This window comes from Leuciscus leuciscus, assembly GCF_965113295.1.
Source record: "Leuciscus leuciscus genome assembly, chromosome: 19".
In the NCBI taxonomy this organism is placed as follows: domain Eukaryota; kingdom Metazoa; phylum Chordata; class Actinopteri; order Cypriniformes; family Leuciscidae; genus Leuciscus; species Leuciscus leuciscus.
In genome coordinates this window covers 24,379,758-24,451,846 of record NC_138743.1, presented here as the reverse complement: position 1 = coordinate 24,451,846, position 72,089 = coordinate 24,379,758, and the positions used below count along the sequence as shown (strand labels likewise).

At 37.5% G+C, this 72,089-nt stretch overlaps 3 protein-coding genes and 1 long non-coding RNA gene across 4 annotated transcripts in view; 2 read left to right on the top strand and 2 right to left on the bottom strand.

Annotated features, from left to right (window-relative positions):
* Positions 1 to 9,267: 9,267 nt before the first annotated feature.
* LOC309482837 lies at positions 9,268 to 10,377 on the bottom strand. The gene is made up of 2 exons (XR_014200392.1): positions 9,533 to 10,377; positions 9,268 to 9,494 (listed from the first exon to the last, which is right to left on the bottom strand). It is a non-coding gene; the product is annotated as an uncharacterized lncRNA (long non-coding RNA).
* A 21,688-nt stretch (positions 10,378 to 32,065) lies between these two features.
* On the top strand, positions 32,066 to 33,370 carry c1ql1 (complement C1q like 1). The gene is made up of 2 exons (XM_082147033.1): positions 32,066 to 32,592; positions 33,082 to 33,370. Exons 1-2 carry the CDS (start codon positions 32,074 to 32,076, stop codon positions 33,259 to 33,261), a joined length of 699 nt encoding a protein of 232 aa, XP_082003159.1. The 5' UTR covers positions 32,066 to 32,073; the 3' UTR covers positions 33,262 to 33,370.
* A 1,666-nt stretch (positions 33,371 to 35,036) lies between these two features.
* dsc2l (desmocollin 2 like) lies at positions 35,037 to 47,359 on the bottom strand. The gene is made up of 16 exons (XM_082147032.1): positions 47,072 to 47,359; positions 44,801 to 44,903; positions 43,960 to 44,150; positions 43,757 to 43,870; positions 43,445 to 43,600; positions 43,185 to 43,326; positions 42,295 to 42,449; positions 42,010 to 42,144; positions 41,631 to 41,816; positions 40,920 to 41,167; positions 40,563 to 40,705; positions 39,269 to 39,490; positions 38,851 to 39,087; positions 38,117 to 38,232; positions 37,743 to 38,021; positions 35,037 to 36,375 (listed from the first exon to the last, which is right to left on the bottom strand). The coding sequence occupies exons 1-16, from the start codon at positions 47,111 to 47,113 to the stop codon at positions 36,175 to 36,177; spliced, it is 2,670 nt and encodes an 889-aa protein (XP_082003158.1). The 5' UTR covers positions 47,114 to 47,359; the 3' UTR covers positions 35,037 to 36,174.
* A 19,478-nt stretch (positions 47,360 to 66,837) lies between these two features.
* The window catches only part of dsg2.1 (desmoglein 2, tandem duplicate 1), a 37,402-nt gene continuing 32,150 nt past the window's right edge, over positions 66,838 to 72,089 (top strand). Inside the window, exons 1-5 of the mRNA XM_082147770.1 lie at positions 66,838 to 67,082; positions 69,164 to 69,292; positions 70,193 to 70,354; positions 70,469 to 70,610; positions 71,783 to 71,946. Coding sequence (XP_082003896.1) covers positions 67,029 to 67,082; positions 69,164 to 69,292; positions 70,193 to 70,354; positions 70,469 to 70,610; positions 71,783 to 71,946 — 651 coding nt within the window. The 5' untranslated portion in view covers positions 66,838 to 67,028. The remainder of the gene's footprint in view (positions 67,083 to 69,163; positions 69,293 to 70,192; positions 70,355 to 70,468; positions 70,611 to 71,782; positions 71,947 to 72,089) is intronic.

Below are 72,089 nucleotides of genomic sequence, written 5' to 3'. Positions count from 1 at the left end.
CAAAATTCTTACAGACCTCTAGGGCCACGAGTCGAACATGCCCACCTAGTTTCGTTCTGATCGGCCTCCGTTAAGAGCAAACTAACAGCTTTGAATTAAAATGGTGAGGTATCCTGTTGTAAACATCAACCATGCCTGTTGACAGTTCTCTTTTGTGGGAAGGGAATGAAAAGTTCTCAAATCCGCAGCACAGCCTCAGACATAGCATTTATATCCATGATCTGCCATTTTCACTATTGTCCTTGCTTGCTTCTTCACAATACCTGCAGATCTTCTGATGATTCGGCTGTGCAGGTCCACATTAACACTGCCTGGCCTAGAACATGGACTGGAAAATGCAAATTTGGGGGGTATAAATATTAATGATCCTGACTCCAACGTCATAGTCGGTGTTATGGTGGGATTCACTCATTTTTCAGCGGTCTTTTGCAAACAGGAGATTTACACATGAAGGAGGAAACAATGGTGTTTGAGGCTCACGGTATGTCAGTTCCATGTCCAGAACTCTTATCATTCAACTATGCCAAGATAAATACAGTTTTCAATTGTATGGCACCTTTAAAATAGATGATTAGTAATATAATGCTTACTTGGAGTCTGAAATGGCTTTAACAAAAGAAGAAAAATATTCTTAGATTTCTGTTCATTCTAATCATGTACAAATAAAGTAGCACAGTAAGATTACATTTATTTGAATGCATTAGTGAGTGTGTGATTGTGCTGTGTGTGCAGCGTGTCAATACTAAAAGTGAAGGTGTAGTTGATATCTTTGGTGATAATATCTGTAGTAATCATAAAAAAACAATTAAGAAATAAAGAATTAAAATTACAAATAATATTCTATTAAGATATGAGTTACAATAACATGATTTGCAATAGTAATAATATCAATAATATATGCACAATACACACAGATTAGACTATCAGGTCTGTGTTTTACAAAAACATTAGTATTGCAGCCAATGTGAGTCTGTGGGATTTATAAACAGACAAAATATGATTTGAAATGTTATTTTAATGATTTTATTAAGTTTAAACAATATTTCAAATGGAAAAAAAATGAAAAATAATATTTTAGTGAGCAGAATGAACCAATGAGTGTTCTTCTTCTGGTGGTTAAAATGTAAATGAAAACAATAATACTTAAACAATAATACTTAATACACTAACCATGCTTGAACACACACATGCACACACATTTTGTTGTAGATGTAGATATTTAAAATAAAAGATAGGTAACAAAATGATAATTGCAAATCTCCTCTGTATAACACCATTTTCAGATTTCAAATTTATCACTGAGAGGCAGAATTGTTCAAACTGAGAGCTCAGTAAAAATGAAGTGATAAACTTTGACAAAACATGACTGTGTTATAATAGGTGATTTTCATGCAAGTAATTTTATATAGTCCAAAAACTAATGCAAAAGCACAGATGAAAATATTTTATTAAGTAGAATGTCCTGCAGAGGGCAGTAGAAGACCACTAATTGACTCACTTTCATTTGAAAGACTTTTTTATCCACCAGTAAAACAAAGCAGTTTCTCCATGTTCTTTCCATTAAGCATGCTTACACACACAGACACACACACAAACACAAACACATCCACACACACACACACACACACACACACACACACACACACAAAGACAAATATGTTTTCAATGTTTTTATGATGTGATATTGTGAAAATATCTTCATCTCCTCATCTTGAACAACTTTGCCTCAAGAATCACTAATGTCAATCAAACCGTTCATAATCATAATAAAAAAATAAAATATATACAAATATCATAATAAAACAAAAAACATCGTAATAAAAAAGATTGCTTCTTAAAGCATTTGTTTATTTCCCAATACTGAAAGCGAATTAAAAGATAATGCGTAATCCTGCTGCTCCCTCTAGTGGACAACAGTGGTATTATAGCTTTTTTTTACAGTTGAAGTGTTTGAATGAATGAATGGGAATTAGTTTTTTTACTTATATCTCAGGAACCAAAAGGCGAAAAATTCTGAAACTCAGAGCATAGATAGTGCTTGAGGAGCCCTGTTGAATGAGACCATCAAGGTGTTTTTGGGCGATTGGGGCTGGGAGTTATGACTGTTATAAGGCATATCTGTTCGGGCTATTATCTCTGGAATGCCCAGGGCAAATAACACCACATTTGAATCGAAGCTAGCCAAGGACGCGCCCTTTCCAACGAGCTCTCACACGAGGTTCGGGGTGGTTTGGGTCGGGAGTTGCGGTCGTTCAAAGTCGGGGGTCCGCGGGCTTGCGATGCGCGGGGGGGCGCGCTCCCGAGGCCCGCGACGACACGTTTCGATCAAGAGCCCCGAGAGGTCCTCACCATCAAAATTTGAGCGCGCAACGACTTTCCGTTTTCGAGTTATGAATGAATTTGTATTTGGGGGCGTGGCTTAAATGCCGTTATACTTTCGTTTCATTTCATTCATTTACTTTCGTCCATTTCCATATCTCAGTGTAACACAATTGTCAATAGTAATACTCAATAGATGAGTTTTGACAAAATGTGATTGTAAATGTTAAAATAATGATTTTATAAAGTCTAAATATGAATTTTATAACAATATTAGGGAGTAGTATGATGAAATGACAGCAGGGGGCAGTAAAATACCACTTATTGGCTTAATATGTCATTATATTCATATAAAATCACCTTTTGAAGAAGTTAAACTTTTTTTTCTGATAATTATTGATCTAGAGAGTTCAGAGAATTGTGCTGCACTGGTTTTGAACATTATGATATGAACATTATATGATAGAAGACACCATTTACAGCAAATACAGGCAATTTACCATAGGAAATATATGGTTTTAAAGCGTTTTAACAGTTATAGCGCCAACTATGGTCCGCTCTCCATAAAATTTTCCATGCTTCTTAAGCAGGTTATGACACATATGCTCATCAATTTTCGTGAAGTTCTGAGTTTTCGGTTAGGATTTATAGGCTTTTGAGTGCATTTTGCCACGCCCATTTTCTTTATGACCCAATATACCCATGCGAAAAATGCAAAAGTTCAACTTTTTTTTGATAATTATTGATCTAAAGAGTCCATAGAATTGTCCTAGACTCGTTTGGTTCTGATCGGGCGCAAAACCTAGGACTAGTTCGCAAAAGTAGGTTTTTAACATAATTACAAATATTTAATGAACGTTTTGATTGACAGCAATGGTTCTTGAGGCAAAGTTGTTGAGCATGAGCAGATCTATCAGATGATATGCATTTTGTGACGATAAGTGTAACACCACGTGGTTACAGAGCCATAAAACTCGTTAGCGCCAACTAATGGCCGATTTCTTTCAAAATTCTTACAGACCTCTAGGGCCATGAGTCGAACATACCCATCGAGTTTCGTTCCGATCGGCCTCCGTTAACCTTGTCTAATAGGTGCTCAAATTCTTTGGCCGATGGCGGCCATGTTTTTCGACATACACCAATGTCCTCATAGACATACATGGCACCTTGGACCAAGACACTGCACACCAATTTTCAAGTCAATCGGACTAATGTTCAGGTGGTTATAGCCTGTTTTATGTTTTTTTCATGTTATAGCGCCACCATGTGGCCAATCGCCGCGATATTTTTACTGTGACCTCAGATTGATCTCTTACACATGTGTACTGAGTCTGGTGAAGATACCTCATTTACTTCTGGAGTTATAGCCGTTTTAGTCAAATAGGCTCCTCCCACAACGTTAATTTTGCGCCCCCTAGCGACCGTGAATCGAAATTTCTACTTTTTTTCGATAATTATTGATATTCAGACTCCAGAGAACAATTCTACACTGGTTTGGTTCCGATCGGGCGAAAAACCTAGGACTAGTTCGCAAAAGTAGTTTTTTGACAAAATTCAAAATGGTGGAAAAATTTGCATACCGGAAATGAAATCGGAGATATACGTTTTGTTCTTCAGGAGTCCAGCTTTCCATTGATATAAGACACTTGAGTCTACAACATACGGTCTAGGAGTTATGACCAGTTTCGCGCTTTTGGTTGCTATAGCGCCACCTATGGGTCAATCGGGGTCATACTCTCTGAACCTCTCCTCGATTTTTGTACTACCATCTGGCAAAGTTTCAAGGTTCCAGCTCTTACGGTTTGGGCTGCACGATGCGTTTTACGGCGGAAGAAAAATAATAATAAAAATCAGCACAATTACAATAGGGTTTCAGCACTTCGTGCTTGAACCCCTAATAATTAAAGCTGCAAGCAGCATTTAGCGGGGTTCAAGCATTTAAGGCCTTTAAGCACAAAAGCATCAAAAGTTATTAAGTTTTATTTAGCAAGCATGTAACCACTGACATAATAGATGGAAAAGACCATTTACAGCCAATACAGGCAATGTACCATAGGAAATATGTGGTTTTAAAGCTTTTTATAGGAGTTATAGTGCCATCTATGGACCGATCTCCATAAAATTGTTTACTGTGACCTCAAATTGAACCCATACACATGTGTACTGAGTTTGGTGAAGATATCTCATTTACTTCTTGAGTTATAGCCATTTTAGTAAAATAGGCTCCTCCCACAATAATTTACCACATTCTAGTATTATTTACTATGATTCTAGCATGATTTACATAGTTTACCATGATTTTATCTTAGTTTACCTTGATTTACCATATTCTAGCATGATTTACCATGATATACTACATTCTAGTATGATTTACCATTGTTTACTGTGATTCTAGCATGGTTTACCATAGTTAATCATGATTTATCATAGTTTACCATGATTTACCCTGTTCTAGCATGATTTACCATGATATACCACATTCTAACATGATTTACCATAGTTTATCATGGTTTACCATGATTTACCCTGTTTTAGCATAGTTTACCATGATTTACCACGTTCTAGAATGATTTGCCAGGATTCTAGCATGGTTTACCTTGATACACCACATTATAGTATTATTCACTATGATTTACCATGTTTCTAGCAATTATGTGAAGTGTCAGTGCAAATGAAGTGATAAACACTGACAAAATCTGATTGTGTTATAATAGTTATTGTTATATAAGTGATTTTTAGAGTCTAAATATGAATGTGAGCACATGTGAAAAGACTTCATTAATAAGTAGAATGGCCAGCAGAGGGCAGAAGAAGACCACTTATTGGCTCACTTTCACTTTAAACTTCATGATTTTCACCAGTTTTCTGGACTAAAGCAAACCAGTTTTTCCATGTTAACTCAATAATGCATGCTTACACACACACACACACACACACACGCACACACACGCACACACACGCACACACACGCACACACACGCACACACACGCACACACACGCACACACACGCACACACACACACACACACACACACACACACACACACACACACACACAGAAATAAACATACACAAATGCAAATATGTTTTTAATGTTTTGGAATATGTTATTGAGAAAATATATTTATTGGTCTATTAGAATTCCTTTTCCCTGACAAAATATGACTGTGTTATAATAGTTATTGTAATATAAGTGTTTTCCATGTTAACTCAATAATGCATGCTTACACACACACACACATATACAAATATGTTTTCAATGTCTTTAGGATGTGTTATTGTGAAAAAAATATTTTAATGGTCTAACCATTTCATATATTTCATTGTGATCTATATTAGGCTATCAGTCCAATAATAATAAAATAAAAAAAATAGCTTTAACCATTTGTTTGTTGGCCAAAGCTGAAAGCTGAAAGCTGATAAAAATATTAATACTATGTCTAATACTGCTGCTCCCTCTAGTTGACAACAGTGGAATTACAGCCTCCATCTTACAGTTGAAGTGTTTGAATGAATGAATGGGAATTTGGTTTTTCACTTATATCTCGGGAACCAGAAGGCGAAAAATTCTGAAATTCAGAGCATAGATAGTTCTTGAGGAGCCCTGTTGAATGAGACCATCGCGGTGTTTTTGGGCGATTGGAGCCCGGAAATATGACCGTTCAAAGGCATATCTATTGGGGCTTTTATCTCTGGAATGCCCAGGGCAAATTACACCACATTTGAATCGAAGCTAGCCAAGAACTGGCCCTTTCCAACGAGCTCTCACACAAGGTTCGGGGTGGTCTGGGTCGGGAGTTTCGGCCGTTCAAAATCGGGGGTCCCACGAATTTGCGATTCGTGGGGGGCGCGCTCCCGAGGCCCGCGATGACACGTTTTGATCAAGAGCCCGGAGAGGACCTTACCATCAAAATTTGAGCGCGCAACGACTTTCCGTTTTCGAGTTATGAATGAATTTGTACTGGGGGGGCGTGGCCTAAATGCCGTTTTACTTTCGTTTTCAATTTCCATATCTCAGACAGACAGTGTGACACAATTGTCAATAATAATACTCCAATAGATGAGTTTTGACAAAATGTGATTGTAAATGTTAAAATAATGATTTTATAAAGTCTAAATATGAATGATATAACAATATTAGGGAGTAGTATGATGAAATGGCAGCAGGGGGCAGTAAAATACCACTTATTGGCTTAATATGCCAATGTTATTCATTTTCTTTTTTAACTGTTATTTTTTATACTTTTTCTGATAATTATTGATCTATAGAGTCCAGAGATTTGTACTGCACTGGTTTTTAACATTATTTTATAAACATTATATGATATATATATAGGTTATAGGAAATATATGGTTTTAAAGCTTTTTGACAGTTATAGCGCCACCTATGGTCCGATCTCCATAAAAATTTCCATGCTTCTTTAGCTTGTTATGTCACATATGCTCATCAATTTTTGTGAAGTTCTGAGTTTTCATTTAGGATTTATAGGCTTTTTAGTGTATTCTGCCACGCCCATTTTCTAAATGACCCCATTACAGCCATCCAAATGCAAAATTTCAACTTTTTTTCGATAATTATTGATCTAGAGAGTCCAGGGAATTGTCCTAGACTGGTCTGGTTCTGATTGGGCGAAAAACCAGGGACTAGTTCGCAAAAGTAGGTTTTTAACATGTTTGCGAATATTTAATGAACGGTTTGATTGACAGTAGTGGTTCTTGCGGCAAAGTTGTTCAGCATGAGCAGATCTATCAAATGATAGGCATAATGTGACAATAAGTTTAACACCACGTGATTACAGAGCCATAAAACTCGTTAGCGCCAACTAGTGGCCGATTTCTTTCAAAATTCTTACAGACCTCTAGGGCCATGAGTTGAACATGCCCATCGAGTTTTGTTCCGATCGGCCTCCGTTAACCTTGTCTAATAGGTGCTCAACTTCATTGGCCGATGGCGGCCATGTTTTTTTAGATACGCCAATGTCCTCATACACATACATGACACCTTGGACCAAGACACTGCATACCAATTTTCAAGTCAATCGGACTAACGGTCAGGTGGTTAAAGCCTGTTTTATGTTTTTTTCATATTATAGCGCCACCATGTGGCCAATCGCCGCGATTTTTTTACTGTTACCTCATATTGAGCTCATACATATGTGTACCGAGTTTGGTGAAGATACCTCATTTACTTCTGGAGTTATAGCCATTTTAGTAAAATAGGCCCCTCCCACAACGTACGTTTTGGCGCCCCTTAGCGTCCGTGAATCGAAATTTCGACTTTTTTTCGATAATTATTGATCTTCAGTTTCTAGAGAACATTTCTGCACTGGTTTGGTTCCGATCGGGCGAAAAACCAGGGACTAGTTCGCAAAAGTAGGTTTTTGACAAAATTCAAAATGGCGGAAAATCTATCATGGCGGAAATGAAATCGGAGATATACGTTTTGTTCGTCAGGCATCCAGCTTTCCAATGATATAAGACACTTGAGTCTACGACATACGGTCTAGGAGTTATGAGCAGTTTCGCGCTTTTGGTCGCTATAGCGCCACCTATGGGCCATTCGAGGTCATAATTTGATAACCTCTCCTCGATTTTTGTACTACCATATGGCAAAGTTTCAAAGTTCCAGCTCTTACGGTTTGGGCTGCACGATGCGTTTTACGGCAGAAGAAAAATAATAATAATTAAAGCTGCAAGCAGCATTTATCGGGGTTCAAGCAGTTAAGGCCTTTAAGGCATTTAAGCACAAAAGCATCAAAAGTTATTAAGAGTTATTAAGCAAGCATGTAACCACTGACATAATAGATGGAAAAGACCATTTACAGCCAATACAGGCAGTTTACCATGGGAAATATATGGTTTTAAAGCTTTTTAACAGTTATAGCGCCACCTATGGTCCGATCTCCATAACATTTTGCATGGTTATTAATGATGTTATGTCACATATGCTCACCAATTTTTGTGAAGTTCTGAGTTTTTATATATGATTTATAGGCATAATAGATGGAAAAGACCATTTACAGCCAATACAGGCAATGTACCATAGGAAATATATGGTTTTAAAGCTTTTTATAGGAGTTATAGTGCCATCTATGGATTGATCTCCATAAAATTGTTTACTGTGACCTCAAATTGAACCCATACACATGTGTACTGAGTTTGGTGAAGATATCTCATTTACTTCTTGAGTTATAGCCATTTTAGTAAAATAGGCTCCTCCCACAATAATTTACCACATTCTAGTATTATTTACTATGATTCTAGCATGATTGACATAGTTTACCATGATTTTATCTTAGTTTACCTTGATTTACCATATTCTAGCATGATTTAGCATGATATACTACATTCTAGTATGATTTACCATTGTTTACTGTGATTCTAGCATGGTTTACCATAGTTTATTATGATTTATCATAGTTTACCATGATTTACCCTGTTCTAGCATGATTTACCATGATATACCACATTCTAACATGATTTACCATAGTTTATCATGGTTTACCATGATTTACCCTGTTCTAGCATAGTTTACCATGATTTACCACGTTCTAGAATGATTTGCCAGGATTCTAGCATGGTTTACCTTGATACACCACATTATAGTATTATTTACTATGATTTACCATGTTTCTAGCAATTATGTGAAGTGTCAGTGCAAATGAAGTGATAAACACTGACAAAATCTGATTGTGTTATAATAGTTATTGTTATATAAGTGATTTTTAGAGTCTAAATATGAATGTGAGCACATGTGAAAAGACTTCATTAATAAGTAGAATGGCCAGCAGAGGGCAGAAGAAGACCACTTATTGGCTCACTTTCACTTTAAACTTCATGATTTTCACCAGTTTTCTGGACTAAAGCAAACCAGTTTTTCCATGTTAACTCAATAATGCATGCTTATTGACACACACACACACACACACACACACACGCACACACACACACACACACACACACACACACACACACACACACACACACACACACACACACACACACACACACACACACACACACACACACACACACACACACACAGAGAAATAAACATACACAAATACAAATATGTTTTTAATGTTTTGGAATATGTTATTGAGAAAATATATGTATTGGTCTATTAGAATTCCTTTGTGATCTAATAATATAAAAAAGAAAAGAAAAAATGATTGCTTTTTAAAGCATTTGTTTGTTTCCCAATACTGAAAACGAATGAAAAGGTCATGCGTAATACTGCTGCTCCCTCTAGTGGACAGTGGTATTACAGCTTCCATCTTACAGTTGAAGTGATTGAATGAATTAATGAATGGGAATTTGGTTTTTCACTTATATCTCGGGAACCAGAAGGCGAAAAATTCTGAAACTCAGAGCATAGATAGTGCTTGAGGAGCCCTGTTGAATGAGACCATCAATTATTTACTATGATTTACCATGTTTCTAGCGTGATTTACCACATTACTAGCAATTATGTGAAGTGTCAGTGCAAATGAAGTGATAAACACTGACAAAATATGATTGTGTTATAATAGTTATTGTAATATAAGTATGTTCCATGTTAACTCAATAATGCATGCTTACACACACACACACACACACACACACACACACACACACACACACACACACACACACACACACACACACACAGATACAAATATGTTTTCAATGTCTTTAGGATGTGTTATTGTGAAAAAATATTTTAATGGTCTAACCATTTCATATATTTCATTGTGATCTATATTATCAGTCCAATAATAATAATAAAAAAAATAGCTTTAACCATTTGTTTGTTGGCCAAAGCTGAAAGCTGATAAAAAGATTAATACTATGTCTAATACTATGTCTAATACTGCTGCTCCCTCTAGTTGACAACAGTGGAATTACAGCCTCCATCTTACAGTTGAAGTGTTTGAATGAATGAATGGGAATTTGGTTTTTCACTTATATCTCGGGAATGCCCAGGGCAAATTACACCACATTTGAATCGAAGCTAGTCAAGGACGGGCCCTTTCCAACGAGCTCTCACACAAGGTTCGGGGTGGTTTGGGTCGGGAGTTGCGGCCGTTCAAAGTCGGGGGTCCGCGGGCTTGCGATGCGCGGGGGGGCGCGCTCCCGAGGCCCGCGAGGACACGTTTCGATCAAGAGCGTGGAGAGGACCTTACCATCAAAATTTGAGCGCGCAACGACTTTCCGTTTTCAAGTTATGAGTGAAATTGTACTGGGGGGGCGTGGCCTAGATGCCGTTTTACTTTCGTTTTCATGTTAAATGTTAAAATAATGATTTTATAAAGTCTAAATATGAATTATATAACAATATTACGGAGTAGTATGATGAAATGACAGCAGGGGGCAGTAAAATACCACTTATTGGCTTAATATGTCATGGTATTCATTTTAAGGCTACATATTGAAGTGACCCTATTATAGCCATCCAAATGAAGAAGTTATACTTTTTCTGATAATTATTTATCTAGAGAGTCCAGAGAATTGCACTGCACTGGTTTTGAACATTATTATATGAACATTATATGTTCATAGATGGAAAACACTATTTACAGCCAATACAGGCAATTTACCATAGGAAATATATGTTTTTAAAGCCTTTTAACAGTTATAGCGCCACCTATGGTCCGATCTCCATAAAATGTTGCATGCTTGTTAATGATGTTATGTCACATATGCTCATCAATTTTTGTGAAGTTCTGAGTTTTCGTTTAGGATTTATAGGCTTTTTAGTGCATTTTGCCACGCCCATTTTCTTTATGACCCAATTTACCCATGCGAAAAATGCAAAAGTTAAACTTTTTTTCGATAATTATTGATCTAGAGAGTCCAGAGAATTGTCCTAGACTGGTCTGGTTCCGATCGGGCGAAAAACCAGGGACTAGTTCGCAAAAGTAGGTTTTTAACATATTCATGAATAATTAATTAATGGTTTGATTGACATTAGTGGTTCTTGAGGCAAAGTTGTTGAGCATGAGCAGATCTATCAAATGATATGCATTTTATGACGATATGTGTAACACCACGTGATTACAGAGCCAAAAAAACTCGTTAGCGCCAACTAGTGGCCGATTTCTTTCAAAATTCTTACAGACCTCTAGGGCCATGAGTCGAACATGCCCATCGAGTTTCGTTCCGATCGACGTCCGTTAACCTTGTCTTATAGGTGCTCAAACTTCATTGGCCGATGGCGGCCATGTTTTTTGAGATACACCAATGTCCTCATAGACATACATGGCACCTTGGACCAAGACACTGCATACCAATTTTCAAGTCAATCGGACTAACGGTCAGGTGGTTATGGGCCGTTTTATGTTTTTTTCATGTTATAGCGCCACCATGTGGCCATTCGCCGCGGTTTTTTTACTGTGACCTCAAATTGACCTCTTACACATTTGTACCGAGTTTGGTGAAGATACCTCATTTACTTCTGGAGTTATAGCCGTTTTAGTAAAATAGGCTCCTCCCACAACATACATTTGGGCGCCCCTTAGCGACCGTGAATGGAAATTTCAACTTTTTTTCGATAATTATTGATATTCAGACTCCAGAGAACATTTCTGCACTGGTTTGGTTCCGATCGGGCAAAAAACCAGGGACTAGTTCGCAAAAGTAGGTTTTTGACAAAATTCAAAATGGCGGAAAATCTATCATGGCGGAAATGAAATCGGAGATATACGTTTTGTTCGTCAGGCATCCAGCTTTCCAATGATATAAGACACTTGAGTCTACAACATACGGTCTAGGAGTTATGAGCAGTTTCGCGCTTTTGGTCGCTATAGCGCCACCTATGGGCCATTCGAGGTCATAATTTGATAACCTCTCCTCGATTTTTGTACTACCATATGGCAAAGTTTCAAAGTTCCAGCTCTTACGGTTTGGGCTGCACGATGCGTTTTACGGCAGAAGAAAAATAATAATAAAAATCAGGACAATTACAATAGGGTTTCAGCACTTCGTGCTTGAACCCCTAATAAAAATCAGCACAATTACAATAGGGTTTCAGCATTTCATGCTTGAACCCCTAATTAAAGCTGCAAGCAGCATTTAGCGGGGTTCAAGCAATTAAGGCCTTTAAGCACAAAAGCATCAAAAGTTATTACGTTTTATTTAGCAAGCATGACATAATAGACGGAAAAGACCATTTACAGCCAATACAGGTAGTTTACCATGGGAAATATATGGTTTTAAAGCTTTTTAACAGTTATAGCGCCACCTATGGTCCGATCTCCATAAAAATTTCCATGCTTCTTTAGCATGTTATGTCACATTTGCTCATCAATTTTTGTGAAGTTCTGAGTTTTTATTAAGGATTTATAGGCTTTTTAGTGTATTTTGCCACGCCCATTTTCTAAATGACCCTATTACAGCCATCCAAATGCAAAATTTCAACTTTTTTTCGATAATTATTGATCTAGAGAGTCCAGAGAATTGTCCTAGACTGGTCTGGTTCTGATTGGGCAAAAAACCAGGGACTAGTTCGCAAAAGTAGGTTTTTAACATGTTTGCGAATATTTAATGAACGGTTTGATTGACAGTAGTGGTTCTTGAGGCAAAGTTGTTCAACATGAGCAGATCTATCAAATGATATGCATATTGTGTTGATGTGTGCAACACCACGTGATTAAAGAGGGCGTAAACCTCGTTAGCGCCAACTAGTGGCCGATTTCTTTCAAAATTCTTACAGACCTCTAGGGCCATGAGTTGAACATGCCCATCGAGTTTAGTTCCGATCGGCCTCCGTTAACCTTGTCTAATAGGTGCTCAACTTCATTGGCCGATGGCGGCCATGTTTTTTGAGATACGCCAATGTCCTCATAGATATACATGGCACCCTGGACCAAGAGACTGCATGCCAATTTTCAAGTCAATTGGACTAACGGTCAGGTGGTTATAGCCCTTTTCATGTTTTTTTCATGTTATAACGCCACCTAGTGATCAATCGTCGCGATTTTTTTACTGTGACCCCAGATTGAACTCATACACATGTGTACCGAGTTTGGTGAAAATATCTAATTTCGTTCATGAGTTATAACCATTTTAGTAAACTGGCTCCGCCTCCTGCGAACGTTTTGACGCCCCTTAGCAACCATGGATCAAAATTTCAACTTTTTTTCGATAATTATTGATAATCAGACTCCAGAGAACATTTCTGCACTGGTTTGGTTCCGATTGGCCAAAAAAAACCTCTACTAGTTCGCAAAAGTAGGTTTTGGACAAAATTCAAAATGGCCGAAAAATTTGCATACCGGAAATGAAATTGAAGATATACATTTTGTCCGTCTTGAGACAAGGATTACAGTGATATAAGACACTTGAGTCTGTGACAAAGGGTTAAGGAGATTTAAGCAAAACCGTGATTTTTTTTGGTTTTTTGCACTATAGCGCCACCTATGGGCCAATCGAGGTCATACTCTCTGAACCTCTCCTCGATTTTTGTACTACCTTCTGGCCAAGTTTCAAGTCTCTAGCACTTACGGTTTGGGCTGCACGATGCGTTTTACGGCAGAAGAATAATAATAATAATTAAAGCTGCAAGCAGCATTTAGCGGGGTTCAAGCAATTAAGGCCTTTAAGCACAAAAGCATCAAAAGTTATTACGTTTTATTTAGCAAGCATGACATAATAGACGGAAAAGACCATTTACAGCCAATACAGGTAGTTTACCATGGGAAATATATGGTTTTAAAGCTTTTTAACAGTTATAGCGCCACCTATGGTCCGATCTCCATAAAAATTTCCATGCTTCTTTAGCATGTAATGTCACATTTGCTCATCAATTTTTGTGAAGTTCTGAGTTTTTATTAAGGATTTATAGGCTTTTTAGTGTATTTTGCCACGCCCATTTTCTAAATGACCCTATTACAGCCATCCAAATGCAAAATTTCAACTTTTTTTCGATAATTATTGATCTAGAGAGTCCAGAGAATTGTCCTAGACTGGTCTGGTTCTGATTGGGCAAAAAACCAGGGACTAGTTCGCAAAAGTAGGTTTTTAACATGTTTGCGAATATTTAATGAACGGTTTGATTGACAGTAGTGGTTCTTGAGGCAAAGTTGTTCAACATGAGCAGATCTATCAAATGATATGCATATTGTGTTGATGTGTGCAACACCACGTGATTAAAGAGGGCGTAAACCTCGTTAGCGCCAACTAGTGGCCGATTTCTTTCAAAATTCTTACAGACCTCTAGGGCCATGAGTTGAACATGCCCATCGAGTTTAGTTCCGATCGGCCTCCGTTAACCTTGTCTAATAGGTGCTCAACTTCATTGGCCGATGGCGGCCATGTTTTTTGAGATACGCCAATGTCCTCATAGATATACATGGCACCCTGGACCAAGAGACTGCATGCCAATTTTCAAGTCAATTGGACTAACGGTCAGGTGGTTATAGCCCTTTTCATGTTTTTTTCATGTTATAACGCCACCTAGTGATCAATCGTCGCGATTTTTTTACTGTGACCCCAGATTGAACTCATACACATGTGTACCGAGTTTGGTGAAAATATCTAATTTCGTTCATGAGTTATAACCATTTTAGTAAACTGGCTCCGCCTCCTGCGAACGTTTTGACGCCCCTTAGCAACCATGGATCAAAATTTCAACTTTTTTTCGATAATTATTGATAATCAGACTCCAGAGAACATTTCTGCACTGGTTTGGTTCCGATTGGCCAAAAAAAACCTCTACTAGTTCGCAAAAGTAGGTTTTGGACAAAATTCAAAATGGCCGAAAAATTTGCATACCGGAAATGAAATTGAAGATATACATTTTGTCCGTCTTGAGACAAGGATTACAGTGATATAAGACACTTGAGTCTGTGACAAAGGGTTAAGGAGATTTAAGCAAAACCGTGATTTTTTTTGTTTTTTTGCACTATAGCGCCACCTATGGGCCAATCGAGGTCATACTCTCTGAACCTCTCCTCGATTTTTGTACTACCTTCTGGCCAAGTTTCAAGTCTCTAGCACTTACGGTTTGGGCTGCACGATGCGTTTTACGGCAGAAGAATAATAATAATAATAAAAATCAGCACAATTACAATAGGGTTTCAGCATTTCATGCTTGAACCCCTAATTAAAGCTGCAAGCAGCATTTATCGGGGTTCAAGCATTTAAGGCCTTTAAGCACAAAAGCATCAAAAGTTATTAAGTTTTATTTAGCAAGCATGTAACCACTGACATAATAGATGGAAAAGACCATTTACAGCAAATACAGGCAATGTACCATAGGAAATATATGGTTTTAAAGCTTTTTATAGCAGTTATAGTGCCATCTATGGACCGATCTCCATAAAATTGTTTACTGTGACCTCAAATTGAACCCATACACATGTGTACTGAGTTTGGTGAAGATATATCATTTACTTCTTGAGTTATAGACATTTTCGTAAAATAGGCTCCTCCCACAATAATTTACCACATTCTAGTATTATTTACTATGATTCTAGCATGATTTACATAGTTTACCATGATTTTATCTTAGTTTACCTTGATTTACCATATTCTAGCATGATTTACCATGATATACTACATTCAAGTATGATTTACCATTGTTTACTGTGATTCTAGCATGGTTTACCTTGATACACCACATTATAGTATTATTTACTATGATTTACCATGTTTCTAGCAATTATGTGAAGTGTCAGTGCAAATGAAGTGATAAACACTGACAAAATCTGATTGTGTTATAATAGTTATTGTTATGTAAGTGATTTTTAGAGTCTAAATATGAATGTGAGCACATGTGAAAAGACTTCATTAATAAGTAGAATGGCCAGCAGAGGGCAGAAGAAGACCACTTATTGGCTCACTTTCACTTTAAACTTCATGATTTTCACCTGTTTTCTGGACTAAAGCAAACCAGTTTTTCCATGTTAACTCAATAATGCATGCTTACACACACACACACACACACACACACACACACACACACACACACACACACACACACACACACACACAGAGAGAGAAATAAACATACACAAATACAAATATGTTTTTAATGTTTTGGAATATGTTATTGAGAAAATATATTTATTGGTCTATTAGAATTCCTTTGTGATCTAATAATATAAAAAAGAAAAGAAAAAAAAAGAAAAAAAGATTGCTTTTTAAAGCATTTGTTTGTTTCCCAATACTGAAAACGAATGAAAAGGTCATGCGTAATCCTGCTGCTCCCTCTAGTGGACAGTGGTATTACAGCTTCCATCTTACAGTTGAAGTGTTTGAATGAATGAATGGGAATTTGGTTTTTCACTTATATCTCGGGAACCAGAAGGCGAAAAATTCTGAAACTCAGAGCATAGAGAGTGCTTGAGGAGCCCTGTTGAATGAGACCATCAATTATTTACTATGATTTACCATGTTTCTAGCGTGATTTACCACATTACTAGCAATTATGTGAAGTGTCAGTGCAAATGAAGTGATAAACACTGACAAAATATGATTGTGTTATAATAGTTATTGTAATATAAGTGTTTTCCATGTTAACTCAATAATGCATGCTTACACACACACACACACACACACACACACACACACACACACACACACACACACACAAATACAAATATGTTTTCAATGTCTTTAGGATGTGTTATTGTGAAACATTTTTTTAATGGTCTAACCATTTCATATATTTCATTGTGATCTATATTATCAGTCCAATAATAATTAAAAAAAAATAGCTTTAACCATTTGTTTGTTGGCCAAAGCTGAAAGCTGATAAAAAGATTAATACTATGTCTAATACTGCTGCTCCCTCTAGTTGACAACAGTGGAATTACAGCCTCCATCTTACAGTTGAAGTGTTTGAATGAATGAATGGGAATTTGGTTTTTCACTTATATCTCGGGAACCAGAAGGCGAAAAATTCTGAAATTCAGAGCATAGATAGTGCTTGAGGAGCCCTGTTGAATGAGACCATCAAGGTGTTTTTGGGCGATTGGGGCTGGGAGTTATGACTGTTATAAGGCATATCTGTTCGGGCTATTATCTCTGGAATGCCCAGGGCAAATAACACCACATTTGAATCGAAGCTAGCCAAGGACGCGCCCTTTCCAACGAGCTCTCACACAAGGTTCGGGGTGGTTTGGGTCGGGAGTTGCGGTCGTTCAAAGTCGGGGGTCCGCGGGCTTGCGATGCGCGGGGGGGCGCGCTCCCGAGGCCCGCGACGACACGTTTCGATCAAGAGCCCCGAGAGGTCCTCACCATCAAAATTTGAGCGCGCAACGACTTTCCGTTTTCGAGTTATGAATGAATTTGTATTTGGGGGCGTGGCTTAAATGCCGTTATACTTTCGTTTCATTTCATTCATTTACTTTCGTCCATTTCCATATCTCAGTGTAACACAATTGTCAATAGTAATACTCAATAGATGAGTTTTGACAAAATGTGATTGTAAATGTTAAAATAATGATTTTATAAAGTCTAAATATGAATTTTATAACAATATTAGGGAGTAGTATGATGAAATGACAGCAGGGGGCAGTAAAATACCACTTATTGGCTTAATATGTCATTATATTCATATAAAATCACCTTTTGAAGAAGTTAAACTTTTTTTCTAATAATTATTGATCTAGAGAGTTCAGAGAATTGTGCTGCACTGGTTTTGAACATTAAGATATGAACATTATATGATAGAAGACACCATTTACAGCAAATACAGGCAATTTACCATAGGAAATATATGGTTTTAAAGCGTTTTAACAGTTATAGCGCCAACTATGGTCCGCTCTCCATAAAATTTTCCATGCTTCTTAAGCAGGTTATGACACATATGCTCATCAATTTTCGTGAAGTTCTGAGTTTTCGTTTAGGATTTATAGGCTTTTGAGTGCATTTTACCACGCCCATTTTCTGAATGACCCTGTTAGCCATGCGAAAAATGCAAAAGTTCAACTTTTTTTTGATAATTATTGACCTAGAGAGTCCATAGAATTGTCCTAGACTGGTTTGGTTCCGATCGGGCGAAAAACCTAGGACTAGTTCGCAAAAGTAGGTTTTTAACATAATTACGAATATTTAATGAACGGTTTGATTGACAGCAATGGTTCTTGAGGCAAAGTTGTTCAACAAGAGGAGATCTATCAAATGGTATGCATTTTGTGACAATAAGTGTAACACCACGTGATTACAGAGCCATAAAACTCGTTAGCGCCAACTAGTGGCCGATTTCTTTTAAAATTCTTACAGACCTCTAGGGCCATGAGTAGAACATGCCCACCGAGTTTCGTTCCGATCGGCCTCCGTTAACCTTGTCTAATAGGTGCTCAAACTTCATTGGCCGATGGCGGCCATGTTTTTTTAGATACGCCAATGTCCTCATACACATACATGGCACCTTGGACCAAGACACTGCATACCAATTTTCAAGTCAATCAGACTAACGGTCAGGTGGTTAAAGCCTGTTTTATGTTTTTTTCATATTATAGCGCCACCATGTGGCCAATCGCCGCGATTTTTTTACTGTTACCTCATATTGAGCTCATACATATGTGTACCGAGTTTGGTGAAGATACCTCATTTACTTCTGGAGTTATAGCCATTTTAGTAAAATAGGCCCCTCCCACAACGTACGTTTTGGCGCCCCTTAGCGTCCGTGAATCGAAATTTCGACATTTTTTCGATAATTATTGATCTTCAGTTTCTAGAGAAAATTTCTGCACTGGTTTGGTTCCGATCGGGCGAAAAACCAGGGACTAGTTCGCAAAAGTAGGTTATTGACAAAATTCAAAATGGCGGAAAATCTATCATGGCGGAAATGAAATCGGAGATATACGTTTTGTTCGTCAGGTGTCCAGCTTTCCAATGATATAAGACACTTGAGTCTACGACATACGGTCTAGGAGTTCTGAGCAGTTTCGCGCTTTTGGTTGCTATAGCGCCACCTATGGGCCAATCGGGGTCATAATTTGATAACCTCTCCTCGATTTTTGTACTACCATCTGGCAAAGTTTCAAGGTTCCAGCTCTTACGGTTTGGGCTGCACGATGCGTTTTACGGCAGAAGAAAAATAATAATAAAAATCAGGACAATTACAATAGGGTTTCAGCACTTCGTGCTTGAACCCCTAATAAAAATCAGCACAATTACAATAGGGTTTCAGCATTTCATGCTTGAACCCCTAATAATATATATATATATATATAATATATAATTTGTTTAGTAAACATTTCTGCCAGCCCAGGCTCATTAGAAAAACGTACCTGTGGCAAAGTTTTGCAAAACGCAAAATACGTTGCGTTGTGCACGTTTTGCGACATTTTCAAAGTGAAATGTCCAGTGAGTGTCGTTAAAAGCGTGTTTAGTTTTTTTTCCCGGAAAGGATTAACATGAATATGGCTACGTTTTATTACGTTGGAGTTTGTAAGTGTCACCACAGTTCTGAATTGAAATGTCCGGTGAGTGGCGCCAAAAGCTTAAAGGGATAGTTCACCCAAAAATTAAAATTAGCTCATGATTTACTCACCCTCAAGTCATCCTAGGTGTATATGACATTCTTCTTTCAGACGAATACAATCGGAGTTATATAAAAAAAATGTCCTGGCTCTTCCAAGCTTTATAATGGCAGTGAATGGTCGTTTCTGTTTTGAAGTCCATAAAAGTGCATCTATCCATCATAAAAGTGCATCTATCCATCATAAAAGTGCAACTATCCATCATAAAAGTGCATCTATCCATCATAAAAGTGCATCCATCCATCATAAAAGTGCATCCATCCATCATAAAAGTGCTCCACATGGCTCCGGGGAGTTAATAAAGGCCTTCTGAAGCGAAGCGATGCATTTCTGTAAGAAAAATATTTATATTTACCACGTTAAAGTAAAATTATAGTTTCCGGCCAAATGGCCATATGCAGTCTACTTGCGCCTCCGATTGTATTTGTTTGAAAGAATGATATCATATATTCCTAGGATGACTTCAGGGTGAGTAAGGCCACATCCACACGAAGCCAGAGCTTTCCCTATATCCGATATTTTTTTTCCCCGTTAAAAAAAAAAATTCCGTAAACACGGCGTCGTCTCAAGAAATATCTGCGTACACACGAAACCACTGAAACCGACTCAAAACGATGTAGTATACATGCCAGACCAGTATGTGGCGCTGTAATTCTGCCACAGACATACACTAAAAACGGAGAAGAAGACTTAAAGCATGCGCATAAACCTTGCGCGCTGTATACTATGGCTGTATACAACAATAATATTGGGCACAGTTGCTTATTTTTTTATTTATTATAAAAAAAATGTTCAACAATATGAAAAACCATAAATGTAGTTGCTGTGACTTAACGGTGTCTGACTAGTTGACACTTGGTGTGATGACATCATCGTTTCACAAAATGTACGGATTGGCCGTACACACGAAAACGCAAGAGCGGCGTTTTCAGATTTATCCACCTTGGGACCCGGTTAAAAAAAAATAGCCGGAAACGCCGGATCCGTGTGGACGAAACGTATACGTATACAGCAAAACGCGTCTCCGTGTGGACGGGCCCTAAATCATGGGCTAATTTTCAGTTTTGGGTGAACTATGCCTTTAATGCTCCTTTTTAAAATACCGTACACCTACACTAAACCCTAAACCTACCTGATAATGTTTACAAAAGCAAATGTGACAAACACAAAATCATAACAATGGCATTTTAGCTTGTTTTTGAACTCTTGTCTTTGAGCTCTTTTATCATGAATCGTCTTTCACGGGATTCGTACCCGAGCTCTCCTTATCACAAATACAGTTATGTACCAGCTAATCTACCGAACAAGCTGTACATCAGTAAAAACCGAACATATGGAGCTGCTTAATGATGCAAACTCCCAAATATATTCATTTACAAATCTTGGTAAAAAGTGTTTTGAGGTCATAACATAATTGTGCAAGGAGCCGCGTGAGAACAAGTCTTTATTAATATATATGCCCCTGTAATCGGAATTTTGTGTGAAAACGATTGCTGTTTTACTACCTCTAGTGTTCATTTATGTTGGAAACTGCAGTGATATGTATGTATTGGTACGTATTTTACGTTTTGCAAAAATGTTGCCAGAAGTATTTTTCCAAGGAGCCTGTGTTGATTTCTGCACATGACCTTGTTGCCAGTGTTCACAGGCAGCTGAAGCTGGTCTTTTGCTTTGTCTGTTTTTCTTTCTGACTGTGGATTATTGCCATAGAGTGTCATTGTGAAAACACACATCCAAGTAAACAGATTCTGTTCTGTGACTTCAAGCACTAGCTTTCACTCTCTCACTGTCACACACACAAAGAAAAGAACAGCAAGTGAGAGTAATAAACTCCTTGAGTTTCTCAAGCTGTATCTGATGAACAACTTGTGTGAACACCCAGCAGTCCAAATACCGCCAACTGTCTTTCTCGACCCTAATACCGTATGCAGAGAACGTCCCATTGACAGAGCATCAGAGGAAGCCCTTACCATACCTTGGTTTCAGACTAGTGTCATGTTGATTGATATCATTTAATAACATATTCGGTCCCACTGATTTTAATAAATGGCTGTTTAAACAGAAATCTTTGTAGAGATTCGTCAAGGCTTTTGTAATGTGAGTACTCCATCAAAAAAATGGCAAAAGAGAGAGGCATAGACAGAGAAATTCTGTCTCTGTCTGGAAGTCACACCGATAATTCCTGTTATGAATTACTGTTTGAGCTATGTACTGTAACCTTTAAAAATTAATGTTTGTGTTATCATTTAAAGAAGATGAAGAAGGATAAACTGTAGCAGCCCTTTTTGTTTCGTTTAGATATTTTTTGTTGTTGTTTCGTTTCATTTTTGTATTGTTTAGTTCACAGTTGTACAAGGAAATGAACAGAATTCCTAACTGGATGAATGTACTGTAACAGGATGGGAATAAAACAATTAACATATAACAGGATGGAAAGAAGATCTAAAGTTAGCCATTGGTCAGTGATGGATTTAGCATAATCTTTCATAAGGATGTCAAAAATAACGTAGTAAGTATTTTTTTAACCATATGTAACCCTGGATCACAAAACCAGTCACATGTCGCACAGGTATATTATATCCAAAAATCATTAGGATATTAAGTAAAGATCATGTTCCATGAAGATATTTAGTAAATTTCTGCTTGGTTACAAACATTCTTCCAAATATCTTCCTTTGTGTTCAGCAGAACAAAGAAATGTATACAGGTTTGGAACAACTTGAGGGTGAGTAAATGATGACAGAATTTTCATTTTTGGGTGAACTGTCCCTTTAATTGTGAAGTTCTGATAAAAGAAGGTTAACTGATATGAATCTTTAAAATGGATACGTTTAATATTTTACCCAGTATATTAAGAAATGCATGGTAGGGGAACATGGGGATGATGTGTATGTTATGAAGAAGGGGTTTGGTTTTAGATTTCATCACTGCTGCTAAGTCAGCCTCGTTCACAATCAAATAAATAGTGTATAGCACCTATTTGTGAAAATGTTTCACAGCAGTCCCTGTGTTTTGATAAAGTGTGCATGAAGGAACAACAGTGCCACCTGGTGGCCATAAAAAATAAAACGTCTTTATCCAAAATACACATTTGGTGGGCCTACATGACATTATAACCAAAATCAGGGCTATAACCAAAGTTTAAAAGTTTCTGTTTTTTTCTGTAGTTAGAAGCAATGTGCTGTTGCTTTAAGGAACCCAGATATTAGCCAAATACACAGATCTGATGAACCAATAATTTAACCAAAAACATTTGAAATAAGAACCCTTATAGTCAGTTACAAAAGCCCTATACAGTGAAAAATGATTTTATTCTTAAGGTGCTGCATTTAAAAACCTTAAGAGTATACATCTGACAGCAAAAACACACAGTATAATCTGTCCATTCTGTCCAACTCAATTACTTGAAATTAAAATAACTGAAATAAAAAAAAATATATACATTTTATTTTATTTCTGCTAGTTGACAATGCAACATTTCTCATTTTTTGTTTAGTTCAAATTGAAATACTAAAATGAATAAAATTAGAACTTAATAAAAAAAAAGTATATAGACATTTTTAATAACAAAAAATAAAAATATTACAAATTTAACAAAAATTCTAAACATTAACAAAACCTATCATATTATATCAGTGTTACTAAAATAACACATACATGTAACATGCCATGCTACTTTTTTGTCTGTTAGTTCACAATCGAAAACCCAATGTACTTCGTGTTCACCGTAATGTTCAATAAGATTTTAGAGTCTCAGCTGCAAATAAAGCATTTATGAAAGATTGCGCAATTTATAGAACAAGATGTGAGCTTATAAAGACTTTCTTTACACCTGAGACTCCAAAATCTTGTTAAACATTTGCATTTATCCAAAGCTTGCCTGCAGACTGATCCAGACTGTAGAAACTAGCAGAGAGATAATCTGATCTTCATCTGATGAGACCCCCGTACATCTCCCACCATTCTCTCTCGCTCGCTTCAATGCAGAGAAGCATCTCTCATAGTCTCAAAGCAATAAAGATTTCTGCTAACTTTTCTGTTTTAATAAGGCACATCGCCGTCGTGAAGACTCTTCAGACATTAGGGGCGGAAACAGCACATTAAATAAGGGTTTCATTGATTGCATCATTTTTATTATAGGCCACAAAAAAAAGATCTTTTGAGAATAAAATGCTAGTTAGTTGCCAACCCGCACGGCTTTATTCCCAGTGTCTGCGTAAATCATCTCAATGAAGCAGATATTTCTTTGGCATGAACAGCAGCCATTGGAGACGTTTTGAATGTTTGCACATGGCAGTAAAAAGAAAATGATGTGTCTCGCTGTGCTAAGGGTGGATAGAGAGGAACGTGATTAAATCAGATTTATAGACAAATCAAGCAAGTCCCACTGAGGAATTTAAAAGCGTCCTGCTGAGGGGACATTTACAGGACCGTTTCAACTTGATATGTACTTTCATGCCAATGACAAACTGAGGTGTAATGACTTAATTCAACTTAAAAGAACATAAAAGAAGGTAGCCTATTTTGTTAAATGTCTTAAAGCGTAACTCTCGCCAAAATGCAACCTAGGGTCTTTTTGTTAATCTAGCCGAGGCAAACTTTCGTTTAAAAGCATAATTGGAATGGAAACACTACTTTTAAGTTTGACCGTATTTTCGTTTTCGGTCAAATTGCCTTTTGAATGGGAGTGCTTGAGGCACGAATATGATAGCATCAAAAATCGCTCTTTTAAAACACTAAGAAGGCTCGACACAACATGAAACTTTGCTCGAAGTATCACCAGGGGCTCTACACATGAACTCGAGCATTGAGAACATTGTTTGTGTACACAGAGTTTACTAAAAAGAAAGATTTCAAACTACTCACATACACATGTTTTAGCTGGACTGACACAGAATGAAACGCGGATTGTCATAGATATCATAGACACATAGCCTACATCTATGCTACCTTCAAAAATCGATTAGATAAAGGTAGCCTATCTCAGGAGCAGAGGTTAGACTTTTGTTTTAGTCATTTTGACGGACAGGGTCGTAAAAATTCGTAAAAGTGAGAATTACGGTTACAAGTTACAATCAGATCACCCTCTGTGTATCTGTGAAAATGACGGATGGCTGTCAGATTTTTCCTCAGTGCTAAAAAAAAATTCTGTCAATGATGGAACATTTTCGGTTAACTCGACCTCGGCTCAGGAGATAGGAAGTGAAGCTAACACTGGATTCGGACGTGTCTTGATGCCTTTCTTACCTTGGAATGCATCCTCAGAAGACAGCATATTTAAGATTTTGGACGCAGTCAGCGATTATGCTAAGGGCTGTGCAGAACACGAAATCCAGGGGGAGGAGTTGGATCCAGATCCAACTCCTCCCACCTTACATATACCTAAACCTACCCATCTCCACCCTCTGATCCCTAAACCTACCAATCTCCACCCCTTAGATCTGGATCCAACTCCGCCCCCTGGATCTCGTGTACTGCAGTGAGGTGCTGCATGCATTTCTGCAACACGCTCGAAGAGGTTGACCAATCACAAGACACTGATCCAGCTGACCAATCAGAGCACATTGCACTTTTCGGAAGGAGGGGCTTCATAAAGACCAGAACTAAACAGAGCATTACTGACAGACTGGGAAGAGAGGTGCTGCAGTAATGTAAGGTATGTGAAAATAAATTTGTTTTTTGAACATTCAATTCTGACAACCTATTCTAGTAGACTACAAAAACAAAATCAAGACTTTGTAAAAGGGCGTAATAGGTCCTCTAACGTTTTTTTTGTCCAAACAATGGATCCAAAACTGTTTGGTCACCAATGCTCTTCAAAATATGTTCTATATTCCACAGAAGAAAGAAAGTCATACATGTTTGGAACAACATGAGAATAATAAGTAAATTGTGACATCATTTTTATTTTCAGGTAAACTATTCCTTTAAGATTGATTGATAGACTTCTTTTATTAAATGGGGCCACTTTTTTTTACAGATCCCTATACTTTTACTTTCCCTCTCTTGCCACATTCTCGCTGGATGCTTTAGTGAATGTTAAAAGTACCCTTTTAAGCGCTTAATGAGATCCTGTGGGAATCTATAAGAGCAGAAAATTCTTCCTCACTAAAGATCTGTTTTGTTAAAATGATCATGTTTAATTCGTCCTTCCTAAAGCAGTATTTTCACAAACTGCCTTTAATTGATGGAAACTAATTAAATCTTATGGGGAAATTCTGTTGAAACAAAAAAGAATCGTGGTGATTTGTTATATGCAGACAAAGAGATTCACTGTGCTGGCTTTAAACACACTGATCTATATATAGAATGACTGGATAGCTCATGACGTCATAAACAGTGAAGCCACCGGCGCTGCCATATTGGTATTCCCTAGTGAGCTCACGCGTTCAATAGGACATTTTATGATTTGACTGAGAAAACATTGCCTAACGAGACACCGTTTTAAAATCTAAAGTCTCCCTGTACATTCTTAAAACGCAAACCTAAGCATTTAAATGGGTATTTGTTTAAAGTCGGAAAATTTTCCTGCTTATTAAAAAATTTAAAAACGGCAATTTCTTTGCAAAATGAATAAAAAGCTGTACGAGAACACTAGTCGGCCTTCACTGAAGAGCTATCTTCACAGGTAAGAAAAACTGTTTGATACTATTAATTAAATAGTGAATGCTAAAGACCTATATTTTTGTGAATTGGTGAATATTCAGGTGAATATTGTTTTGTGGTCACGAATTAATAATAGGCTACCTTTACTAATTTGTTCCCTCGTTTTACTATTGTGGCCACGTTGTAATTCGTTAAATCAAAATGAGGGATGGAAATAGTTAAACGTGTCCATGATTGATTAAAACGAGGGAACAAATAAGTCGCAACAACAAATTATTTAGATCAGTGGACAGGGCGCATAAGAACTACGCGCACCCGACGCAGAAGTATAAATTGGGCTTAAAGGCCAATTTATACTTCTGCGTCGAGTGTACGGCGTAGTGTACGTTGTAGGCTACGCACGTAGGCGACGCCGTCATGAGCATTTATACTTCTGCGTTATGTCTGCGTTGCTCTGCAGTTGCACCGCCGAAACGCTAGTTGGCGGGGGCGGGTTTTAATGTTCCACTGTGTTTAGATTCCTCGCGGGTGTTTTGAGTTTAGGCTACTACAACAAGCAATGGCGACTGAAAGAGAGCGGATCATGTTGGAGTTGGAGCTTATTGAGGTTGAAAAACAGTTAATTTTAGTGAAATTACTCAAATTAAAAGGCAGAAACGAGAGAAGGCGTCGGAGGAGATGGTACGTGCGACCCGTGAACCTGATGAGGCAGAAGGAGGGTGAATTTTCTGTGCTTGTCCGGCCACTGAGAGACATGGATGAGGAAATGCACTTCAGATATTTCCGAATGTCTGCAGGTAGATTCGACGATTTAGTTCGTCGTGTGCAGCCATTTATCGTACATCAGTGTACGCACAGTATGCCTGTAGACATTACGCAGAGACTGGCAATCACCCTTCGAGTTTTAGCTTCAGGTGGAAGCCAACAGGAGAGAGAGAGAGACCCGGCCGCGCGCGCGCACTCATCGTCTTCAAACAACACGAGCGCTGTATGCTCTCTCTCCCTCGCGCATATCAAAATCAATTGACACGATAGTAAAAGGTCGGAAAACTGATTGATTTTGTTTTATAGATCAGTTGGCTAGTTTGTTCAAATAAAGTTTTGATTAGTTAGCAAGTAGGCATTCAGGAAATGCAAAATACAAATTGTATGGGTTAATGTAAGTAATGGTAAACGGACTCTGCACGAAGCTCTTTTGAAGCGGTCAAATGGTGTCGCTATTGGACACTTAATTGTGATTATTGCTGCTCTGAGGTTTCTTATACGCTGATTTCACGCAGCCGCCATTTTGAAATCGAAAGTGAGGCTCCGGTGGGTGATATTTTTTTCCACAGGATGGTTGGTGAAGACTCATGAATATTCATTAGCGAAGTCATCCCTGATTGGTCTGATGACCTACCCCTAACCCCGCCCCTAAACTTACCTGTCACTGGGGTCTATGTGATGACCTACCCCAACCCCGCCCCTAAACCTACCCGTCACTGGGGTTAAGACCAATCAGGGATGACTTCCCTAATGAATATTCATGAGTCTTCCCCAACCATCCTGGGAAAAAAAAATTCGCCTCCGGTGGGAAGAACCCCAGAAGTATAGATAAACAACAATGCCTTGGACTACCAACCTGAAGCTGCTGCCGCGATTTACACTATTGGATGTTAATATCCAATATAGCATCGGTTCCCAACAGGGGGGTCGCGGCCCATAAGGGGGCCTCAGCGAGCTCTGTGGGGGGTCGCGTCATATTTTGAAAAGTTTTGAGCAATTTGTATTAAATAAAAGTCCTTAACTTTTCTCTGTTCAAAATGTATATAATGAGCGAGTTCATCATGAATCCATTTTCCAAACCGTGTTTTTGTCTTATCCTGAATCACTATGGTACACCTATAATAAGTGATTACATTGGGACTATTTTACACTGGTTCGGATCGCTGCCGCTACGGAGTAGCCCAGTACCTGCGTGACTCGTCATAGACGCACACAGAGAGAGAAGTAGTTCCGGCTACAATGTTCTTCCGAAAGACGCATTATTCTGTTAATAAACGCATGTTTGTTATCGCTCGCTATAGCGCCAAAAGCCTAAAAAATAAAGCCTCACATTGATAAAGCCTCACAAATAACATGCAAGTATTGAGGCCCCAGACAGAAGTCATTTAGTAATAGCCTATATTCAATCTTTTTTTTCCTACACACAAGTGTGAATACTGATATTTTTGTTATTGCATTTAAAATAGGGCAAATTTATAGGCTACTCCTAGGCTTACATTTTTAAATTACAAAGGGCCTACTAATGTTTTTGTTATTGTATTTTCAATATTATAGGCTATTATTTGTGCATAAACATATCTGTTTATAGTAAACATACCGTTTGTTTGAAAACAACATATTTTGTCATCCTTGCTGCAAGCTTACAAGAGCGAAAATATCATTAAATGTGAAGGGGGGGAAAATGCCCTAAAATATTTTCTTGGGAAAAAGGGGGTCTCAGACAAAAAAAGGTTGGGAACCACTGCAATATAGGATATCGGTACTATACGGTCACGTGTGGTCCGGATAACCGTATAGTACCAGGATATCTATATAGTTCATTCCTGCTTCTTTTTTTACTTTCTGAATTATATATAGGCCTATAAAAAAATATTTTATTTATAAATGAATTTCACTGTATATAGTCTAAAGTATGAAAGAAATGTATGAATAACTCATTTTATACATTAAACAACAATACGCCATCTCATTCAGGACTCTCCTGTGATTAAGGCGACACTTCCGGTTTTCTTCCCACCGGAGCCTCGCTTTCGATTTCAAAATAACGGCTGCGTGAAATCAGCGTATAGGCTACTGTTGACTGTTTTATAGTTTTTTTTGAAGAAGCATACTCTTGCCTCGGAGAAAACAACACGGGAATAGCGACAATTGTGCATATAAATTACTAATTACAGGGCTTGAATTACAACCTGTGGGCAGTTTTTCTACATCCTTTTGTGAACGTCGTTTTACACTTGTTGCACAGCGGATCATCTTAAAAGTGCCGTCGGAGCTACCAATCTCTGTATAACGGCCGGTGGAGCCCTCTGCTGGTAGAGAATCGTAAGATGACCGCTCAAACACTTCCGGTGGCTTCACTGCCTGCTGGCAGTTTAGAACATAGGTTTAGAACTAGAACGAGCTATCCAGTCATTATATAGATCAGTGATTTAAACAGTATTTATAGAGACAGAGCGTATTTAGACCCCCAAAAGGAAGAGTCAGATTATGACGCGTTGCGCTCTGTCTCTATTATAATAATAATAATAATAATAATAATTCATTACATTTATATAGCGCTTTTCTCAGCACTCAAAGCGCTTTACATAGAAGGGGGAATCTCCTCAACCACCACCAATGTGCAGCATCCACCTGGATGATGCGACGGCAGCCATATTGCGCCAGAACGCCCACCACACACCAGCTTACTGGTGGAGAGGAGACAGTGATGAAGCCAATCAGTATATGGGGATGATTAGGAGGCCATGATGGACAGAGGCCACTGGGCAAATTTGGCCAGGATGCCGGGGTTACACCCCTACTCTTTCGAAAGACATCCTGGGATTTTTAATGACCACAGAGAGTCAGGGCCTCGGTTTAACGTCTCATCCGAAGGACGGTAATTGTATTACAGTAATTGTGACACTATTTAACTGTGCATGCTCTTACAGATCCTTTCACATCTGTTATATCACACATAGCACTCACAAAGAGGTGTTGCTTAACGTCTAAAATTCCTTAGAATTACAGAACTGAAAGCCTGAGGGGTGACTGTGAAAGGAAATAAACTTATTTGTAACAGTTAATATTTTGAAACAGCGAAACATTTTCTTGATTACTATATTTGTCTTTATATATAATATATATATATATTCTTAAACAAGATAAGTTGATAAACAAAAATTGAATTATCATTGTATTATAGTATTATATTTCTTATATTTCAAAAATTTCTTGGCATGATTTTGTTCCTGTTTTATGCATACATTGATTAAAATGTATGAAAACAAGACGAATGCTAATAGTAATATATAGATATATTACTATTAGCATTTGTCTTGTTTTAAGAATATATATATATTATTTTTTTTGGCAGAAATAAAAATATGAAGGTTTTTTTTGTGCTCTGTCAATGCATTTATTTATTTATTTATTTATTTATTTATTTATTTATTTATTTATTTATTTATTTATTTATTTATTTCAGTAATTGGTATGTGCTTCAGGGAGTGAATTGACAATATCCAGTGTGGTTTTACTGTAGAAATGGAGTAATAAAAATGGCAAGCCATGTAATCTAGTTCAATATTGTAAACCTAGTAAAAAAGACTGCAAAAATACACAAAATGATGTCACTCATTAACAGATGAGTTTTGTTCTGAATGTTTGTCAACAGACTGTTCATTAGGGGATACGCAGGTGTGCTTGCGTGTGTGTGTGTGTGTGTGTGTGTGTGTGTGTGTGTGTGTGTGTGTGTGCATGTGAGTGTAAGTGTGTGTACTGAGGTGAGTCAGACCTCTGGTGGTTGTGTGTATGGCTGCTGGTACTGGAAAATACACTCTGAGAGGTATAAGGCTCCTTTCATTTATATACATAATCCATGCTGCTCTAATATATTTTGTGACTGTGTTGGTTTATGTGTGTGTGGTAGGTGTTTGAATATGTTTGCTGTAGATCTTGACATTCAAGCTGACATTTTGGGAATTTTTATTTTCAGTGACATTTTCTGAAAGACGTGCTGAGGGTATATATTGTGAATCTGTGCATATGGATGCTCAACATTTACATCACTAACAAAATTATTCCTGCAACATTCTGACAATTGTAAATCATCTCTAGCTACCCAAAGCCATCTCCTTTTTTCCCCATGCTAAAATGCTTAAACAGAGTTTTATTATTATTATTATTATTTTGCAAACTTTGGCAGGAGACCCAAGTTTGGTTTGGAGTTGAAAAACATACCAAGCACAATGTTCTCTCACCATTACTGATTTCTAACGCGCACTGATATGAAAAAGCCCACACATAGACCCTCCCCTTGAAGAAATCAGGATAGAAGTGGTTGAAAGTGGAAAAAAGAGACAGATTAAAACACCAGGTGTAAACGGGTAGGCCTATGTGTCTCTCTCGTCTGCTTGTGATCCGATGAACCCAAAACGCATCTTAATACCAGATGTAAACAGGGCCTTAGATTACATTTGCCATCTTTTAATGCTCACTCAAAGTTAATCATTAAAAACATTACTTATTTAATAACACTTCTAAATGTAATCTCTAAATGAATATCCATTTTTCATGCTGTACATTGTAATGTTGTGAATGATACCTAAATTCACTTGTTGCATTTAAAATTGATTATTTATTTTAAATTATTAGTAATCAGCCACAACATTAAAATAATTATTGGAATTTCGGTACCAACATTTTTATATTGGTTCATCACTTGTGCAACTATAAGAAATGTCAGTGGTCTGCATCTTCTGAGAGCATTGTTGCACAACAACAGTTTTGTAAGACTTGTAGGGAAGTTAATGCAGCATAAAATTGTTTTTTTTTTTGCTGATGTTAAAAAATGTCAGATGACAAACAATTTCTCAACTCCATCATATGACCAGCTAACTCAACCAATCAATCACAGCTTAAAATCTGTATGACTTTTTTCCATGGGCTTCACATTGGAGTCTCATCATCTTCTCTCTCGTACTTCATCATGGTCAAGCACTGCATAGTGGTTCTCCTCACGTTTCTGTCTTTGATCAAAGCAGGCGTCTGTGAGACCCTCCCTGGATCCTGCAGGATCGTGTGTGACCCTTCCTCAGATCGTTCACATGACCGGAGCAATGGGTTTGTCATCCCTCTCACCTCATCTGCAGCAGGACCTCCTGGTCCACCTGGACCTCCAGGTAAAGCAGGTCCTCCTGGCCCATCTGGACCCTCAGCTATAGGTTCCTCAAGTCAGGGAGGAGTAGCGTTCAGTGCTGCGCTGCAAGAAGCCTTCGGCAAGAATGATGTGCTAAAGTTTAACGATGTGATAACTAATCTGGGAGCCGGTTATGACTCGTCGACCGGAGCTTTCACCTGTAAAACAGCGGGAGTATACTACTTCAGCTTTCACATTATGAAGTCTGGACAAAACCTACGAGTGGACTTGGTTCTTAATGACCAAACGGTGAGATTATCTTATTAACATTATCCATTTTGCAGGGATTTTCTAACAAAGGTTACTCAAGAATGCTAACATATAAGTAATATAAAGGCTGCTTTTTATTTTCATGCAAGACAAAATAAATGAATGAATGAATAAATAAATACATACATAGCCTACATACATACATATATAACATGTTAAGCATTGTATAATAATAAAATACACTACTGTTGAAAAGTTTGGGGTCAGTAAGATTTAAAATGTTTTTGAAAGAAGTATTTTATGCTCAACCAGGCTGAATTTATTTGATAAAAATATAGGCTACAGTAAAAAATTGTTACATTGTGAAATATTACTACAATTTCAAATAGCTGTTTTCTATTTTCATACATTTTAAAATGTAATTTATTCCTGTGATGGTAAAGCTGAGTTTTCAGCATTATTACTCCAGTCTTCAGTGTCACATGTTCCTTTAAAAATCTGATCATTTCCGGGGGTTGTGTGTTCCAGATTGTGGCGAGTGCAGCGGCAGTGGACGTCCTGCATACAGATACTGCAAGCAACAGTGCAGTACTGCAGCTGAAAGCTGGAGACCGGGTGTATGTTCGGCTGAACAACAGTGAAGTAGGCAAGAGGGACTCACAAAGCCGCTTCAGTTCCTTCTCTGGTTACCTGCTGTATGAAATCTGAGACTATCTTGATTCCTTTCTGCTTTAAACTCTTTCTGTCAGTTTAAAGGAGGCCTCTTTGCATTCAGACTCGGTGTGTTTTCTTGAATAAAGAATAAACTCTTTGGCAATTTGCCTGACTCAGACTTTTCATTGAATGTTGAATCAATTCTTCCATTTTCTAAGGCCGAGACCTTGGCGGGATACTTCAGGGCACTGGCACTGATATTAGGCTTGGACTTCAGGGACACTGAGGATGACACACTAAGTAACAACAGACATACGCACTCAGCAACACCACCTCAGTCACCGCGTGTTAACAGCCCTGTCTCGCACAAAGCAAAGGGCTTCAGAACAGATAGCTGTGGGAGAAAATCCAATCCTGGACTTTTGATCTCACTTAACCCAGAGCAGAAGTGAAGTAATACACTTCATATTTTTATATACTTTAACTGCTGAATAAAAATTAGGTGCAATGCACTACTATGGAAGCTTGTTTCCACCACAGAATAAAAATAAAATAAAGTAATTGCAATTTTTTACTGTTTTAATTTTTGCCTTTTTTTCCTCAAAATTGTGAGATATAAACTCAGAACTACAAGGAAAAATCGGAATTGTGAGATATAAATTTGCAATTAAAAGGTAATTGCGACCTTTTTTCCTTACATTTTACAATTCAGAGAAAAACGTCAGAATTGACAGATAGGCTATAAACTTGCAATTCAGAATTTTTTTCTCGCAATTCCATATTTATAACTTGTAATTCTGACTTTTTACTCTGAATTGCGAGTTATAAAGTCCGAATTGTGAGAGTTGCAAGAATAAAAAGGCAGATTTGTGAGATAAAAAGTCACAATTACTTTTTTTTTTAAGTATTTTTTTATTCCGTGGTGGAAACAAGTTTCCATACTCTACTACACCCAATCAGTGAATTGTGAACTTTCAGTTTACTCCTCAATACACAAAGCTAATAAATGACTTCAGCAGACTTGACAAACACAAAAGTGTTTTTTTTAGTTGAATAACATTTTAAGAAATGTATGCAAACATAGTATTTATATTGAAACTGGTGGGAAGATTCATTGGGCACAGGTTTGTTATTTACAGTTCTTACGTAAAATAGCCTACCCTGTACAGGCAATGAAACACAAATGTGGACATATGTACATGTATGACAAAAATAAACAATAAATACAATGCACATGACACATCATTAAAAGTTAGAATTAGTTACTTAATATTCATGCAATCATTCATATCCTCCGCACACTCATTTTACTTGATCCTCTTCTTGACTTATTTTGAATAAGTCATAAAACAATTCACTGGAGGCTCTGACTGGATTCAGTGAGTTGTTCACACAATAACAGCTTAAGCCCATTTTGCAAATAAATAGTTAATTGCGGTTTGTGAACAGATTCAACAGTTTCATCATAAAAATGATTTGTTCAAGAACCAGACATTGCCATCACGTCTCAGAATGGGTAGTAGTGAGGAACAGTATGTTTTTATTATACTTTATTATATTATTCTTAGTAATTTAGCAAAAGTTTCCCAAAATTAAGCAAATACAAATACTTAAGGTAGTTACATAAGTAGAAGCTACACAGTATGTTCATGTTTTTGTATGTATAACATATTGTTTATCATTATATTCAAAATGTTATATTTAACACATTCATTGTATCATTTTTGCAATTGTAAGTCCTGTGTAACTACACTTTTGCCATCTTCGTATGTGCAGCAGTTGAAGTTTCTGTGCCGCCTTAGCAGTGTAAAGACAGCATAAGACAATAATAAAATGTCTGTAATGAATTTTATTAAAATATTTACAAAGAACATCCCTTTAATAGATCTACAATCAGAACAACCCTCTAAATATATAGTGTTTACCACAAATACAACAAAAAACCTTAAAATGTGCTGTCAGAACAAAACTGAAATATCAAAGAGCTAAAAAAAAAAAAAAGGTACTTCTAAGTGTAGTGTTTTTTTGTTTGTTTTTGTGTGTTTTTTATAACCAATTCTTTAACCTACATCTTCATTCGAAGTATAAAGTGACTTACATACAACATATTTGGTTTCTTTTCTTTGAAATTCAAAATAATTGCCTAAGCAGGATGTAAAAAATAACACAAAAACTCCAGTAATACATTATGGCCTAAGGATGAGTTTAGCGTCCAGAGTTGATGTCAGGTGTCAGTGCTTTTGGAGCTGAAGAGCGCTTAAAATTCCACAAAAATTTTTATGAGCACACTTCATCATGGTCTTGTCAATATAGACACAGATAATACTTCACACGACTGAGAATTGCAATTGATCGGGCAGACAATAATGTCTCTTCTGTATACTAATATTTAAACTGTCCCTCCTCAGGTCTGTGAGGAAGAGGATTGCAAAGCAGAGCAAAATGTAGCGAACAATTACAGAAAAGCTTATTTGCATCATTCACACACTCAAAAACTTAACAGATACACACACACACACACACACACACACACACACACACACACTTGATAAATCCAGCAGAAATACATGAACTGTGATGGTAATTTTCTAAATAAGTATTTTTTTCCAGTAAAAATAACTAAACATACTCAAAACAAATTTACTTGAGTAGCAAAATTATCTAAAATAGACTTATTTTAAAGAATATATCTTATGGAGTCAAACACTCTTTTTTTTCCTTTTTTTTTTTTTACATAAATCTAATCATATTTAAGCAGATTTAGAATTAATATTCAGAAAATGTTCTTAGAAAATGTTGTTTCTCATGTAAAATTAATCTTGTTATGAGGATGTTTACATTACTGGGAAATGAGATACAAATACAGATTAAGAACATGATTTTTTTTGCAGTCTGCTTCGATGGACCCCTAGCAAACAGCAAACGGCGCTCTCTCGTCTCAGTCACCTCTTGTTTTAGTTTCCGCTTTTATTTTGTCGTGTAGCAGACGTCAGCCAGTGGTCTGAATTTAGGGCCGAGAGTGTTCAAAAATTCCAGTGATTCCGGTTCACCCAAGATGCTACAACATCCTACCGAGCCTGCAGGAGAGCCCGCCCCCTCATTACCATAAGTCTTCAGAAGATCGTCCGCGTACCTCCCCTCCTCCTCCCCTCCAAAGTAAGCCAGTTTCTGTCACAAAACAAGGGTCAAAATTAGGTCACATGAAAACATCTTCAGTGGGGCATGAAAGTGTAAAATATTACTTTCCTGTGTGAATGAATGTGTAAATAACATTACTTTGCTAGTCAGATTATATTACTAGGGCTGCCCCCATAATAGTCAATCAGTCGAATAGTCGACGAGAAGAGGCTTAGTCGAAAAAATTTTGATTAGTTGGTTGGCCACAAAAAAAAAAAAAACTCCACAGGAACTGGCGAAGTCAATGTCCATGACGGACAGATTGTTAACATGGCTGGTCCATGTGGTAATTATGTTGAGAAGGAAATCCAAACATTTACCTATCATGCATTGACTTCAAAGGTAGCTTATCATTTGAAACATGCCCAAGTAGTAGCGTGTAAGTGGCCGCTCGCTCTAACGTTATATAACATATAAGGTGCATATCCAAGTGTTCGTGTGGAGTGTAGAAGAAATTAGTACTGAGCTTACTGCATGATGCTTAAAGGGTTAGTTCACCCAAAAATGAAAATTATCCCATAATTTACTCACCCTCAAGCCATCCTAGGTGTATATGGCTTTCTTCTTTCAGCCAAACACAGTTATGTAAAAAAAATATTCTGGCTCTTCCAAGCTTTAAAATGGGAGTGAATGGTTGCTAGATTTTGAAGCTCAAAAAAGCGCATCCATCCATCATAGAAGTAATCAATACGACTCCAGGGGGTTAGTAAAGGCACTCTGAAGCGAAGCGATGCATTTTTGTAAGAAAAATATCCATATTTATAACTTTATAAACTGTAATCATACCATTCACTCCCATTATATAGCTTGGAAGAGCCAAGATATTTTTTTTTATATAACTCAGATTGTGTTTGGCTGAAAGAAGAAAGTCATATACACCAAGGATGGCATGAGGGTGAGTAAATTATGGGATAATTGTCATTTTTGGGCGAACTAACCCTTTAACTTAATGTCCACTTCTATCTAAAGGTGCATCCATTGCAGTCAGCATCTTCAACTTCATCTTTGCAGCCAACCCTGACTCAGAAAACGCTAGTTTATTGATACATTATTAAAATGTTTAGATATTCTCCTTTCTGTTATTTTCTAACACATTCATAATCATCGCGGAAAGCTTTATGCATGCGCTAGATCTTAATTCATATTTTAAAGGCTCAGTAATATGGTTTAGTATTTCTCTGTAATGTAGAACAATGTTAGCAATGTTACTTATAACATTCTTCCTGAAATCTTTAGTCAGGGGTAGCCCTAATAATTACTATGTTAGATTTGTATTAAACATATGTATAGGTGTTGGTGAAAATTTCTTCATATATTATTGTTAACTTGATTAAAAATTTCATGTAAGTTAAGCTCACTCTGTCCAAGTAGCGGCCATTAGTATTCCATGTGTCGAGAGTATTCGTATTTGAGAATTTCTGGAACCCGCCGTTGCCATACAGGTTGTTATCATAGCGTCCAGATGTGTAGTACTTTTCTGTCCCAAAATCTTGAGTGGTGGTGTTGTACACGCCGCCTCCCTGGAAAAACTGCTGCCCGATATTTCCTGCAGATGAAGTCACGTTTTTAATGGTGCCACTCTGGTGTGACCCGTCCATGGCATCTGTCCCAGGAATTATCATCAAAGCTCCCTCCTTCTAAAGAGAGAAAAGCATTCACACAAATATGGTTAAAAGTTTCCTTGTGGTTTCTCTGATTAATTAAACCATTTAAAAGGAGGTGTTTTTCTTACCACTTCTTCGCCAGGAGCCTCAGTGTTGGATTTCAGCAGCATTCCTCCTGTTCCAGTATCATCATTGAGGTACAGCTTGTCTCTCTTAGTACTGCATATGAAGATAACTAACAGACCTGAAATGGCAAGAAAAACAGAGGGCAGTGAGATAAAGAGTCAGATCCAAAAGTCTAAGACTACATTACAAATCTGATAATTGTTTTTATTTTAGCCTGAAGCCAAAAGTTCATCAATTTTGAAAGACAGAAAACCAAGAAATTCTGAAATCCATGATAAAATTCCAATTCAACAAATGTGTGTGTGTGTGTGTATATGTATATATATATATATATATATATATATATATATATATATATATATATATATATATATATATATAATAATAAATGTTTCTCGAGCAGCAAATCAGCATATTAGAATGACTTCTGAAGGATCATGTGACACTGAAGACTGGAGTAATGATGCTGAAAATTCAGCATTGCAATCACTGGAATAAATGACATTTTCAAATTATCAAATAATTTTTACAGTATTTTTGATAAATGCAGCCTTAAAATGAGCCCTTATTTCAAAAAACATTACAAAACTCTTACCTAAAAATTGTGTCTATATATAAATATATGTAAAGTTTATGTAAAGTTTGTGTAAATATATGCAAATATACTGCATGTATATTAAATATATCAAATAAATTTATGTATAAATGGTGGTCATAGCCAGAAGGGGGCACTCACATAACAGTAGCAACAGCAGGCTAGAGAGCACTAAGGCAAGGACACCCAAACTGCCCAAAGAGGTAGAGGCACTTCGAGCCCCACATATTCCCGCTCCATTTTCCTCCCTCTCACAGGAGCACACTCGCACATTCACGGTCTGCTCTTTCCCGAATCCCTGCAGATCCTTCACCAAGAGTGGGACAGAGTAAAGACCGTTTGGCAAGGGCACTGCCTGTTCCAGCACCACGGAGGAATCTAAATCAGAGGAGGACATGATGTCTGTGATCATTCTGCAGCATTAACGCTTTCAGTTTATCAGCCTTTGTTTGTCAAGTTATAGCAATATTGAGAAATAATAAAAAAGAAAATGCTGATAAATCAAATTCTAAATCTGTAACCCCCAGCCCCAAGAAACATCACTACCCTCTATCCTTACCTGTTTTATCCTTCAGTTTCCACTTCCCATCATGCTCTGCTCCAAATTCGAAAATGAAGGGAGTGGAGAACGGTGGCTTGTCCTGGTCCACAGCTTCAACCAGAACTGAGCTCAGCGCATCACCCTTACTACAGATGACCAGGTCAGTACTCGGAATCACAGGCATGTTGTCATTCTCGTCTTCGATCAGGATTATTACCATCCCCTTTCCTGCCTTCTTACCTGAGGAAAAAGAGATTCCAGTGAGTCCCATGTGAATTTAAGGACACATTGTCAGAATTGAACTAGTTGACCATGCTGTAAAGACACACACCATAGCAGACTTGATTATTTGTCTTTAAAGACATGAAACATTCTGAGAAAATGTAATCTTAATGAAAAATAAGGTAATTGCGACTTTCATTTCCTAGAATTGTGACTTTATATGTCATAATTGCGACTTACAATTATGGCTTCACACATCTCAAAAATGCAACTTACCATACCTATGACTTTATCTCTCACAACTGCTACCTTATTTCTCATAATAACGACAAATTTACCTCAATTGCGAATAATCTTAATTGTGACTTTATATCTCACAATTGTAGTCTTATTTCTTGTAACTGAAAACTTCTCAAAATTGCATCTTTGAATCTTATAATAAATGTAAGTTTATATAATCAAAATAGCGACTTTCTAACAATTATGGCTTCACATCTCACAATTATGACTAGCTGTAACTTTTTAAAGTGTCACAATGTGACAAAATCACCCTTTTTTAACAGGTTATACGTACATGCATAATTGTTTGTGATCCGTTTCTAAAAAGCTGTGACCAGTTTCACAGCCAACCAATAAAATTAGGTCATCAAGCAGCAAGAACGCCATTAGCAACCTACAGAAAAGCAACCTGATGATGTCCAGAGATAAATGGCGCATAAGAGTTCAAGAGAGACGAATGTACTCCAGCTCTTCCTGGAATCTCATTCAACATCAGTCAGTGTTTAGAACATGTACTATCAGGTAGGACATGCTGATCATCAGAAAGAAAGAAATGTTACATCACACGCCAAAACCCTGACGAAAACTTCTCATAGGCCTTGAGCTATTTCTACCCAACCACACCCAACCAAATGGTCTTTCATTAACAGTCAGAGAAAACACACCCTTATTCATAGAACAAAAGGGTACAGAGTGTACTCACAAATACACAAAGATTTCAGTTCTGCATAGGTGTGTGTTGTGCTGAATGTCCACAGATTATTAAGTTAATGGCTTAGCTTGATTCAAGTATGTGACTGTCCAGACTCACTTTCATCCACTGCTCTGATGGTTATGTTGTACTTGTCCTGGTGGACCAATGGTGATTCTCGGTCTATAGTGTTGGCTGTTCTCAGTTCTCCAGTGCTCTCCACCACAGTGATCCAGTTACCTGGGTCAGTCACCTTATAGTACCTTACACATAGAATAGAAAAGTGAGAAAGTACATTCAAAATGTGGCATAAAGTTTTCAAATTCATGTCTTTGGGAGCATTTACATTAGGCATGTTCTTGCTAGTCAGAGCGCAACAGAAAAGAAGATCAAAGACCACCTGAATGCGTATGGTGGTGCTTTAAAGATAATGATTTTGTTAGCTAAAAACAAAACCGACATCATCAGTGAACATACTTTATTCCATTGCTGTTCTTGGTCTCTGGGTCCAGAGCTTTATAGGTTCCAATGACAGTTCCATTGGGAACGTTCTCCTTGACTTTGAGATATAGAATGGTAGGGTTGAACTCTGGTCCTTCATCTTCATCTCCTACATTGAGCTCTAATGGCACAGAGAGCCAGGCGGCATCAGTCCCAACCAGTGGAACCGCATTACGGGCAGTTATTTCCAGCTTCACCACTGGAGTTTTTTCAAAATCCAATCCCTGAAAGGGGAGCATAAGGGGAATGAGAACATTGAGAACCTGCTCTACAAAAAAACTAACTTGTTCTCAATAGCATAAATACTGTGAAGAGTTGTCAAAAGCTCTGCCTTGAAGAGCAGAACTTGTGTTTGCCTGTCTGGTGGATGTACTTTGTATAACAAGGTGTGGTTGGACTGCACATGCATATCCAACAGACAAGCATTTTCACACACAGCCCTAAAATGGTGAGCTAACCGTGCAGAGCTGCTATAAATAAAACCAACACAACCCTGTCAGAGAGTGAACAAGCTCTCTCAAGATAATGACTATGACCCTCTGCGGAAGCTATCGCAAAACGAACTTAGCAAAGTGCAAATTCTGCAAAACTGACTCATCAAGGACATATGGGGCTTTTTTCTTGCCAAAAATGTTATTTTCAGATGCTGGTAACTTTCTCTACAGACTAATATTTGAATTATTTCACCTTTACGACATACAGAAGCCCCTCGTTGGTTTTGGGGTCCGTCTCCATCCTGAATTGTCCACTCTCATTTCCTTTGGTGACCTCAAAGAGGGCCGTCCAGTTGATGGTGTTCACCAAATCCTTGTCTTCCACTGGGATCCTAGTAACTAGCACATTTTCTTGGTTCTCCTTGACGTTGGCTTTGTACTGTTAAATATATATATATATTTGATTCTTTAAACAATAGATACCACACTTTACGACATACAGCCTTACAGTTGTAGATGTTAAGTATGAAAATACGTCAAAATGTTAGCTTTACAGTGCTATTCTTGTTCTGATTTGTTTAGTAGTTAACTTGTTTTCTTATATTGCTGTTTAGACAATAAAAGGGCCATACCAACTTCTCTTTAAAGGTAGGAGGGTTATCATTAACGTCTGTGAGAGTAATCACAACTGTTCCTCTGTTGAAGAGCCCATTAGGATTGCCGCCCATATCTCTGATCTCTATGTTAACAAAGACTTTGTCCTGAGCCTGAGTGGGAGGAACAAAAAACATTACCATTTACAGTACATTATTCCCAGACTGAATACATCTGAAAATACAACATAGAAAGACATTGTAGATGCAACACCAGCCCTATAACACACTAACACATGGATCTATTGAAGGATAGAAAAATACCTCTCTGTCTAAAGTGTTGGTTTTAGCAGTCAATTTTCCAGTAAAAGGTTCAATGGAGAACATGTCAGTAGCATTGAGCAGAGTAAACTTGATCAAGGTGTGTGTGGTGTTTGCCTGATCTTTATCTGTGGCATTCACTTGTCCAATAGGAGTACCTGAAAACAGAATACAAATATACTTAAACATGCAACAACAAAAAAATCACTGTCAGTTTATTCAGGTTTGGTTCAGTATAATTTACTGCATTTCTCAGTTAGCACAAGAGTTATCTCACAAAAATCTAGCAAAGCCTGTCAAAAATGTCTGGGTCATATTTCACCTCGAAATATCATTAAAAATGTTATAGGAAATATATATATATATATTTTTTTTATTATAAAAATGTATAACATTTTGTATAACATTGTTTCATTAGTTAAAATAAAATATAAATTTGAGATGAAACAGTTAAACTTAAAAAACTTTTTTAGTTCAACTAACTGAAATAACACAGGTTTAAGTTGAACTAAAGTACTAAAATCACTTTTATCAAAATCATTTTAAAGTACTAATTTGTTTTAAAGTAGTAGTAAATTAGTGTTTGTTTCACCACCTTTAATATATACTTTACTTTTAAAGTAGTAAAGTATATATTAAAGGTGGCAAAACAAATACTACCATGATGTATAAGTACTATAGAGTGTTTATGAGAATATATTAATAAGAATATAAGAAAAATCATCTTTTTTATATTACGGTGATAAGAATTGTTATGAAAATAATGTACAAATTTAAATGGCCCTAAAAACAGGCTTTATAAATTTCTAAAATATTCATTCTTATTTCGATCTTTTGATTTTGGTGTGATATACTGTATGGTCTGGACTTGATAGGTGAAAGTGTCTCTTTACCTGCCCTGCACCGTTCTTCTACAGAGAATAAGCGACCTCCAATAAACTCAGGGGCATTGTCATTCTTATCCTCCACAATCACAGTGATGGGCAGAAATTCATCAACTTCCCTGCCATTTTGGTCATACACACGAGCTATAAACTACAACAAGAGGGACGAGAGAAGCAGACATATTCAGTTGTACTGATGCTGTAATCATACTCCAAAACATTAGCTGCTGCACCGTTCTCTGTATAAGGCCTGGAATATAGAGCCTCACCTTGAATTGTGGGTACTGCTCACGGTCGACGGCCCTGGTCACCTTCAGCATGGCATTTGTCTTGTCCAGCAGGAATAGGCCCACGGGATCTGTCGTAACACCCTGTCCACTGATCTGATAATGCACTGTGTAATTTACAGAGGAATCAGATGAAATCTGTGAAGAGACACACAGCAATGTACAGTAAGCAAAACAAAACAAAACAAGAAGTATAACAAAAGGTCAAATTGAGATCAAGGAAGGGAGGATGAAACTGGAAGGGAGTAATAGAATGACTAAAGTAGAGATGTAGCTAATGTTACTCGGTCTCACCATCTCCAGGTCCTTTGGGAATGGAGGGCTGTCATTCTCAATAAGAGAGAAAGGCAACGGTCTCCATCTTCTCTTAATGCGCTTGCGAGCCACACTGCTGGACTTCTGAGATGCCTGAAGCCAGGACATGTAGAGAAACATTACTTATGCTACTGATCCAGATCATATGGTTTATGGTTAAGAAATACAGACCATAGTTTTACCTCATCTTTACAGGACAAGATAATGTCTACCCTCCAATCCAAGCCGCTCTCATCCTGCACCAGTACAGAAAACCGTTTTGTTGTAATCACCAAACCACGGACTGTGATAATGGTTCCATCTGTATTTACAGCGAAGTCAGGGTCGCTGGAAGTAAAGGCCACGGGCTTGGCCGCACAGCCTTTGAGTGTCACTGTGAAGAAGAAAAAAAAATAGTAACATCAGGTAACTATTTCACAGCTAAGTCTTATGTCTTTCCAAAACCATAAGTAGTTAGAATCTATTGTTGTGGGCGTGTGTCTACCTATGAGTGGGCACTAAAGCTTTCAAGCTTCAAAAAGGTTGCGCCATAAAAGTATCACCATTACTGTTAACTAAAACTAAAAATGTTTTTGTTAATTTAAATAAAGCTAAAATACAATACAATTAATATTAGTTGAAAGCAACTAACTGCAATAAAATAAGTTTAAAATAAGTACTAAAATTACTTAAACTAAAACCGAAATAAAAATAAATTCAAGCGAAATAGAAACAAAAGACCTTTCATTTTCATGTGACTTTTGGGATACTTTAATGCTGCTTTGTGTCCATTTGAAGGTCACAAAGAAATTCCCACAGGTTTGGAATGACATGAGGGTGAGTAAATAATGACAGAAATGTCATTTGTGGGAGCAAATTGAGAGCAATTCTTTTACCAATAACTAACCAATTAGCTTAGCTACTGTTATATTATGTAGCTTAATTAACTGCATCAACTGAAGGAAAAACTTGATCTGTAGAAAGTCAGACTAGGTCAATTCATGTCATTCGGACAAAAAGGATTAGTGAAACCAAAAAACTTACATTCTTCTGTGCCCTCAGAGATTACATAACCGGCGGGCAGTCTCTTAGGAACCTGAGCGAGCACAGGCCTAAACTCACAAGACTCAGCGCTCTGAAACAGCACCTGAGGGAAGAATTGAAAGTGAGTGAGAGGAAGAATAAAGGAGAGAATCACATTCCACAGTGCGATTTAGCAAAAGTCTCACGTGTGCAAGGCAATTATGAAGCTTAAACCATGACTTCCAATCCTAATACATCAGAATCATTTTAATTGTAAATGAAACTTAAGATCAAAAGAAGGAACTAGATTGCATTATACAAATATTTATAAACATTATATAGGCTACTCATTGTAATAGTATATTACATACTATTCTGTATTGGAGTGATTGGTTTACACTGCAAAAAAAAAAAAACATGTTTTTAATCAGTGTCTTATTTTCTTGTTTTACACTCTTTGTCCACCACATTATATAAATTACCACCTCTGATTATCGGTTACTTGTTACATTCATGTCTAAACAGCTGCATAGTATGAAGGCATTACATGTGTGGCAAACATGCAGTGATAACCCGAAACAATCACTGGCATTAATCAAGAATGACAGGTGACTAACACAAATATAATAAGAACATAGATAAACAATTGAGAACAAAACCAGCTTTAAGTAAACAACATCAAGTACTCTATGCTGCTCAATGGTATTCTGTCTCATTTCATGGTGTAATGTGATGGGTTTCAGACAGATATAGGCTACATATCAGCTTTATCTTATCTTGAAATCAGCCCAACTGTGCAGTGGAACCTGTAGATCTACAGACTTGAAAATGTTGCTTTAGTAGAATGCTGAAGTGTTTACTGTGATAAGATTTACTGTGACTGTGTCTTCGTGTGATTTTTACTGATGCCAAACAAAGAGGCAATAAAAAATGTCATTAAAACATGCAGGAAATAAAAATGTTGTTTACCACAATGTATATAACAATATCAAGAAATCACTCAGTTGAAAACTTGAATTTGGGATTTAGTGGAATCATCATTAACAAAAACTGACCCACCATGGACATTGTTTCCGTTATATAAATGAGAAACATTAGATAATTGTATATCACCTTTCTCATTAATCAACATTAATGGTCAGTGAATTGAACAAATGAATGAATGAATGAATGAATGAATGAATGAATGAATGAATGAATGAATGAATGAATGAATGAATGAATGACAGCATTTTCAATAGCACTGAGTCTACAAAGCAAATTAATTCAATGTAAATATTTGAATTTATGGATGGTACTAAGTAGACCAATTATCCCAACCATTTGGTGAAGGGGGAAAAATATCAATCAGACTATTCAACTGCAGATAACTAATTAGTGAGTACTTCATTATGCTACAAGAACGTTATTATTTAGTTATTTATACATTTTCAATTTTCAAATAGATTTTCGGTGTTGAAAAAGACAAACATTGAATCAATGTTGATTTTTGGTCAGCTTCATTTTGGACAACTTAGACATAGGCTATGTCAATCCATCTGTTTCCTCATTCAACACTTTTTTCATATTCACATTCATGCTCCTCATTTTGGTTAATGCATTAATGTTGATTCAATGTTGATTCAGTGGTGGTCTGCTATCTGGGTAATGTTTCAACAAAATTACCATACTACAGTTATTGACTACAATAAAACATGATCACATGGTAATAACCACAACTGTCATGAATAAAAATGAAATTATAATTAAAGAAATATTCTAATATCAGAAGAAAGTAAAATAAAGTAAAAATGTATAAACATGTTTAAAACTTAATATACATTTATTTGAGAATACAAATTATAATGATCAGAAAATGTGTCCTTACAACAAGATATATTTGTTGTCAAAATGTTTTATATTGTTTTAAGGATACATTTTATGTTTATTTTACTTATAAAACTATTAAAATATTGACGTTTATGCAAACATTTGAAAACAAGTATCAATTTTAAATAATTGTGTTTCTAAATTAATCATATTTTATTTTAATAGCGTTTCTAAATTAATCATATTTTATTTTAAAAACGTTTAGATTTGTTTAAGAAAATATTTCATTTGCAGTGAAGCCTAGAAGGGCAGGGCATTGGGCAACTAACTAGCATTTTAACGGAAACTATGGTTACCAAGGTAAATCGACTAGGATACGGTAAGAATTCAGGTAGGCCTATACAATACGACCTAAAAAATAAAAGTACGAAGCAAAACAAAAAATGACGACATTAACTTTCAACGCAACAAAATGCAACTTACCAAAGTAAGCAGCCAGACCGCGAACAGCACGCGCTCATACATCCTGCTGCTGTATGTGATCTACAGTGGTTGAATTTCTCTGGACTCCACCACACTGCGTGTATCTCACAGACGAGCTCGGATAAAGTCCTCTGGGCGCGGTACGGCTCTCCTGTCATTGAAGTCTTTATCATGGGTGTGGCATTGCCTCTACCTCTCACTTGATGTATCAATAGGGCTGAATGGGAGTCTTGAGTACACTAAACAGGTCAAACTATGCTTTGTCCCTGACTTCCTTAGCTTGGGAAGCTTAAACTCCACCCCAAACTGCCCCTTAAAACTCCCTCTGAGTTTGTGTGTGTGGGAGAGAGAGACAGAGAGAGAAAGAGAGAGAGGGAGGTTATACTTTAACAGAGTAGACTTTCACCTGTTATACCATCTGACTTTCCAGACATGATTAATGCATGACACAATTAATCTCCATTTTTTTTGGGTGGAGTGCAGGGGGTGATTATACAGTCATCATTGCATTTACACATTCAGCAAATAAAAAAAAAACTTGTTTTTAGGTTTTGCATTTAATCACCGGTTAAGTCCTTTAAAAAAAAAAAAAGATAATAAAAAAGCAACCCCAGCTTGAAACCACTCACATGTGCACGCCTTTTTCACGTGGGGCGTGATTTATTCATTTGAAATTATTACCTTTCATGTTTTTGTGGCTCCGTGTGTCACTGCATGGCTTCAGATTGTCACTGTCTGACACTGGGATGCATTTAGCTTTGTATGGAAGTATGCAGAGTCTTTAAGGAAATCGCTCGGGGGACGGGGTGAACAACAAGTAGAAAATTAGAACAACAAAATGACAGGATACATGCTTCCCTTCAACCAAACTCTTGAAACACTGATAAGAGAGTGACTCAGACTGAAAACATGACTGAGAGAGACTCACGAGAGCTACAAAAACATCACAAAACACAGAAAGCGTACAAATAATTATACTATTATGTGCTTTCAATATGGTGCAATTTAACATGAGACTTAAATCCCATGTTTTTTGTTGAACAAACTATAAGGTAAGTGAGATAATAATCAGGCCATAAAATTAACTTCACCGGATCGCACCTTCCAGACTTTTTCCAATAATTTAAATCGCACAACCAGTCTGTTGAACTAAATGTCAATTAATAACAAAAAAAAAAACTAAATTATTTTATTAAAATATCAAAAATAAAAAACAGCTGGCCCAAAATTTGCACAACCATGTTACCATATGACAAAATCACACAAATTTATATTAATATATGCATTTATTTATTTATTTATTTATTTGTGTTTGTTTTTTATTGTTTATTTATTCATCATTCATTCATTTATAATAAAGCTGCAAAATTGGCAGATCTAATATAAACTGAATTGAAATTAATGAGCTCATATAATATTTAGTCTGGCCTTCTGAGGTTGATTATCATAATTTCTGAAGATTGAGCACCTCTTTCTCAGGTTAAGAAAAGAAAAGAAGAGAAAAAAGAAAAGAAAAGAAAGAGTTTCTGTGTAAAGCACCGTTATTTGAACTTTGTTTTGAAGTGACTATTTACGCAATTTTATTTCTTATAACATTTCAGGCTATATTGATAGTGTCATTTTCTAAAACTAGGCTAGACTTTCTTTGCTGAAAAACAGAAAGGGATTAGTGATAGCCTATGTGCTGAAACAAACAATGGACAAAGACAGGTAGTGTTTTTCACAGAAAGTTGTATTTCTTGTTTCTGGAGATCATTTATCGTGTTTTTAGACCCTTTTACTGGAGTGTGTGGAAGCATGACAGCCTGGAGATGAGCATGTTGCAATTGTGATGGTGTTTGTGTGAAGGGGAGGTGGAGGATGGGTCGGGTTCGGTGGAAAGGAATTTGGCAGAGTCCTGTCAATAGTGTTGAGTCTGTACTATTGTGCACACATGCAGCCAAACAGCTCACTGAACTGTTATACATTTACTACCTTCATTTTATTACAGGACACACAGATATCTGACACGATCAAGGGAGAGTTTGCTGAGAGGGCGAAACCATTGACTTCTCCTATAGTGCTCATGGTGTTTACGTCTTGTTAGGTGACTAAATTATGCACATGCACTGTAAGGGAATTAGAACTTATCAAAGGATAATTGGCCTATTTAGTTCTGAATCACTTAAAAACTGTGAATGTTAATTCATTAAGTCTTCAAAGGCATATTTGCCATTGTAAAGAACCGCTTTTTGTCAATAAGTAAGTGGAATTTATGTAAAAGAATTATCAATTGATACATTTTAATTATTTGTACACTAGTATAACCGGTCTACAAGAAAAGATAGCCTTCACAGCAAGCCTTCAAGGCCAAATGTGTCCTCTGAAACACATCAAGTCAAGTCACCTTAGTGCTTTATACAATACATATAACAGAATCAATGCAAACTTCAAATTTGAGAGCACTTACATTTCTGCTGTAAAGCAGTTCTAAAAAAAAAACTATAATGTCAGCTCAAGTCAGTCAACAGAAATTCCTTGGAGAAAATATTAAGGGAATGTTCTCAGAATGAAGACAGTATTTCCATAGGTACAACTTAAACAGCAAAGATGGATGGTTTCAGCATTGGTTCACCAACACTGTTGACTGAATAATTATGTTATTGCGACACATGTCCTGGTGAGCACCCATGCCCCAGGTGATGAACTGCATGTTATCAGTCTCCACCCCATGACCAAATCTTATCCTTTTCCGAAATGTTGTCCTTCACTCATGCTCAAAACAGCACGTTTTTCTCAGCAGAGATTTGTATGACAGCATGAAAATGAAATTATCATAGCAGTAGATTTTTTTGTTTGTTTGTTTTGTTTATTTGCAAACACTCAGCAAGGTGTTGCAGCAAGGATTAAATAAAGGCTGGATCTAGATGCAACAGTATATTTGAATGAAAACTAACTCAAAATAACACACTCCAAATACAAAAACAGAGCAACCACTTAAAATAGCCACAAATAACTATTGGACAAAGAACACTACAAACAGAGGGCTATATTTACAAATGTAGACCAATGAAAGGAAATGAGAAACAGGTGCAGTGCATTAAAGGTGAACTAAGTAACTTTTTTACTTTAACCGAACAGCTTCGGAGTCATTGGAATAGTTATATGACTTTTTTCGGGTTGAATGGTGGTCGTCTCGCACCCCCCAAGCGCCTGTGAGCAGAAAAAACACCTTTGCAACTTGGAGCCGGCGGGCCACCGGCCGCAGCGTCAGGAAGTATCGCGTGATATCAGGTCTCGGAATGTAACGAATTGCTTTATGGCAAAAAAAATCTGCTGAAATTCGGTTATTATTGCGCTCCCTCACACTGTTCGAACCCGAATGAAGAAGACGTTTTAAAGAATGTCCCATCTGCTTTGATGTCATTGATCTACTAGCCTCTGGTATCTGAGAGTCACCAACGAGTTTTTCGACAGTGTTGTCAAATATCTATTCTGAAGCTGTAGGTGGAGCTCTATAGAGAAACCTGTGAGCAAAAAGCGAGAATACAGCGAAGAAATTCCCCAAACTGCATAGCCCTGCTTTAACCAAACAATGAATAACCTTGGTAACAAATACTAACACCGGAAACAGAACAGGAAACAATAAAAAACCAACAAACAAAATCAAGTCTAAGAGAGGAGGGCGGGAGGGGGCTGAAGAGGAGGACGTGGAGCTGGCAGAAGGGACCAGGGAGGACATGACAGTGGAAGGAGCCAGGGAGTGACCCCAAACAGAGCCAGGGCCAATAGCCCAACCGACTGAGGTGGTGACAAGGGTGGTAGAGACCCAGGCGGAGCTTAGGAGACGAAGACCCAGGAGCGGAATGGGAAGCTCACAGGGCCAAGGAGGAGATGGGGACTTGGCAGACTGAGCCGGGGTGAGCGAGGACAACGGTGGTGCCGAGGGAGCTTGGAGTCAAAGTGGAGCCGACGGGTCAACAGCATGAGGTGGAGTCCACGGCTCGGAGGCCTGAGGTGGAGCTAGGGATCGAAACACCAGGGTGGAGCTGGTGAAATGCCACACTGCTTGGTGGAACCAACGAAGGAGCAGCCGAAGGGCTAAGGGGGCCAGCGTAGATGGGGCCAAAGAACTGGATGGCATAGGCATGGTGAGTGGGAGTGGGAGGCATATAATGCCCTCTTTATTTCCACATGAAAGTACATTTAGTAATGTTCTATTCTATTCTACACTGTAAAACATACTTTTTTCAAAGATGTAAATAAAGCAAGGATTATTGGAGTATGTTTTTCAGTCTTTCTGCAAACTCTGTATTTGGTAGGGTAACTGTGTAATGAAAACACCCATTTTGTATGTGATAAGAAATAATAATCCTGATATTCTTGATGTGAACATGAACATTGTGTGATGGGTGATGTTGAAGCCCTGAAGCCTCTCTTGACTCTGGGTGTGCACCTGCCACACCTGCTGATGCGCAATATCTGACTGACAGATGAAAATCACACAAAGTTTTGTCATTATAGCTGAATCATGAGAAAATTTGTGTACGAATCAAGGTGGGGCAAAAATCTGAATTTAAGAAATTGCTCACTATCAGCGTAGGAGTTGTAAATTGAGATGAATGGAATTGGAATTGGAAACACAAGAAATTCAAAGCGGAACATCAGAGTATTTTTTTTTTTTTACCAATTACATTATTAACTTTGCCAGTGTAATGTACAATATTTGTAACTTTAACTGATTAGACATATTTCTCTAATATTGCTATTCTTGAACTAAAATTTAGGACAGTCTACAGTCTTTAATACAGATTTTATTTTGCCATACAGCACCACAAAAAGTGCACTACACTGTTTTCAGATAGCCTAACTTAAAACTAAATATTGACAAAAATAAATTAGAGCATTCTGGGAACAAAGTGTCCTTGCACCATATGGAAAATATAATGAAAGTTATAAATAACTATAAATACAAACTGTTGATTCATGTTTTGGAAATGCTCCATTAGCTGTGTATTTACAGTATTTGTAATTAATATAGAAATGTTCATCATTTTTTATTATTATATTGAGAAAAATTAGACTTGCAGCAGTTTTATTCCCTTTTATAACTTCCTTAAAGGGATAGTTCACTTTGAAATACATTTTTGGTATGTTTTAGCTTACCTCAAGGGCATCCAAGATGTAGGTGTCTTTTTTTCCGCAGTAGTTTCAATTTTGATATTTTTAGGTCAAACCGTTCTTGTCTGTCAGTCATATAATGCAGGTCAATGGTCACGGTCTCAAAGAGCATGCACAGAGTCCAAATTAAAACAATTCCCCGTCGTCCAAGTTAAACAATTCCCCATCGTAAGTACACATTGATGGCCTAAGACACGAAACGAGCGGTTTGTGTGAGAAAACGAACAGTATTTATATCGTTTTTACCTCTTATACACAGCCATGTCCAAGTGATCTGATCTGACGTGTACGCAGACTGGTGCATAGATATATACACTATGTCGCCTTAAAGACATTCGTTCCAATGAACTGCCGTAGACAAGGCGACATCTAGTGTGTATATCTATGCACCAGTCTGCGTACACGTCAGATCAGATCACTTGGACATGGCTGTGTATAAGAGGTAAAAACTATATAAATACTGTTCGTTTTCTCACACAAACCGCTCGTTTCGTGTCTTAGGCCATCAATGTGTACTTACGATGGGGAATTGTTTAATTTGGACGACGGGGAATTGTTTTAATTTGGACTCTGTGCATGCTCTTTGAGACAGTGACCATAGACCTGCATTATATGACTGACAGACAAGAACGGTTTGACCTAAAAATATCAAAATTGAAACTACTGCGGAAAAAAAGACACCTACATCTTGGATGCCCTTGAGGTAAGCTAAAACATACCAAAAATTTATTTCAAAGTGAACTATCCCTTTAAATTCAATTCAGATTTAAAATTATGCATTCGGTTTGCTACCTTAATTGAAATTGAGGAACTTAAATTGATGCAATTCTGCAATTCTGAATGGTGCACAACACCAGCGTGAAAGAGAAAGACAAGAGAGAGAGAGAGAGAGAGAGAGAGAGAGAACCAGAGAAAGCAAGAGAAAGAGATACCAGTCACTAAACCAAGTGTGAGATGAGATGTGATAACTGTTGACTGTGAACGTACAGCTGCTATTGATATACACTGACAGAACATGTCCCAGATGCCTCCAAACCCCAAGCATGAACCACAAACCACTTTCACTCCCAGAGTTATTTTCAGATTTCTCCCAAATGTTGCTTTATAAAACCTTCAGTATTGTGTAGCACTCCTTTGTTTGAGGTAATGTGCTCTGCCTGCATGAGTACCGATGCATGCATGTAATTCAACACCTGTGTGGTAAGAGAGATCACTCTGTGCTCGGTTTGTTCAGTTTCTGAGCTCAGGTATGAGACGGTCTCTCTTATTTCCTTTCCCCCACTCTGCAGTCTCTCAATGTATTATAATATTTTCTGACTGAAACATGACGTTTTTGGGCCGCTAAAATTTAGTTTGGGGGCATTGGAAGTCATCATCAAACGTCACTTGTACTGTACTTTGGGTGTGACATACAGCATGTCGCATATGCATGTGAGAAATGCAGATGTGTAACAGATAGATTTGTTTGATGACAGTCAGACAGTGAGTCAGTGGTTTCACCCTATCGGCCTCTCATAGCACTTAATCAGTGTCTTATAAAATGTCTTCAATTTTCTGATTCTTTCTCTGTGCCTCTATACACACAAATTTAGTTTTTATAACAATTTGAAATAATCTTTTTTTATGTACTATTTCAATTTTATAGAACTGCAACTCATCAGGGAATCCTGAAAAAAAGTATCACGGTTTCCACAAAAATATTAAGCGACACAACTGTTCAACATTTATTATAATGTTTTATACTTGTATAACACATTTATTATAATGTGATATTATAATGTCACACTTACAGGGGTGGTGGTGGCGCAATGGATAAGACACATGCCTTTGGTGTGAGAGACCCGGGTTCGAATCCACTGTGAGACACCAATGTGTCCCTGAGCAAGACACTTAACCCCTAGTTGCTCCAGAGGCGTGCGACCTCTGACATATATAGCAATTGTAAGTCGCTTTGTATAAAAGCGTCAGCTAAATGAATAAATGTAAATGTAAATGTAAATTATAATAAGAAATGTTTTTTGAGCAGCAAATCAGGATTAGAATGATTTCTGAAGGATCATGTGACTGAAGACTGGAGTAAATGGTTGCAATACTCCATTACAAAACAGTTATTTTAAATTGTAATAATACTTTACAATATTACTTTTTTCAAAAACATAAAAAAAAATCCTAGAGCCCCAAAACTTTTCATTGGTAGTGTCCCTTATAATGTACTGATAATCTGATACTAAAATAATGCATAGGCTAAACATTAACTAAATACTAGTTGTTATTGTTATTTATTTTATAAACTTAATGACCTAATATACATAACATGAACTAACAATGAGCAATACATTTGTTATGGTATTTATTAATCTTTATTAAATGTTAGTTAATATCCAGCTGTATTGTTTCTTCATGTTAGTTCACAGTGCATTACCTAATGTTAACAAATACAACCTTTGATTAATAATGTATTAGTAAATGTTGAAATATTAACTAAGATTAATAAATGCTGCAGAAGTAATGTCTTGACTAGCACAGTCTGTAGTACATATAAAAATGTACACAAAATTGAATGTAGATTATTTTAATCTGGAAAATGTTTATTTTTTATGGGTTTCATCTCTTCTTCTTACAAAATGTCATTTACAATAACGGTAATTTGATAAACTTTTCTTTTTTTTAATTTCTATAAAAATGTAAGACATAGTTACATAGTTACTTTCGAGATGTGTCCATTTTTTCAGAAATACTGATATTAAAAACCAATAAAAAATGTGGGGATTTTATCATTTTTGAACAATTTTGAATTGTTTTCATACACGCAAAATATCAAATATTTAGCTTTTTATGACAAATATTGTAATAATTATAAATAATTGTTGCAAACAAAAATATGTTTAATAAATCAAATAAATAATTTGATTGCTACGGTAATGACAGTTCCCTTTCAAGGGAACTCCCGTTGCGTCGAAAACTGACGCTATGGGAACGCTTTGCGTGATGACGTCTTGAAGCACATGTAAAATCAGTCCAATGGTGTGGCGGAACGTCAGAGGCGGGTGACGTCACGTACCAGGAAGCTATAAAAGCCGGCCCGAAACAGAAAACGAAAGCTTTCTGAGTCTTCAGTTGCGCTCTGTGTTGAATCTGTCCTTGTTATTTGGTGTTGTCTGTCTATATTATATATATATATATTCAGTATGGCGAGCAAGCAGCAGTTTAGAGTGTGTGTCCATCCCTGCCCACGTTATTTAACGGGAGGTGATACTCACACTCTTTGTGTTGTTTGTTTGGGTGAGGAGCATGCCCAGTCAGCACTCGAGGGTGGTGACTGTGTGCATTGCGAGGCGCTTCCATTGCGTACGCTCCGATCCCGCTTGGCTCGGTTCAATCCCGATCACGTTGCCCAGGGCTTGGGTCCCGCCGCTGCCGAGGCACGGCGTCGATCTCAGACCTGGGGTTCACAAATGGATTTATCAGTGGATGTTGAGACGGGCTCTGCCTTATCTCAACATCCTTCTGATAGATCCAGTGCCTCTCATCAGGGTGTGGAAGCACGCGCTGCGGTTTCTTCCCCCCCGATGGAGGCACCAATACTGCAATTGTCCAGCTCTGAGGAGTTGGACGTTGTTAGTATTGAAGCTGAGTCTGAGGATTCGCCACCTCAGTCTCACGCTTTTGAGGAATTTATTCGATGTTGTCACGAGAGCAGTTCACAGATTATCTATTGAGTGGCCAGAGGATAGGCAGGACGTTCGTTCGAAAAGTAAGCTCGACGAACGCTTCCTGCCAGCTCGTACACAGCCTCAGCGAAGAAGCCTTCCATTTTTCCCCGATCTCCACACCGAGGTGTCGAAATCGTGGGGAAAACCGGTTTCATACAGAGTGTATGCACCACAAACATCCCACTATTCTTCCATTCACAAATATAAAGAATATGGTTATGGGGAGATGCCGAAGGTGGAAGAGACGCTCGCGAGCTATCTCTCTCCAGCAACGGCATCTTCCCTGAAAGCTCCTTCACTTCCCTCTAAGCCAGTAAAATTCACATCATCTCTGGTTCATAAATCGTATGCAGCCGCTGGTCAAGCTGCAGCGTGTCTGCATACGATGTCTATTATGCAAGCCTATCAGGCAGAATTATTGGGGGATTTAGAGGAGGGCGGGGGAATTGGTCCTGACACAGTGGCTGAACTACGCAGAGCCACAGATCTGTCTCTCAGGGCCACCAAGGAGACCGCTAAATCAATCGGGCGGTCTATGGCAGCCCTGGTGGCCACTGAGAGGCATCTGTGGCTCAATTTGAGCGATATAAAAGAGAAAGAAAAGCACGTTCTCTTAGATGCTCCGGTTTCCACTGTTGGTTTATTTGGTGATGCAGTAAACAGTGCGGTAGCTAAATCTCAGGAAGCTGCTAAACAGGCAGCTGCATTACAAAAACTTCTCCCCCGCCGTTCTTTCATTGAGGCTGCTGAGCGGGAGCAGCCTCACTCCTCTAAAAAGAGCGCTGAACATCGTGCCACTCAAAAACAGAGTGTGTCCTCTCGTGCTCCCCCACAAAAATCTCGGGGACACGGAGGGCGCTCTCAAACCCAGCAGTCTTCGAGGGGTAAAACGGATCTGCGGACCGTTATTACCGCCAAGAAGGCTGCTGGGAAAAAGTCCTGATGTCTGAGGGCTCAGGACAAATGAGGGTAGTCCCCCCGAAGCAGAGCGGTTAACACCTCTTTTCACGGTGCCCGTCTCTCTTCGGTGCCCTCAGGGGACCGTTCTGCCAACCCTGCCACCTCTGGTGTTACAGGGCGCAGCGGTCTCCGGCGAGCACATATCTCAAGGTCCACCCGGAAACGTAGTGGCCTCGGGATGCCCGCCCCCTCTGAGGAGGGTGCTAGAGCAGTCTGTTTGGTCGTTCCCTGCCGGTGTGCCGTTACAGGGCGACGAACCGACTACTCAACAGCAGGAGAAAAATACGGTGCCGTCTCTCTTCGGTGCCCTCAGGGGACCGTTCTGCCAACCCTGCCGCCTCCGGTGTTACAGGGCGCAGCGGTCTCCGGCGAGCACATATCTCAAGGTCCACCCGGAAACGTAGTGGCCTCGGGATGCCCGCCCCCTCTGAGGAGGGTGTTAGAGCAGTCTGTTTGGTCGTTCCCTGCCGGTGCGCCGTTACAGGGCGACGAACCGACTACTCAACAGCAACAAAATCCAGAAACCAGTCTCGAGAGACTGGTACCTCTAGTAGAATATTTGACAGCGTGGAAGCTACTGTCAAATGTTTCTCGTTGGGTCCTGCAGACCGTGGAAAAAGGGTATTAGATACAATTCTATTAACGCCCACCGCGGTTTATGGGGGTCCTGCCCACAGTGGTGGGCCCCGAGCAGGTTCTGGTTGTGGAACATGAAGTAAACACTCTGTTAGAGAAAGGGGCCATAGAATATGTACCCCCCTCCAACAGGGAAACCGGGTTTTACAGCCGGTACTTCATAGTTCCAAAAAAGGACGGGGGATTGCGTCCCATTTTAGATCTTCGAGTTCTGTACGAGTCAGCCATGCAGCTCAAGTTCAAAATGTTAACCTTGAGACAAATCGTGCCACAGATCAGGTCCGAGGACTGGTTTGTCACGATAGACCTCAAGGACGCATATTTCCATCCGTCCGTGTCATTGGAAGTTCCTGAGGTTTGCTTTCGGGGGCAAAGCATACCAATATCGAGTTCTTCCATTCGGCCTGGCTTTATCACCCCGCACTTTCACCAAATGCGTGGATGCAGCTCTGGCGCCTCTGCGCCTCCGGGGTATTCGCATCACGAACTACATCGACGATTGGTTGATTTTAGCTCAGTCGCATTAGATGGCGGTTCAACATCGAGATGTTGTTCTCGCCCATATGAAAGAGTTGGGGTTACGGCTGAACGCCAAGAAGAGTGTGCTTTCTCCATTTTAGAGGACCACTTTTTTAGGCGTGGGTTTGGGATTCAGTGTCGATGCAGGCGCGCCTGTCATCGCCACGCTTCGATTCCATCCTGGCAGCTGTGAGAAGTGTAAAGCTAGGCCAGCTACTCACTGTCAAACAGTTCCAGAGACTGTTGGGTCTCATGGCAGCAGCTTCCAACGGGATACCTTTTGGACTGCTGCACATGAGGCCCCTGCAGTGGTGGCTCAGGACCAGAGGGTTTTTCCCCGAGGGGCAACCCATTTCGCACAATCAAGGTCACGCGGTGATGCCTACGTGCCTTGGTTATGTGGAAGAAACCTTGGTTCCTGTCCCAGGGCCCAGTGCTGGGAGCTCCTTGTCGTCGCAAACTGCTAACGACGGATGCTTCCCTCACGGGTTGGGGAGCGATCCTGAGGGTCGCTCATCTCAAGGTCTGTGGGAAGACCATCATCATTCCTGGCATTCTATAGCCTAGAGATGTTAGCTGTCTTCCGGGCTCTGAGGAGCTTTATCACAGGTCTCAGGGGACACCATGTGTAGTACATACGGACAACACGTCGGTAGTCGCCTATATCAAGGGGGTTTGCGCTGGCATGCCATATCCTCTTGTGGTCCCAGGGGAAGTTGCTGTCACTCAAGGCAGCCTACATCCCCGGGGTCCAGAATATAGGAGCAGACACTCTGTCGAGACAGGGGCCGAGGCCCGGGGAATGGTGGCTCCACCCCCGAGGTGGTGGAGCTGATATGGAAATTATAAGTGGATCTGTTTGCGTCTCGAGAGACGTCTCACTGTCCACTTTGGTTCTCCTTCACGCATCCAGCTCCTCTGGGACTGGATGCTATGGTACAGACGTGGCCGAGGCTACGTCTGTACGCCTTTCCCCCAGTTGCTCTGCTCCCGGGAGTTCTGGAAAGAGTTCGCAGGGACCGGGTTTGCCTGCTTTTTATAGCCCCGCGCTGGCCGGGCAGAGTATGGTTTCCCGATCTTGTGTCCCTCCTCGACGGGCATCCTCTGGAGCTACCCGTCAGGAGGGACCTTCTGTCCCAAGCAGGGGGCTCAATATTTCACCCCCGACCAGAACTGTGGAACCTGTGGGCTTGGCCTCTGAGGGGGCCCAGCTCATAGAGTCAGGTCTCTCAACTGAGGTTGTTGAGACCATTCTACAGTCCAAGCTCCCTCCACGAGGAAACTTTATGCCCTGAACTGAAGAGTATTCACCTCTTTGTGTAGTGACCGTCGGTTGGATCCAGTCAACTGCCCAATTGGTACAGTTCTGGAGTTCCTGCAGGACCGGTTCACTGCAGGTCTGACCCCGTCCACTTTAAAGGTTTATGTGGCGGCCGTAGGTGCTTACCACAGTCCTTTGGGTGGAATGTCTGTGGGGAAAGACCCTTTGGTATCTCGTTTCCCTCGTGGCACTTGGAGGTCCTCCTCCCTTTCGAAATCGGACCAGGAGGCGAATAATTTGCTTTGCCCTGTTCGGGCGTTAGACGCGTATGTCCACAGAGCTGCCCTGTGGCGTAAAAGTGACTTTTGCTCCCCTAACAAGGGAGGTCCAGTGTCTAAGCAAAGGATGAGCAAGTGGGTGGTTGAGACTATCTCACTGGCTTATGAGGCGGCTGGACAGCCTTCTCCTTTGGCTGTCCGGTCGCTCTCTACTAGGAGTATGGCGGCCTCTAAGGCCCTTATATCAGGAGTATCGTTACAGGACGTCTGTGATGCGGCAGGCTGGTCCTCACCGCACACCTTCGTCAGGTTCTACTCTCTGGATTTAGACTCTACTCCAGGGTCTCATGTTTTGTCTTCTTAGTGCTGCTCACATGATTACACACAGGACAGACATTTGTAGCTATGGAGGCGTTGGTATAGACGTTCCCATAGCGTCAGTTTTCGACGCAACGGGAGTTCCCTTGAAAGGGAACGCCTCGGTTACGACTGTAACCTCGGTTCCCTGAAGAGGGAACGAGCGTTGCGTCGCCTTGCCATATCTCCTTCATGCCTGTCAGCGCGACTTCAGACTTTACGAAGCTTTCGTTTTCTGTTTCGGGCCGGCTTTTATAGCTTCCTGGTACGTGACGTCACCCGCCTCTGACGTTCCGCCACACCATTGGACTGATTTTACATGTGCTTCAAGACGTCATCACGCAAAGCGTTCCCACAGCGTCAGTTTTCGACGCAACGCTCGTTCCCTCTTCAGGGAACCGAGGTTACAGTCGTAACCGAGGCGTTTGTGTCGGTAAGGACACAATGTTAATGGAACATGTTACAGATGTAATCTTAACAATAGGTTACTGTAGAGAAAAACAGTAACAGACAAAAACAAAGTCACAGACACACACACATATTATATATATATATATATACAGTATATATGTATATATAGTCAGGACTTTTGGCAATGTTCTCCCAAAAATGAAATTTAGCTTATGATTTACTCAACCTCAAGTCATCCCATCCTAGCTGTATGTGGCTTTCTTCTTTTAGACGAATACAATCGGAGTTATATTAAAAAATGACCTGGCTCCTCCAAACTTTACAATGGCAGTGATTAGCTGTATATTTATTGAAGTCCATCAAAGTGAATCCATCCATGATAAAAGTAATCCACACAGCTCTGTGGGGGTTAATAAAGGCCTTCCGAAGTGAAGCGATGTGTTCGTGTAAGAAAAATATCCATATTTAAAACTTTATTGACTAAAATAACTAGCTTCCGGCAGACGGCCTACACAAGTCGACGTACGCCACAAGAGTAACACTTTGAGGCTTTGACGCCTCTCGCCGTTCAAACAAACAGGGCTGAGCAACAACCTCAAGCTCCTCTGACATTTCTCTTTAAAAGTTCTCGTTTTAGACTTCTAATTCGTGACTGGTGTTTTGTTTTGCTCTATCCTCTGCACTTCCACGTTCGTCATTACGTTGTGCATCGAGGTCTAGTGTTACTCTTTCGCCGTTAATCGATGCGTACGGCCGTCTGCCGGAAGCTAGTTATTTTAGTCTATTAGGTTTTAAATATGGATATTTTTCTTACACTAACGCATCGCTTAACTTCAGAAGGCCTTTATTAACCCCCGGAGACACGTGGAGCACTTTAATCATGGATGGATTTACTTTGATGGAATTCAAAACAGAAATGGCCATTCAGGCTTGGAAGAGCCGAACATTTTTTTAATAAAATTCCGATTGTATTCGTCTGAAAGAAGAGAATTAAATTAAATGGTTAATCACAATTTCTTTCTTCTAAAAACCATGAATTTTACATAAAAATACATAATAAGTGATGTTAAACCATTTATAATGTGCAAGCACAGAACAGTTAAAATAAATAAGTAAAATAAAAAATAAAATAAAATAAAACAGTGTGCTAATATGAACAGAACAGAAACCATGCTCTGAAAGAGCATAAAATAAATAAATAAAGATTTACTGGTTATATTCTTTCGTGAACAGAAATAGCAAGGTCTGGCTAAATCTCTGACTACGCATGGCTGAGTGCTAGGAAACGGTTGTTTATTTGAGACTAGACACGCCTACCACCTCTCTGGCCTTATCACTGAGCTCAGGTTTCAGTCCCAGCCGTTGCCATGGAGCTGTTTTCTTTTGACAGTGCTCTTAAAGCGACACAAAGAAAAGGTAAAAGAAAAGAGTGCACTCATACAAGAGAGGAAAGAGGGAGGAAGAGAAAGGGAAATGAGGATTGTGGGAGACTGGGAACTGTGACATTCTAAACTTTTGGAAATATGAATTAACAGAATGCTGTTATGAGACTAACCATGAGAACACTTGGGAGCGGACGTGACAGAGCGAGACAAAGAGAATGAAACTAATGATGTGTTGAAAAGAGAGAAGGGGAAAAAAAGAGTCGTAGGAATGTACGAGAAATGCAAGGGTGTGTCAAAGGCCAAATGATCATACATAAACACCCAGACAAACTTTCACTGCCTGCATGGAGATACCAGGGGCTCCCTTAATTGATACACTTTTAATGTATTAAAACATTAAAAAGGTTGTTTTGTTTTTTTTTTTTTTTCTGTTTTGAAAGTTCACAACACTGTTAACGCAGTAAATCAAAAGTTAACAAAAATATTGCACAAAAAAACAAGTCCATAACTTTACTGCATGCAAATCTTTGATAAAGAGGCAGTATAGAGTATCTATTTAAAATTGGACAGATAAAAATATATAATTATATAAATATAAAAAAATATACATTCAAAAAATACCAAGAAAGAACATGATCTTTATTGGATTTGTTGTGCATTGAATATGAGTGTTTATTAGCACCAACAGGTGGCACTAATCTGTTTGTGAAACAGGATTGTACAGTAAATTGAGAAAACCATTTAAATTTCCTGAATTTGAATTGAATTTGAGGTAAAAAAAAATTAAAGAAAAAGAAAAAAGAAGAAGAAAAAGAAAAAGAAGAAAGACAGTTTTATTTCAGAATGCAACTCAAATTTAGGGAGGGATGAAGGCAGCAACACAATCTCGTTCACATTTGCCAAATTGGTGGCTAAATCGTTTGAATTTCAAATCTCAGTCGTAAATTTTCTTAACTTCATGCTTACTTTTTTAATTTTTTTATTATTATTGTACATTTTCATTAAAAAACATACAAATTAAAATGAACTAAATAAATAGCTGTTATTTTTATCATTGAAAAGCAACTTTGTAGATGTTGACATTTTTGAAAATGTTTAAAACAATTGAATTATTTTTAAGAAAATTACTTTTGTGGTCCAGAACACTTCATTTACCACAGTGGTGGTCACCTGTTGAATTTCTTTGAATTACAATTCAATAAATTCCTCTCCCATTCTAATTAAAATTTCAAATCTTCAAATTCCAAATGGTTCAAAATCACATGCAAAAGTCTTAAATAGTAGCCTACATTCAACTTGGATGTTTAAGTCATTTAAACTTAAATTACATTAAACTGACTTAAAAAAACATTTTTGTATCTTGTATAACTTAAGTTGAAATTTTGAGTTTACTAAAAGTCTAAAAAAAACGTAACTTTTTTTTAAGAGTCAAAGCAATTTAAAAACATAAGTTGTCAGCTTATTGATCATATATATTTTTTTGCAGTGTAAATGAAAATGGATCTAATTCTTCAATTCTGAGTTTTGCACGACCCATGTGGAAGTCATCACTGTTCTAACAGTTACATTAAACAAAATTAAACTGTCTTGCAACAAATTAAGCTAACCTACCAAAACTAACAAACCTCTCCATGTTGAAGAAGAAAGACTAAAATAGTTAATGCTTCACCCTCTTGAATAAGTACTGTAGAGATTTTGGGAACTTAAAACCCACCCCTTAACCTAACCTAACCCTTACAAATGTATATGCGTAATACCTGGCCTCACTGTTCACACACCCTTAAGCTTTCCTTACCTTAGTATCACACTTAATCATAATCAAACTCTAATTTTAACCAGATCCCTATCCTGGACTACACCAAAATTAACCCTTGAACAGTCCTCTTCTAGTGCTGGCTGGGACCATATTTCGGCCACATCCGTATGTGGGGTGTGAAATATATGTTCCTCCACAACCACAAATTAAAATAACATCTCAGCACTGCACATGAGTATGACGAGTATGAGAGCATCGGTTAGGCGGTTGGAGCGCTGGAAACTAGGGCGTTGTCTCCTGAGCAATCACACACCTTCCCGCAAACACACCCTGTATAAGCCTGGCACTCCTAATGGCTCTCACTGATTTCACCATGAGTCATACAATCATTGTACACAGGCGACAAGCGTGTGCATGCAACTGTCTACAGATACAGACATGTTACTGTTTATCATCCAAACTCAAGGGAGTTTCCTGCAGGACTGGTTTTCTGTACTCTGTGTTTTTTTACATTCTCCATCCAAGAACAACATTAGACAAGAAAAAAAATTAAACAAAAGACTTCCTGAGAATGTATCTTGAATTCTCTATTACCACGGTGGCAAAGTGCTGTTTAAAGTTTAAACTTCAGGTAAATTATGTTAGATTTGAGCTTAAAACAAGGGCAGTGTGAAAAATAAATAAAGAATAATTCTGGATTTATTCTCTAAAAAAAAGTCTTACTTTTTCTTCTCAAGTAAATGTCTTGTTTTAACGATTTTTTTTTTCTTTTTTTTTTTCTGGAAAACATTAATATATATTTTTTTTGTTTTTATTATTTGGCTGATAATTATTTTGCTACATAAGCTAACCCATAGATCAATGTAAATTTTCACAAAGTTGATGGAGCTATTACTATTTCTATTTTTCCAATTAATGTTAATTTCTGATATGTCTAAAGTGTTTGACCTGCAGTAAATGTCATGGAATCCCTCTTTTTCTTTTCTTCTCTCTCTTTGAGTGTCTTTGTAAAGCAGATTTATGACGGTTCAGACAGCGCAGGCTTCATCTGAATGGAAGTCACATTCAGGATATTCTCTAAATGTGTGCAAATGGCAAAGCCTTGCTATTCAGACCCTCTCTGCAGGGCCCCTGCAACCACCCTTGGAAATCCTTAACCTTCATATATCCCTCTCTGTGAGACCCCAAGGCCCTTTTAACATCTCTAAAAACATACTGAATTCTAAATTTTATACTTCATGACATGATGATTTGAAATTTGTTTCATTGTATTTTTCGAATTGAGACAAAGTCAGCAAAGCGCACTAGGAGTGAGTAAGTGAGAGACTACACCTCCTTAAAGCAAGCGGGCATGCCATAACCTCACCATTTCCAAAAAAGCCCTCTCTTTTCCACTGAAGTGCATTTGCTTTAACAACCAAATAAGTTCACATGCCAAATAAAACATGATCAAACAATTTTTCGGGAATAACTCTTTGTGCAGTTCCATGTAATTCAATAGAAAAGGATTTGCTGTTTAGTTGCGTAGAAGGGCAAACCCTCAGACACGTTTTGGTTCAGACATTTATGACCAACTTTTAATAAGCACATGCTAAGGTGTGAGTTCAGGTGTGATTTCTAATGAAGAACAGCTCAAAGAATACAGCTTCTGATCTTTAATGAAGTTAATTCCTGGCTTTTCATAAGAACCTCATCCTTATGCGAAATTATCGGTTATTTGTGATTTAAAAATGAGTGATCTCAGAATTATTTTAAGATGTATTATTTCAATTAAACAGCATAAAACTGCTGATGTCAAAACATCCACGTGAGATAACATACGTAACACGTGAGATACAACATAATCTTTAAAATTGCTGTTAATGAGTATGGTGGGTCATTTGCAAAAGCATTTTGCGTCATGAACATGTATGCGCCAACTTTAATATGAAGTATGTGTATTTATAAAGGCATATTAGCACATATGTTTTTACATTGCTTTAAATCATCAAAATAAGTTGAGCAATTTTCATAGATTATACAAGATTAAGCTTATTTTTAAGTCAGTTTAGTGTAAATTAAGTTGAAATGACTTAAACATCCAAGTTGATTGACTTGCAACTTTTTTTACATTGTTAATATATATATATATATATATATATATATATGAAGAGTTCAGATGCAAAAGCCTCTAAGTGCCATCTGAAATTTTCTTCTAGAATGATCATTTTTATAAAGCTTGTATATTTAAGTTAAGTAATTTCACTTAAATGATAATTAATAGGTAATTTGCATTGCCATTTAAGTGAAATTATTGAACTTAAATATACGAGCTTGATAAAAATGATCATTCTAGAAGAAAATGGCACTTAGAGGCTTTTGCATCTGAACTCTTCATATATATATGTATATAAATAAATATATATAAATATATATAAATAATATATATAATATATATAAATATATATAAATAAATAAATAATATATATATATATATATATATATATATATATATATATATATATATATATATATAAACTATTATTAATCTGTACATAAATTGAATAAATAAATACAAATTTTCAGTCATTTTCTAAAAAACTATTTGGATGTTTAAGTTTTGAGGAGTTTTGAACTCCTCAAAACAAGTACATTTCTACTATTTTGCTATTTTATTACTTTATTTTATATTTTGTTTGTTTATGTTTGGCAGTAGTTACGTGAAATAGTCAACCCTGACTGTAAACAACTAATTACTGAAAACTAACTGGATTTTTTTTTTTTTTTTTTTTTTTTAATGTATAACCATTGGATTCACTTTTCATCATGAACACTGTCAACCTCCTTTTTAAGGCCTATAGCTATTATGTTAAAATGCATTAATTTAGCTCAAGATTCACAATTCAGATAGCTATTTAATTGAAGACATTCTTTGTCAGATTATTATTATTTTTTTATTCATTTATTTTGTATTTGGTTTTGCTACACAGACCATAATTTAACCATGGTATTTGTAGTAAAACTGTGTTTATTCAAATCGTAATCAATCTGCCAAAAACAATAGTTACTAAACATTTATTATAATAAAACCATGGTTAATTTTCCATGTGATGTTACTCATAGGACACTGCATGAAGAGTTAAGGATGGGTCTTGTGGATATATGTTTTAATACTTAACTAAAATACTACACCCATGCCACCCTTTATGATCAATATAAAGTAATTGTGAAAATTATATATTCCCACCCATCTCTCTCGCTCTCTCTCTCTCTCTCTCTCTCTCTCTCTCTCTCATATTCACAAACACACCCATCTTTGTGACGTTAGGTCCTCCTTTTAACCCGCAAGGTGAGGGTGTGGGAGAAAGTTTTAATAAGGATTTTTATCTAAAGCGCCTCGGATCGACCTCATTCGCATTCTCGTTCATCAAACAGCATCGGGACGCACATCTGCCTCAGCGGGATATTAAAACGTTCCCATAAGCAGCAGCTGAAAGCAGTGGATCTCAGGTGATCAGGAAATACCGTGTGTTCCTCCTGCCATGGCCCGGCGTATATCGCCTGCTGTCGCTTTTCTCTTTTGTTTTGGATTATCGGTAAGTTTGTCGTGTTTTTAAATATCTATCAACAGATAAGCACGTTAACAGAGGCTACTCAACTATATTCTTTCTCCATTTTGGAAAGTGTCGTTTTATAAACCGAAATAAATCGTAGACTGTGCGTCTCTCATAAAACTGAAACTTTTGTTTATTATATTTGTTTGGTAGCCTGTTAGTTTATATTATACCTTCGATATGTAAAGCAACCACATAAAGTTAATGTGAAAAAGTCACTTATTGAGCGCGTCTCTCTTTTAACTCTTAAAATGCCGGAGGGGAATCGACTCCCCTTACAGAAATTTACCATGGCAACTAAATATTGTCATAACAACTAGTTTCATCTATAAGTGGTATTATTCAAAGCAGTCAATAAAATAAAGTGAACTTTGATTTTACTAAGGCCAACAATTTAAGTTTATTAAATTAAACTTTATTATTATTATTATTATAATTAAACGTAAGTTTATTTAGTGTCTTGAATTTTTGTGTGATATGACATTAGGCACAATTGTAAGTGTCAATCAGTAAATAGCCTACATTTTTTTTATAAAATAAGAGAGATTTCGATTTTTCTACACTGTTGTGGAGATCCCCAACTTAGGCTACTTATTATGGTTTACATTAGTCACCATAATGGCAACTGTAGTAGTGTTTTGCTGGAAACTTAAATGACGGAAACCTCCACTATTTACCATTGTGTATTTTTGTAAAGGGAATTTCAGAACAGGCTCTGTCTGGTATAGAGACAGACAGACTACAGCAGTCAAACTGGATCTGCAATGAATATGTATAGTTTGCCCTTTCAATTTCAGGAGTGTTAAAATTCCCTCCCTCTGGCACCTTAATGTTTTGTAAATTCTTAATAAGATTTACTGAAATTCTTATGAATATGAGTTCATTTCACTGAACTTATGAATATAAGTTCATTTCACTGAACTTATGAATATGAGTTCATTTCACTGAGTAAAATTGAGTTGAGTAAAATGATGACTAAATGAGTGCATTCTAAAAAAATATTTTTTTTTTATCTAGAATGTGTTACACTTGATCTCAGTGAAGGAATATTTTACGGCTTTTATCAATATGTGGGTATATAGGCTTTTGTGTAAGAGAGAAAGTGCTTCTAAAGTGGTGTAAAACATCTCTCTCTTGGGTTAAAATCACAAAACTCAAAAGCATATAGTTAATTGTAGTGTTTTGCACCTTGAATTTATGTATCAAATGTAAAGGTTCTACTCATTCATATGATTATGAATGCCTTGGCTCTATGTTTAACAACTTAGCCTAATCCTTATAGCATTATTACACAAAATGTGGTGTCTCCATGTATCACAATAAACACTTGTAGGGAACACTTGTTGTAGTAACTATTGAATCTTTGTACAGTACAATGCAGAAATGCACAGTGAAATGAAAGAAAAACCTTTAGTAAGACATTACATCTTATATTTGTGAGTAATATGGATAGGATTGTGGGTTTTGGTCACAATAATAATTGTATTTGGTCTCATAATACAAGTACAATCTAAAAACATGTATGTATACAATAAGTGCATTGTATCAAAATATTAATTTAAATGTGTGTGCACATGCTTTATCTTAGTTGTGTGTGGTCTGATTAAGGGGATCTTGAATTAAATGGAATGCATTTAGCTTTTGCCAAGTTTTTCTTCATCTTATCTTTCTTAATTAGAAGTCTACTGAGGTGGGTTGAAGTAATGACTTCTGTGCAATGCTTTTTCTGCAGTTGCAAATTTTTTGAGGTTTATATTACTGTCAAACCACTTCGTACGAATTTCATATTAATTATATTGTGGTTAAGTTTTCCTGTAAACAGACAGGATAGTGTCAAAATATGCATGCATGCAAGTTGCAACAACAGAGTTTCGATCATTTATAACGACTTATTTGTAATGAATCATTTACAAATCCTTTGAATGAGATCATTCTTACCAGGAAGGGTAACAAATATAAAAAACAACTCCCTGTCTCCTTTCCAGAAAAAAAAGAAAAGAAAAAGTTGGCAAAAGAAAACCAGTTTTCACAAATAGTTATTGTGCATTTCTGTTTTCCCGCAGTATGTGTTTGAGGCTGAAGCCAGATTCCAACACTCTGGAGCCCTCCACAGGCAGAAGAGAGAATGGATCGTCCCTCCCCAAATCCTAGAAGAGAATATTGATCACACCAAGAAAGAATTCATTGCAAAAGTGAGTGAGCCTTTGTCATATATGCTTGCATAAACATTACTGTATCAACGTACAAGCAAATAAACTTTACAATAATGTTCAATTTGTTAACATTATGTGCTAACAATTAAAAATACTTATAAATAATTTATGAATCTTAGTTAACGTTAATATCAGCAATTACTAAAACATGAAATTCGAAAGTTATGTTAATATTATTGAATGGCCCTGAGCTAGCATGAACAAATAATGGACAGTTGTATTTTTATGAACTAACGTTAACAAATATGAATAAAAACTGTAACAAATGAAAGCTCATTGTAATTTAATGTTTGTAAATGCATTAACTAATGTTAACTAATGGAACCTTATTGTATTATTTAATGTGCCTGAGCTAACCAACAATGAACAATTGCTTTTTCTTTTTCTTTGTCTTTTTTCTTTTCTTTTTTTTACTAACGTCAAATGTTTTGCTCATTGTCAGTTAATTGCATTTCATTGTAAAGTATCACCAATAAATAAATCACAAGGCACCAGCTTTTTCACCAAGAATTGAAAAGTGAAAAAGATATTTTCTTATCTCATCTATTTGCAATTCAAATCATGTTATGCATAAAAATTACACAGAGAATTACAATTTTAGCAGCTAATAAAATGGATGTCTGCAGTATCATTATTTGTGAGATGCAATGTCCAAATGATAATAAATTACATCACAAATATAAGAAATGACTATTATGTGAGAAATAAAGTCAAGATTACAACAATAAAGTTGTCTAATTTATCACCACATCACATGTGTGATATACATTGCAACAATATCTTAGGCATTTGATATTTGCAATGCTTCATTTCAATGTGTCAGTACACTGTGGGCTTGGTTGTTTTTTGTTTTAAAATATACATTTCTAATTTATCTAGATTCGCTCAGACAAGGAAGACCCCCAAATGAAAAATTTGAAGTACGAACTAAGGGGCGTCGGTGCAGACGAGCCTCCGTACAATTTATTTGTGGTGAATCCTGAAACAGGATTTGTAAGAGTGACGGGAATCCTTGACAGAGAGTTAATTCCACAATACAATGTAAGTGACATGACCATGATGACAATGGTGATGGATGATGATAAAGTTGGCTTTAATTCCTATTCTTATTGATAAGAGTTAGTGATCTTGAAATGCATGTCTTCACCTCCATAGCTTAGAGGGGTTGCTAAATTCACAAATGGCGAAATTGCAGAGAGTGACATTGGACTACGAATAAAAGTGAAGGATCAGAATGATAATCCCCCTGTTTTTGATCGGATGAATCCAGGGGCTGTAGACGAACTCAGTGCAGTAGGTATGTGGCCTGCAGTTGTTCCAGCTGAAAAGAAATGTGACTTTATTTATACAATATACATAACAGTGATTATGATCAGGGTCTGAAATTAAAATCCACGTGGTGGGTAATACATATCAACACACTAGCCAATTGGATGGGTTATGGTTAATAAATTATGTTCTATCACTTTGCATGGCATCGCTATCCGAGCCCTTCCCTTCTAAGGATCCTCAAAAATTAGCAAAACAACGTGTAAAGAGGGAAACGCCGCACAGTGTCACGTCTTTAAAAGTTGAACACATTGTTTTCTTTGGCCATATGCATGTCCATGGCATGGTGTTTCCCATCTGGTTTGCTCCACTGGAGCCCTAGGAGACGATCAAGAGGACACTTTTTCTAACCCGTTCTCATTATTGCCGCATGTTCAAGACTTTTAGGCAAATAGCGCCCTAGCGTCTTTATAGCTACGTGCAGGTAAACTCAAGGCTATAATAAAAGAAGTCACAGAGAGTTATGTCTTTATTTCTATTTTTATTTTTTTATTTGAATGATATCTGCGAACAGTGATTGACTGTCATAAAGCTGAAAGCAATACAATGATTCAGAATCAGATTTAATAATAAATAGGGTATATTTAAATCTAAGCTGTGACATTGATAATCTGGTTTATCTCTGATCATTTTGTTTTGACTAATAGAAGTTCTGAATTAATTTCTTACCCTGATTATGATAATTATCAAACTCTGCAAGGGGGTCAATAACTCTATTAATTTAAAATGCAATTTATTCATAAAGGGATTTCCGTTTATTTATTGTAATTCATTTTAAGTCCATAGAAAAACAAAAAGGCTTCACTGCTTGTTAATATTAGGTGTGTTCAGGTTGTAAAATGTCATGTGGTGCAACTCCCCAAAGAAGTAATGATATTTATGAAATAATATTTTAAGATATTTGTTAAACCAAGAAAAAAAAAGAAAAAAACTTTTATATGATATATTTCCCTTTTTAAAATATATTTTGTTCTTTTTTTACTTTATATTTTGACTACATGATGTTTATACAGTATTAAAACAGTAAAAAAATAAAAAAAATAAAAATGAAACCAAAATGAATACAAAGAGCACATTTCTAAGACCTTGCCACATGCTTTAAACTAAAAGATATTTCCTTTTTATTTATCTTGGACACAGGTACAGCAGTGATGAAGATCAATTGCTCTGATGCTGATGAGCAAGGAAACCCAAACTCTCAAATCAAGTATGAAATTGTTGAGCAGCAACCAGGTGGGCAGATGATGTTCAGAGTTGACAATGATGGGACAGTCCGTGTTAACAATGCTAACCTGGATAGAGAGGTGAGTGGTTACGATCACTGTATCGAATGTGTATGATATCCAACATGTCACATGATGTAACACACAGACTCCATGTGTTTGCACTGGCACTTCTTCATTGACAGCAGTTATGAGCTTCTTTGTATCAGTCCCAAATGTTCTAC

Coding starts and splice junctions, on each gene's coding strand:
- c1ql1 (XM_082147033.1), top strand. CDS start 32,074: ATGACTTTTTTCCATGGGCTTCACATTGGAGTCTCATCATCTTCTCTC. Junction 32,593..33,081: donor TGGTTCTTAATGACCAAACG/GTGAGATTATCT, acceptor TGTGTGTTCCAG/ATTGTGGCGAGTGCAGCGGC.
- dsc2l (XM_082147032.1), bottom strand. CDS start 47,113: ATGTATGAGCGCGTGCTGTTCGCGGTCTGGCTGCTTACTTTG. Junction 42,145..42,294: donor CCAACACTTTAGACAGAGAG/GTATTTTTCTAT, acceptor CCTCCCACTCAG/GCTCAGGACAAAGTCTTTGT. Junction 40,706..40,919: donor AAGAACAGCAATGGAATAAA/GTATGTTCACTG, acceptor TCTATGTGTAAG/GTACTATAAGGTGACTGACC.